The sequence below is a fragment of the Eptesicus fuscus genome, chromosome 11 (genome assembly GCF_027574615.1).
Source record: "Eptesicus fuscus isolate TK198812 chromosome 11, DD_ASM_mEF_20220401, whole genome shotgun sequence".
Classification (NCBI taxonomy): Eukaryota; Metazoa; Chordata; class Mammalia; order Chiroptera; family Vespertilionidae; genus Eptesicus; species Eptesicus fuscus.
Window position 1 is genome coordinate 11,958,562 of NC_072483.1, and position 72,089 is coordinate 12,030,650.

At 40.0% G+C, this 72,089-nt stretch overlaps 2 pseudogenes; one reads left to right on the forward strand and one right to left on the reverse strand.

Annotated features, from left to right (window-relative positions):
- Positions 1-1,367: 1,367 nt before the first annotated feature.
- LOC103287797 (pumilio homolog 3-like) lies at positions 1,368-44,562 on the forward strand (annotated as a pseudogene).
- A 3,765-nt stretch (positions 44,563-48,327) lies between these two features.
- LOC114232181 (60S ribosomal protein L18-like) lies at positions 48,328-48,882 on the reverse strand (annotated as a pseudogene).
- Between the last annotated feature and the right edge of the window lie 23,207 nt (positions 48,883-72,089).

Consider the following 72,089-nt stretch of genomic DNA (forward strand, 5'->3'; position numbering starts at 1 on the left):
TATTGGTAAAGATGTGGGAAAAAGAGAACCCTTGTGTGCTGTGGTGTGGGAATTTAAATTTGTGCAACCACTATGGAAAATAGTATGTCATTTTCTCAAAAATTAAAAATAAAACTGCCATATGACCCAACAATCCCATTTATAAGTAAAAGCAATAAATAAATGAAACATGGTATTAGAGATATATGCACTCCCATGTTTATTGCAGTTTTATTTACAATAGCCAAGGTAGGGAAACAACTTTAGTGTATATCTTTGGATATATTAACAAAGAATTTGATACATACACATACACACAAATACACACACACAATGGAACCTTATTCAGCCACAAGAAAATCTTCCCATTTGCTACAACTTGCATGAAAGTTAAAGGCATTATGCTTGGTGAAATATGTCAGAGAAAGACAGATACTGTATGATATCAATTATATGTGGAATTTAAACAAGTCAAATTCATAGAAACAAATCATAGACTACTGGTTATCAAGACTAGGGTTTGTGTGGAATAGTGGTCAAAGTGTGCAACCTTTTTTATAAGTTGGGTATGTTCTGGGTATCTAATGCACACCATGACGACTATAGCTAATACCATATTACGCAGTTGCAAGTTACTACGAGAATCTTACCTTAGACAAATATGCAAATTGACTGCACCTTCGCTACGCCCAAGCCACGCCCACCAACCACGCCCATCAGGAAACCATTGCAGGGACGTTGGGGTGTGCCGGAGCCCAAGGCCGGGAAAGCCTCCGCCCGAGGCAGCCGGGAGCCTGCACGGATTGCAGGAAACCACTGGGGGTCGGCTCCTGCGATCCTTAGCAAGGGTGTTGGGTGCGGCCAAGCCCAAGGCCACCTCCCAGGGCCAAGCCCCGACCTTGAAAGAAGGCAGAAGGCGGTGGCCACAGCCAAGGCCTGGGTCCCCGGTGCCGGCAGAAAACTGGTGCAGGCAGCCAGGTGAATGAAGGTCTATTGCACGAATCTTCGTGCAAACGGGCTATTAGTAGATTGATAAATGTCTTACCATAAAAAAAAAAGATAATTATGTAATGTATTGGAGATGTTAGCTAACACTAGGTGGTAATCATTTTGCAATATATAAGTGTATCAAATAAACACATTGTATACCTTTACACTTAAAAAATGCTGTATGTCAATTATACCTCAATAAAGCTGCAAACATAAATTTTAAAGTTAGAAATTGAAAAAGGAATTGTTGAACCTGAGAAAAAGAATGTCACCCAGGGAAATATGCTGACTCCTTAGGTCTCAACAAGAAAACTATTAGTTTAGCGAATTATATATCAGAGTTCTAAGTCTTTTCGTTCTGGGCCTTTCTAATAATTATATCAGAATCAGACTTAGGGATGGATGCTAAGCTAACTAGAGACCTGTGCAAAACGTATTTGCTGGAGGGAGTCTTTAACAGTATGAATTATGTGATGGTAAGTTTCTTGTATATCTGTTATATTTCCCTACTCCTATTTCTTCCAGCCTGCCATTAAAGGCAGAATAAAGCCATCAGTGTGCACCCATCGAGGATTGGATGATCTCCAAGAGAAGCTCTGTTCTAAGGCCAATGAACAGGAAGGTTAGTCCCTTTGGGGCAGTCCTGCTCCTAGCGCTGCAATTCTGTGGTCGCAGTAACCATGCAGGCACAGGAAACACTGACGCACAGAAGTCCTTCTTTCCAACCAGAGAAACTGTGGCCCAGAAAATTCTGCGGGGGATCACTGTTTTTACTTCTCTGTATCCTCCTGCCACTTGGACACAGCCCAGTCTAGTCTGAGGAACTGCACAGCAAAATGGTTATTTCATAGCCTTGGCTTACTAGCCAGAGAACTAGGAAAGGGAGTCTTCGGAATCCGGAGAATGTTGGGCCTATCAAAGAAAGGAGTTCAAGAATAGAATCCAGAACAGAAATCAGATCCATCAAAGCAGCAAAGAAAACTTGTCATATAATTCATCAAAGAACCAGAATAATTGGCTAAAAGTGCTTTTTTTTTAAGTTTTAGGCTGAAAGATGGCTCTTAAAATAGAAATACTCTGAAGAAGAAACTAGGTTAATTTTTCTACCATTTTCCAGTAGATATAAAAATCCATCCTTTTATACAAGAAGACAGTGTGGTGTAGGGAAATGGAATAAAATTGTGAAGTAGAATCTGAATTATAATCTGATTATTATTGCTGACTAATTATATCGCTTAAACAAGTCAGCTGTCCCTGCTGTTCTTTTATTTTTTAATAATTTTTTTAATTTTTCAATTACAGTTGATGTGCAATATTATATTAGTTTCAGGTGTACATCCTAGTGATTAAATATAACTTACTAAGTAATGGTACCAATAAATCTTGTACCTATCTAACCCATTCATAGTTGTTAGAATACTATTGACTATATCCGCTATGCTATACTTTACAACCCCATGACTATTTTTTCACAACCAATTTGTACTTCTTAATCCCTTCACCTTTTTTAAAAAATTAATATTAGGGAGAGGGAGAAAAATATGCCCCCACACTGGAGCTCAGAGGGAATGAGTCCCAGTAAGTCTGTGTGCTGGGCCTTTAAGAGAAACTTCCTGGGACTCCAGCATCCTTCTGTCTTAGCCACAATTCCCACAATTCCCAGTGGTTTTTACATCCAAAAGTTGTGGAAACTTCTCTTTCTGGCACTTGGACTCTGAGTTGGGATGTCTAGTGTAGGGATGAGACCCCCTCACTCTTCACGGGGGACTTCCACAATTGATATACCCATCCCAATGGTCATCCACCACACGTGGGTGTCAGACCAACCCTTTCGGCATCTCTGTCCCTTCTGCCAGTCTTGATGAGGATTCTTTTTTTATTTTTAAAAATATACATATTTATTGATTTCAGAGAGAAAGGAAAAGGGAGAAAGAGATAGAAGCATCAATGATGAGAAAGAATCATTGATTGGTTGCCTCCTGCTCACCTCCTACTGGGGATTGAGCCTGCAACCTGGGCATGTGCCCTTGGCCAGAATCAAACCTGGGACCATTTAGTCTGCAGGCCCACACTCTATCCACTGAGCCAAACCAGTTAGGGGTGGCTTCTTTTTTTATCCCTAGTTATAGCACTTTCATTTGGCTAGATTTCAAGCAATTCTGAATGATGGCTTTTCTGCAGTGTAGTTGTAATTTTGATATGGTTGTGGGAGGATTTGAGTACCACCTTTTCCTATGCCACCATCTTGAGTGAAAGTCTCCCATTGTTTTCTTTATGTTAAAAATATAGAATTCATGATAAATATAATTGTTTTAAAAATCATTTGATCATATAACAGTAAGAACATAAAGCACACCAATTACCTTTCCATATAAATATTCGTACATCTATATACGTTACAGGAATGGTTACACTTATCCTTAATGATTCTTGATTTTTCATTAGAATTGGATAGCATTTTCATATGTATTAACCTATTTTATTCAAATGTAACTCCAGGGAGATAGGCAAAAATAATGTCACATTTGCATATTATCTTTGAATTTATGTAGTTCCTATTCATGATTTCATTACAGTGGAAGATATGGGAAATATTATTCTCATATTTTACAACTGAGGATACTAAGGGTCAAATAGTTTAATTGAATGATATGTCCAAGGCTGCATTTTATAACATGAAGCAAAACTAGAGACAAAGAATAGTTTGTCAGTGTCAAGTGCTCTTTCTTCCCGTCATGCTGCTATATATTGAAAAATAAAATGGTCTACTGAAGGCTTTACTAATTCTCAGTTATGAATAGAATTCAGTTGCCCTGCCTCTTGGCCAAGCCTCTTTAATTTCTAATATATGTGATTTTTCTGCCATTATTTAATCACAGGACCTTGGGCAAATTATAGTATCTTTTAGGACCTTAAATTTTAGTTCTATAAAATAGGAATACCAACATCAGCCTTGCAGGGTTATTATAAAAATTAGAGTTACTATGAGGAAGGCATTTTTACAGTGTCTAAAATAGAAGCACAATGCTATAATAAATATGATTACTTCATTATTGTTACAGTGCCTATCTATTTTATATTGCTTTCATGGATGTTGAGACAGTCTGAGGGTCACTGGCGCTCTGCTTCTTGGGTGTATTCTGTCAACACCAGTCTTTGATTTCTCTACCCGGATGTCCATGGTCACTTGTACAAACACTTATGAACTGAGACCCTGACATTCATTTCTTACCCTGGTGGGAAGTCCCCAAGGATTTCCTGTGGAAATAATTTTTACTGAAGAATCACAGATATATCAGTGTTCTCAAATGCAGTCTGGTCACTGCCATGAGCCTATATGCATATGTATTACCTAGAGCTTCCTAATCTGAGCATGCCTGATATTTAATATTGGCTTGTGTGAATAATAAAAAAAAAAGACTGTAAGTCAGACAGACACAGGATCAAATGCTAACTCTGCACCACAATAGCCATGTAATCTTGGGTATGTTGTTTAATTTCTTTGTTTCTCAGATTCTTTTTTGTTAAAATAAGTTACATACAATTTTTTTTCTTTAAAAGGTTTGTTAGAATTCAATTTAATGAGACAACGTGTGTTACATTTTCTCCTCCCTTTGGTAATTGGGTGGCTTCCTTTCTTTGTTTTATTTTTCTGGGTTTCTGCTCACTCCCTGTGTGTTCCCAAATCTGATAAATTTGATATCCTCAGGTCACAGGCCCTGCCAAGATACTTCTAATCTTGACTGTGGTAAACAACAATTTACATGTATTGAGATATTGCTAAATATCAGACATGGTAAACATTTCATTACTTGCATTGTCTTTTAAAATACTCATTACAACCACTTAACCCTTTGCACTCGCTTGCTTTTTTCTCGATTCCTTTATTCTAATGCTAACCGTGTGAGTCACACTCGACATCTGAGTGCAAAAGGTTAAGGTATGGTCCAAGATTATCCTATATAATAAAAAGGTAATATGCAAATTGACCAAACAGTGGAACGACCAATTGCAATGACGCGCACTGACCACCAGGGGGCAGACACTCAATGCAGAAGCTGCCCCCTGGTGGTCAGTGCATTCCCACAAGGGGAGCACTGCTCAGCCAGAAGCCGGGCTCACGGCTGGTGTGTGCAACAGTGGTGGCAGGACCCTCTCCTGCCACTGCGACAGCGCTAAGGATGTCTGGCGTCTCCATGGGGTTCCCAGAGACATCCCCGAGGGTTCCCGGACTGTGAGAGGGCACAGGCTGGACCGAGGGAACCCCCCCCCCGTCCCGAGTGCATGAATTCCATGCACCAGGCCTCTAGTTTCATTATATAATTTAAAAAACTAAAGCTTATGAAGTCAAATAAATAAAGGCAAAGCCAGGACACAACCTATTAGTGTCTGAATAAAATTGTGTGTTTAAACTACCTAGCTAAATGACTTCCTCTAGCAAAAATGAGCAGCCTTTCCCACTCCTCAGTTTCCAGAACCTGCTGAGGGACCCCTGGGGTCCTTAAGGCCACATCCTTAGCACAGCACTTTAAGATAACAGGTAGACAATACAATGCTAAATATGCAGCACAAGGAGCTCCCTAATTTTGAAAAGGGAAACACAGGGTGAGCTTGGCGTCTCCAATTACCATATGAAAATGATCAATGAAGAAAGATGCCAAATAGTTCTTACCTGGCGCTCATCACACCACGTATTTTGAGAAGTCATTTCTTAGCCATTTAGAAACATCAATAGAACAGCAGAGACAATTTCACAACAAATGTGTCATGATGGATTTGCTAGTTGAGACTCCTAAATGGTTTGATTTCCTGCATTTATTATAGGAATTGGAGACATTTCCTCTTCTGAAGTGCAAGCATCAATTGTTCTCTAACATCCAAAACAATGATAATTTGTTGTCTTTCTGTCATTGTGCAGTTTAATTCCAGAATAAGCAAAACAATGAAGCATCATCATCCCAATTCATATAATTTGAGAAAGCAAAACAGTTGCATAATAAGGAAAAGCAAGATCAGAAAGGAACATTGTGTACTTTGTATTAACTTTGAAAGTTAATACAGAGAAAAAAGTATGTCGGCAGGACTGAAGGTGGAGATTGTTAAAAATTATATACAGTAGTCCCCCTTATCCTCAGGGCTATGTTCTAAGACCCCTACTGGATGTCTGAAACTACAGATGGTACTGAATCCTATATATACTATGTTGTCTTCCTACACATGCATACAGTAAAGTTTGATTTATAAATTAGGAAGAGTAAAAAATTAACAGCAATAACTAATAATAAAATAGAACAATTATAAAATACAATGTACTAAAAGCAATGTGAATGTGGTCTTTCTTTCTCTCCAAATACCTTGTGGTGTAGCTACAGCATGGATACTCTGGAAAAAGGGAAGATTCGCGTCCTGGCAGGACAGAGAGAGATGAAGCAAGATTTCATTATGTTACTCATTACATAAATCGTGAGTAATTTATGAGTTGTTTATTTCTAGAATATTCTATCTAATAGCTTTGGATCACAGTTGACTACAATAGTGGAAACTGTGGAAAGAGAAGTTGCAGATAAAGGAGGCTGCTATACCTGATTCTCCTTTGCAAATTGGATCACATTTGATCTGCTCAGTATATTATATATTAATATTATTTTGAAACTCTGGAGTTAAATATTAGGACTAAACTATATATCAGGCAATGATGTATTAATTAAGATATTTGAATAAACCTACATAATGTGTATATTGCTTTAAATTTTACAAACTACTACCTTATCTGTATATCCTCAGTAAACTGGCACATAACATAGTATCAGTAAATGCTTCTTGAATAAATATAAGAACATTTTCGCATTATTCTACTCATTTTTATTATAACCCCGTGAAGTATGTATTATTGCCATTTCCTAGTTTGGGGGAGGAGCAGGAGTTGCTTAGGTCACCCAGTGGCAGGTGAGAACTTGAGCACAGTAAGTTCTCTAACTTCAAAACAAAAACCAGGTTCTGAGAAAGACAAGTACCACATGATTTCAGTCATATGTGGAATCTAATGAACAAAATAAACTAATTAACGTAATAGAAACAGCCTCATGGATGGAGAACAGACTGACAGCTTTCAGGGGGCAGGTTGCAGGGCTGGGTGAAATAGGTGAAAGGATTAAGCAAAATAAACAAATAAAAAAATTCATAGACAGAGAACAGTATGGTGATTACCAGAGGGAAAAGGAGGTGGGGGAGGGAGGGTGAAGGGTAGATAAATGGTGATGGGAGGAGACTTGACTTTGGACGGTAACACACAATACAATGTATAGATGATGTATTATAGAATTGTACACCTGAAGCCTCTATAATTTTATTTACTAGTGTCACCCCAATAAAATAAAACAAAGAAACAAAAAACAGGTAATTTCCATCACACTTTGCAGCTTAGCTCTGGAGAGAATATCACCTAATCTGCAAAACACTAGACAGCATAACCAACATTTATATAAACATAGCCTTACGTTTTCATCCCAGAATTCCAATGTAAAATATAATTTCCAGATGCCTTTTGTTATCTTGTTTCAAAGCTTTAGATATATCCTAGGGATCAGGTATGCTAAAAACAGGATGAAAAATCCTATTAATTATAACTTGAATAAAAAAGACTTTCCTTTGGAAACTCACTTAAGAAGAAAGGATTAAGTGTTTACATATATTGATTTTTTGTAAAGTTTGACCCAAAAAAATGTAAAAATTGGTATATATATATATATATATATATATATATATATATATATTAATGTATGCTAAAATCCTTGAAATAATACTCAATTGACTGCTTATTAAATTCAGGTGCAGCAAATTCACTCTATTTTATTAAATCGTATTTTCTGACCCAAGAAATTACTGCAAGGTCCAAACACTATATAGTAAGTTTTTAAAAAATAAATACAAGATATTTGCTGAAGGGTACAAATACCATGAAATAATCAAATTATGAAGTTTGGAAAATCACCATCATAGAATACCAAGGTCTCTAGTCGCACTAATGAAAGATGTTTGAGGAAATTGAGTGGAAAAATAATTTCTGTGAATATATTTGTAATTGGAATGATGGAATTTTGGTCACAGAAAAGAGTAGTTGATAAAAGTAACCATTGTTCTTCATAATAATCTGAATTTCTACTTATTCAAGATTTCTCCCATTAAGGTTTTCTGTACCATGTTTTCTTACCTAATAAGGAAGAATCAAATGCCCAATCATATCTCCTTTCTGGTTTAGATTTATCTTGCCCAGGTGTCTTGCCATAAGACAAGAAATTTTACAAATAACACAGCACAGATATCACTCTTTAAATTCCCAACATGTGCTGGGAGTCCCTCCACAGCACCCTGGAGAGCAGTGGCACATCTTTGCTTGGATGTATCCTGGTGGGAAGTATCATTAGGATAAGAAGTGGCTTATACTGAGTTTTGCTTTCACTGAACATACTGCCTCTCTGAAATCTCTGCCCATTTGTCCTGGAACAGGTCAGGACATGCTACTCCTAAATATGCCACTTTGGCATATTGATTATTTTGCATGGAGGGAATTTGAAGAAAGCACACACACACTCACACACACACACACACACACACACACACACACACACACACACACACACACAAAGTAATGCAGGTAGAGGCTTTCTCTGAGAGCTTCTTATCTCCCTAAAGTCAGAACCTCCAAAAAAACAAACAACAAAGGAAACTCAATTGTCATCAAGCCCCTTCTCAGGAATTTCATCCATCGGGGAAGATTGGCTCTGATCACAGGAGAGGAAACTGGAAGCTGACATGGCACCCAGACAAACTTTGTCACAAACTATCACACCCCCCATCTCTTCTCCTAAGGCCCCGTTCATCTTTCCTAAAAGTATTTATTTTCCCTTAAGTTGCCTCTTTACCCCTCCCCTTCCCCTATTAAGATGATTAATAAGTTCCCAAATCTCACTGCTGTTCTGGGTATTATGCCTTTTTCTTCCTGTGATGCCCTTGTGTACATAACATTTAAAAATAATAAATGTATGTACCTTTTCTTCTGTTAATCTGCCTGCTGTCAGTAATTTCACAGACTCAGCTATCAATCCTAGGAAGATAGAGGAAAAGGTTTTCATTCTCTACAGTCCTAATTCCATTCTTTTAAGAGCACAGAAGCTGTTTTTTTTTTTTTCCCCCTTCATGGGATGATGAGGGGGGAAACACACACACATACACACACACACACACACACACACACACACACACACAAATAAATAAATAAATAAACAAACAAACAAATAAATAAATAAATAAATAAACAAAATGACTTGATACTTGTAAAAGACTTGGAATACTACCTGGCATCTAGTAAGCTTCTGATAAAAGGTAACTATTATTATTACTAGTTGCCTAATTTGAGGGAAGGTACAAAGTGTTCCTAAGCACCAGGTTCTTCTATTGTAGAATGAAGATTCATTCATCAGTCATCCTAAAAATATTTAGGAGTCTAATAAGGATCAATCCTTATGTGGGACAGTGGTGCTAGTAGCTACTTCACATTGATTTTAGAAAGACTAAGTGAGGTAATAAATATTAGGTCATCAACACCATGCTTGCTGGTGGGTAAGAATTCGGTACGTATTAGCTGGTGATAGGGAATGGTGGTGGCTGTCATGGAAAAATTATGTATTGCTGTTATACAAATTCAAGAAAATTACAAAACAACAACAACAAAACAAACAAACAAAACAAAACAAAAAACAAAGTCAAGCAGAGATCCAGGAAATAAATCAAGGAAGGGTAAAGGACAACAGAAGGGCATGCAGGAAATGACTTGTCCCTGGTGCAGGACCAAATATCAACCCAACTTCCCAAATGGTAACAATATGGAGAAGAAATCCAGAATACAATGAAGAGGGTGATGGAGGTGACAGAAACTAGATGATACTAAGGATCAGAGCAAAATTGGAGATAGAATGTAGTTGACCACATCAAAGTACAGAAGAAAAAAAAAAAAGAAGAAGAAGAAAACAAAAACCCACCAATGACATAAAAATGTTTGATTAAAATAATATAGTGCCCTGGCTGGTGTGGCTAAGTTGGTTGGAGCATCATCCCACACACCAAAAGGTTGTGAGTTTGATTCTTGGTCAGGGCACATACCTAGGTTGCAGGTTAAGCCTCTGGTTGTGGTTCATACAGGAGGCAACCAATTGATGTTTCTCTCTCACATCGATGTTTCTCTTTCTTTCTCTCTTCCTTCATCTCTATCTAAAAATCAATAAACAAACAAATAAATATAGTGGGTGTTGGTGGGCACTGAGATCCCTGCATTCAAATGAGGCAGGAGACAGGAAATGCTAATTCAGCATCACTGGTGAGATACCCAGACTTTAGCGGCCTTATCCTGGTGTCTGCTCTTGATATGGTCACTGCATGCGTGAATCCTGGAACTCTGTTAAGGCTTCTATCTCCTCCACTGTGCTTAAGCAAAAGCACATTTGGACAACAGAGCAAGGGTGTGTGAGCTTGACATGAGATGAGAGGGTTTGGAGAGATACAGCTTTCTGTTAAGTGAGTGAATTTGTTGAATGAATGAATGAACCAAGTAGAAAAAGTGGGAAAGTACTAGTAGACACCCTTGTCTAATGGCAAGAGCCCAGGATTAGGAAACAATAACCATGGTGGAAGTAGTTATTAAACTTTTTTTTCCTCATTAGAGGGTTATATTGAATTAGATGTTAATTACCAAATAAACATGATGCCATATATATGTGGTCTTAAAATCTCTCATCTATAAAAAGAGTCTCGTAATAGGTAATACCTCAGATGATTTCAATTAGTAAATTAAAAAAAGAATAACCAGTGACTTTCTGATCACAGGAGAACCACTCTAATCTCTATAATGCTACCATCGAGGGATAGAGGAAACATCTGTGATATAGATTCATTGTGCAATGTTTTTTAGCTTCCAAAAGGTGGTGATATTCATAGACACACTTAGAAAATGGCAAATCCTGTCTACCTCATAAATATTTTAGAAAAGTGTCTATTATTACATCTAAATATTAACCATTCAACAAATCCATCAAAAGAAAGTTTCTCTCTCTCTGTCTCTCCATCATTTTCTGGATTTTTGTCAGTCTCAACCCTACCAACGCGCCGTGGTGCCTGAGGCTTTCCCCATCACTGCCTCTCAGATGCCAGCAATGCATGTGTGCAGCCTTGTGGAACCATTAAGTGGTATGGCTAGCAGAAACCTGGGCCACAGTGTTAGGGATTTCCCTTTTGAGAGAAAGAAATATAAGTGGGTTGGAATTATTGGCAAACACTGCTGTGCTCCTTGATCATTTCATTTCTGTTCTCCCTCTCTTTTAAGCATGTTGAGGCCCTGTGAGTCATGATCAAGGCAGAAGAGAATGCTTTGGCCTAAGTGTTCTCAACCTGGCATCAGAATTGTTGAGCTTATACAATTAGATAGCATGTATTTCCCCAGCTAAATGGGTTCATTCAGGAACAATGTGGAGTCTCATGATGAACCACACGCATGTCTAAAGAAACAAAAGAGAGGAAGGCTCTTGTATGGATGTGCCAGGGGCTTTTGTAAACGAAGAGTCCTTAGGAGGAAACTAAAATTTTAAAGTGCAATGACTTACTGGCTGAGTTATGGCCAGCTGCCATTGGCTGAGCTGTTACTGGACAAAGCGGAACCTTTATTTCTTCCTGCTGAGACAGTACCCTAGTGCCACTTCCTATCAGACATGCAAGGTACATCTCTGGCTGTAGGGGTCAGGAGTGTGCTGACATGTGCATGAGCGTTCTCTCTTCTAGGCTCCCTACTCCATTTTAAATTAGGTTTCTGTTTATTAATTTTTTCAAATAGTAAAGTTTTAGGTGTTCAGGGTCAAACATCAGGTAAACTATTAGAAATATGTACATCTCTGAAACCTATGGCAGAGAGCTTGGGGATTCAGAATTATCTGTCAATTATTTTGTACTCTTTTTTTTTTTAGATTCAACATGAAAATGCTTCCTAGCTTACCTTGACTCTGTAATCATTGCTTGGGACCACTCTTTACAAAGGGCAACTGTCACGACATTACTCTGTCTACAAGTTTTAGCTTACAAAGTGACAGCCCAGAGGTCGAGATAAAATCAAACAAACAGAGAAATTCCTTTTAAAATATAATTTTAACTTAATTTGACCATAAGAGGGAACATTGTTGCCATTGGAGTAAGAAATAAAGCAAAGTTATGCCCTAGCTGGTTTAGCTCAGTGGATAGAGTGTCCGCCTGTGGACCAAAGAGTCCTGGGTTCGATTCCAGTCAAGGGCACGTATCTTGGTTTCAGGCTCCTCCCTGGCCTGGGCCCTGGTTGGGGCTCCTGCAGGAGGCAACCAATCAATGTGTGGCTCTCACATCGATGTTTCTCTCAGTCTTTCCCTCTCTCTTCTACTCTCCCTAAAAATCAATGGAAAAATATTCTCAGGTAAGGATTAATAAAAAATAATAGTAAAAATAAAGCAAAGTTATGGAAACTTTTATATTTGTTCATTTTCAAGTAAGAGAAGAAGGGCAGGAGAGTTCTCTGACAGTGGCATTGTGATTGGCTTCATACAGACTCATCTCATGCTGGGTTTCTGACAGTTTGCCAGCTTCTGTGTCTTGCTTGAAAATCTGAGCCTGCGGAGAACCTTTTGATGGCATGGTTATATTCTCCTCTGGGAACACCATTCCTTTCAAGGCAGTTCCTGCGGGTGACCCAACACAGGTATTTGTGTAGTAGAGGTGTTTTTGCACGTGACCTAGCTAAACTAGAGGCACACGGATGAATTCCAGAGAGGGCGCCAGAGGGCAGCAGGGCACCCTGCATTCCGGAACCATGCGCTGAGCCGGTGACATGCAAAAGCAAGAGGACGAAATCGCCACGAAGGCAGATCACAGTGGAGGGCACACCCTTGTAATTTAACCAGTAACATCACACAAACCAGGCACAGTGTGCCCTGCCGCCTCGTGCACTGATACATACACATTTTCTAAAATAATACAGATGATGAAGTATGTGAAAGATTGCTTTCACATGTAACCCCATGTATAAGGTGACCAGATTTTAACATTGGTAAAGCGGGACACCATTGACGGGAGGGGGGAGGAGGTTCTTTTTTTTTTTTAATATATTTTATTGATTTTTTACAGAGAGGACCAGAGAAGGATAGAGAATTAGAAACATCGATGAGAGAGAAACATCGATCAGCTGCCTCTTGCACACCCCCTACTGGGGATGTGCCCACAACCAAGGTACATGCCCTTGACCGGAATCGAACCTGGGACCCTGGGTCCGCAGGCTGATGCTCTATCCACTGAGCCAAACCGGTTTTGGCCCGGGGGTTGGGGGTTCTTGATTAAAAATTTGGTCTATATTGTAATCGCTTTTGGCTTTTTTAATAAAAGGAAATTCACTTCTTAGATCATCATTGAATTTGCATCCTCTTTTCTTACTCATTATGTTAAAAATCTAAAAAAAAATAATTTAAAATTATATTACAAAATTATTATATACATATTGCTTAAAAACATAGTAAGTAGGTACATAATTACATGAACCTATTTTATTGTTAGTTTATAAATTAAATTAATTTGATTGTTATAAAGTAACTATATTTTAAAAATTATTTTAATCCTATATTTCTTTCTAAATAATAACAATACTAACTTGTATTATTTTTCCTCTGAATTTGCCATAACGTAAGTCTTAAGTGTCACTTTCAAGGCTGGCGCTAGACTTTTTGCCGCCACTATAAAATATAAATAATACGAGTACTGTCTGCTAAATTCAAGAAAATGTATGTATTTATGAAATAAATAAATAAATTACTTACCTAAATTATCTGAATAGCTGATTTGTAATGACATCACTTGTTTAACTAGCTTACTAGCACGCAGTAGGATGTGTATCGTTGAGAGACAGTTACAGAATGTTTTCGTCGTTGCCAATCCCAAAAAATGCCATTGTTCATTAAGTCCAAACAATGGTGGTCGAATTCTAACAACTGATCAACAATGCGAACTTTGATAAGCAGTTCTCGATAATCAGTTCTCAACAATTATTTGTTATTATTAAAGTTTAACATTATAAAATTAACAAAAATAATATAAAACTCATATCCTGGCTAAATAGCCACATGGCCGCCGAAAACCGTATATTCCCTTCTTGTTCTCTCGCCGTCCCCTAGCTTGCCGTGCATTCTTTCCAAAAATCGGGACTTTTTTAAAACGCCGCGGGACGCGGGACAAATTGTTAAAAATCGGGACTGTCCCACCAAAAGCGGGACGTCTGGTCACCTTACCTATGTAGGATAGAAAGGGAAAAAGACAGAGTACCCATAGAGGATTCCTTTTCCAGTCCTGATCACATCTTACTGAAATGAACTTTTTGCCTATTTCCAAAATAAACAACTCATCCCTTTTTGGTAGGATGTTTGTTTCATTATTCTATTTGTAGCAATTCTGGTACATAATAGACATCTACAATATTGTGATTTTACTGATCAAGAAACACAAAATAACACGTAGAATGATATAGAATAAATGGGAAAATAAGTTATTTGATAGAAAAAATATTGAGTTGGGTATGTTCCTTATGTGAAATGGATTTGAGCTAAATTACAGACTTAGGGAAATACTGTGGCATTAATACACAACCAGAGAGAAATGTCAGCATTTGACTTGGGGACAGAAACATTTCAAGGATGTTTTATGCATTAACGCACCAACAGGAATCACAACAAACAGAAAGAAATAAATTTGCACAAAAATAAAATTGCAAAGTAAAAATTGCAATAATCAGTAAGTAATAAATGATGAAATAGAAAATACAGCACACATGGAAGATCACAAGTTGATACTCTCAATTTACAAAAAAAACCACACCTTTATAAATTTAGTAAAGCAAACATCCCAGTAGAAACGTAGGCAAAGGAGACATACAAATGGTCAATGATCATGTTTTAAAAATGAAATCTCTGCTTCTCCCAGCTGCCGGAAGGTGCTCGGCCCGGAGAAGCTAAGGCCACATTGCGGTGAGGCCCTCACCTGACCCTGCGACTAGCACCTTGCTGGGCAGCACTCAGCCACTACATGGCCTCTGGCTGGGAGCTCGCCTGCATCTGCTGGGCCCTTGTCCTGCATGACGGTGACAGAGGACAAGATTTATGCCCTGGGAGGCTCATCTGCAAGGAGGGGCAGGTGGACCTGCCCCAGCAGCTGGTGCGGCACCAGCAGGAGGTCCTGCCCCCACCACTGCTGCCCCAGCTGAGGAGAAGGAAGTGGAGGCAAAGAAAGAAGAATCTGAGGAGGCTGCTGATGACATGGGCTTTGGGCTTTTTGACTGAAACCTCTTTTGTAACACATTCAATAAAAAGCTGAACTCTGGAATAAAAATTAATCTCTGTAGTAATCAAAGAAATACAATTTTAACTAAAAATGTATTGTTCCATATGAAATTAGAAATAAAAGTTTGCAACATAAGACATCCAGGGGCGGTAAGAGCACAGTGAACTGGGCTGTTTAATATGCAGCTGTGGGATGTGCTTCTCGTGAAGGCGGTTGCCCGTTATATAAATTAGGAATTAAATTGTCCATAGCAAAGCCAAAGTGGTAGTGACTTAAACGATTTAGGTGTTTGATTGTCTCACATAATGAGAAACCTGGAGATGGAGAATCTGGGGATGGAATGGCAGCTCCTTATCAATACATCCTCATTCCCCGTTCTGTCTCTCTCCCTCCCGCGTTGCAGTTCCTCTGTGTGCAGGCTCTCCAAGCCGTTCCCAGGTTGCTGTTTATTTTCCTTGTGCAGCTGCTGAAACTCCAAGCCCGTGACAACATTTCGTCACATTCCAGTGCAGAAGGCCAAAGGGAACAGTGGCAAGAGGGTCAGTCTTCTCTGAACAGAACCTTCCAGGGGTCCATCTTCAGTTAGGTTTTACTGCCAGAGCTGCGCCGCATGACAGTCTGCAGGCATGGAGAGAGTGGAAGTGGATAGACAATTAGCAGTCCCTATCATAGCCTCAAAAGTTCATGCATATCCAACCCATCAGTATCTCAATACCACTTATCAGTTATATAATCCAATATATAATTTTTAGAAAGGTTTTTAATAATATGTTATTCAAAATAATAGTTACAACAGTAAAACTAGAAACAATGTGATTGTTCAATAACAGTGGAATGGTTAATTTAATCGAAGTATGTTCACATGATTTATATACTAATATATGGCTTACAAATATTGCAGCAAATAAAGCTAACAACTTATTATGGGGGGGAAAAACCTTAAATCTCTACCTATATATATTTACACACATACACAAAATGACTCATAAAATATAAACAGTGCTTTTGATTGATTTGCGAGGTTGTATCAATGTTTATTTACTTACCTTCACTTATTTATGTTTTCCCAAATATTATACAACTAGAGTCCCGGTGCATGAAAATTCATGCACTGGAGCGAGGGTCCCTCAGCTCAGCCAGCCCCCTCTCACAGTCCGGGAGCCCTCAGGGGCGGGAGGGGACCTGGCAATCAGGGGACGGCAATGCCCCATCACACCTCTGCTGCTGCCACTGGCGACAGCACAAGCCTCAGCCGGCCCTGGTTACCTGAGTCTTGGGCCGGCCCTGGGCGGCTGGGCAGCCGCATCCAAGGCTTGCCTGTGCCTCAGGCTGGCCCTGGGCAGCTGGCAGGGCTGAGGGGACTGGGTGTTGCTATCTTGTGGCTGTGGGTGCCGCCATCTTTGAGGGCGTGACAGTCAATTAGCATATTCCCTCCTTATTGGCTGTGGGTGTCGCCATCTTTGAGGGTGGGGCAATCAATTAGCATATTCCCTCCTTATTGTCTGTGGGTGCCACCATCTTTGAGGGTGGGACAGTCAATTAGCATATTCCTCTTTATTAGATAGGAGGATTGTATTACAGGGTGAGACAAAAGTAGAGTTATCATTTTTGTATGTAAAATAATATAATAATTGATAAAAAATAATACAAGAATCAACTTTGTTTCATATACTCACAACTGTGTACCTACTTTTGCTCTACCCTGTATTTTGGTGTTAAACATGATAAATATATTTCTAATGAAAAATAGTCAACGTTTATAATAGGTTCACTTCAATGAAATTCTCAGACGTGTGAGAATGCATATTGGCCATTTTTTGTGGAGGCATAGTTGAGAAGATTTATCTTTATCTTTTAAATGTCACGCCTCTCACCTTCTTGGACAAACTGTTCATTGTTCCCTAGTTACACAGCGCCCTCTAGTGACAGGACCAGTTCTGCCCTCTCGCAAACAGCCCTGGGTTTAGCTTTGTGATTCCATATCTTAAATATCTTAGATGTGATTTGCTTTTCAATTGTAAAATAATTTTACTTAGCATGAAATGCCTGTATTTTAATTATTTGTAATAGAAAAAATATAATTTGTTGAAAAATCCATGAATAAAAAATACATACTTTAAAGTAAAATTTCACTTTATCAATTACAAAATTTAAATATGTTTGAAAATGGTAAAAAATATATTGCAAACTCATTAGGTGGGAAGATGTACTCAAATACATTAGTCAATTATGATAAGGAAGTGATAATTAAAAAAAACAGGTGAACTTTAAATTTTATTTAAATAATGGAAAAATAATCAAATTAAAACATCCTATGTAATAAAACCCTAATATGTAAATTGACCAAACAGCAGAACAACCATTCACTATGACATGCACTGACCACCAGGGGGCAGACGCTCAACACAGGAGCTGTCTCCTGGTGGTCAGTGTGCTCCCACAGCGGGAGCACCACTCAGTCAGAAGCCAGGCTCACAGCTGGCGAGTGCAGCAGCCTCTCCCGCCTCCACTGCAGGTGGGCAGTAAGGAGTGAGGGGTCCCAGAGTGTGAGAACCCCGGACTGTAAGAGGGATGTCTGCCTGCTGGCTTAGGCCTGATCCTGAGGTTATTGGGCCTAAACCAGCAAGCAGACATCCCCCAAGGGGTCCCGGACTGTGAGGGGGCACAGGCCAGGCTGAGGGACAGCCCCTCCCAGTGCACAAATGTTGTGTACCAGACCTCTAGTTTGTATAGCTTATGAGAGCTTTTCAAATTACATTTAGAAATATTTTATATATATTTTTTGAAAAACATAAATATAAAAACATTATAATTGAAAGAGAATGTCTTATTCACCAAGAAAAATATATCATTGCAGGATAATATGAGATTCGATTCAGTAAAGATACTAACAGAGATGGCACATGTTTTAACATTCCTGGGATGCTTTTGAAAAGAAAATGTTCAAAGGACAATTATTGAGATTTTATACCCCCAAAAAATGTGATGAGGATAAAATAAAATGAGTAAAGTCTATTTGCTTAAGAGTCATGGGTATAATGCCTGCCTATCTTTGCTCTCACTGGAAGACTTAACCAGAGTACTTGAACCAAATGTTTAATACAAATTGCCTCCTATGTCTTGCCTCTTACCATCTTTAATTTTTAAAAAATAGGGTTCAAGAGTTAATACCTCATAAATGTACTGAGATGTATTAATTATTCAGCAAAGAAATGATGTATCATAGACTTCTGGAAACTTAGACTGCTCTTATTAACTCCCAGGGAACAGTATAACACACATTTACAAACCAAACCTAAGCTAGTTTCTCCTTCCTTTACATACTCAGCTAGAGGCCCGGTGCACAAAATTTGTGTTTGGGGGTGGGGAGGGAAATCCCTCAGCCCGGCCTGCACCCTTTCCAATCTGGGACCCTTCCGGGGATGTCCGACTGCCGATTTAGGCCTGATCCCACAGGGCAGTCAGACATCCCTCTCACAATCCGGGACTGCTGGCTCCTAACTACTCATCTGCCTGCCTGCCTGATTGACACCTAACTGCTCCCCTACCAGCCTGATTGACACCTAACTGCTCCCCTGATGGCCCGATTGCCCCAAACTGCCCTTCCCTGCAGGCCTGGTCCCCCACAACTGCCCTTCCCTGCCAGTCTGATGGCCCCCAACTGCCCTCCCCTGCCAGGCCAATCACCCCCAACTGCCCTCCCCTGCAGGCCTGGTCCCCCACAACTGCCCTCCCCTGCTGGCCATTTTATGGCAGCCATCTTGTGATGATGTGAAGGAGTCGCGTGAGGGCGCGAGGACCACTTAGGCTTTTACTAGTACAGGTGTAATAACTTTATAATCCAAAAAAAATTGTAACCCTACAAATGAATTTAGGTTCAGTTGATAATAACAAAGTCAATCTAAAGGTTGTGAGTTATAGTAGTAATTTGGCATAAGTCCAAGCACAAATCTCTTTATTTCTCTTTCTAAATCCTTGAAATAACCAGAGGAATAAATGAGGCCCCCACAATTTACACATTCACAGATACTGGGTGGGTATACAGACAGTCCTCACGTTGCATCGGACTTGATGTACATCATTTCGTGGTTATGTCGCCATCTCCCATTTATTTATTAAAAAAAAAAAAAAGTTCCATCATTTCGATGTATGTACACATGTGCTTTATGTTTTTTATTATTTATTTACCACAAGAAAAGGTCAGGAATTGTTATCTTTCTTTAAAAAAATTTTTACTGTTTCACTTCATTACTGCTGTATATGTGTTCCATGTGAGTGATGTAGGTGCTTATGTAGGTGGGTTCCGACTTATGGCAAAAATCACGTTACGTAGTGCCCTAGGAATGAATCTCCAATGTAACCCAAGGACCTACTGTAAATTGCAAAACTCACAGAAACCAAAAATTGTATGAATTGTGGGAAATGTTCCCAAAACCAATAAAATAAGAGTAGGAAACTACAATACAGTGGGCTAGTGGTGGAGTGATAAATATTGCACATTGGGGACAGTCCAGAAGCGCTAAGGGAACCTGGAGAGTGGACTTAGAACACAAAGCAAATACACACCTTTGCCAGAAGAAGCTGCCCTGTTCTGGGTGGGCAATACTGTGGGCATGTCTAAGTAGAAAAAGGCAAGATAGTGCATGGGTGCTGGAAGTGATGGAGAGGAAAGAGGATAAACATTTAAGAAAAACAATATTAATAGTTGCCATCGCTCAAAGAACTGTCCATTCCACTGTAGAAATAGCAGAGGCAGCCCTTTAAGAGAGAAGCCGGGAAGCTCTCCTAAGCTGTTCTCTAGCTGTCCTCTCTCTCCATGGCCTTCTACTAAGAGCTATTTTCAAATATAATTATGCAATAGAAGTATTGTTCTCAATGACTTTATAACATGAAAGTTTGATTCTACCGCCTTAGTGGAAAATGGTATAAATACAAAAGGAAATATGCTATTTCAAAATTTCCTTCCAAGTTTTACTTCTTATAATATAGATATGTTATTTTTAAACCATTTTCTTTATATTGTCTGATATGCCAAAGAAGTAATTATTTTGAATGACATTAAAACTCAAGATTTTCCAATATAGGGTTAGGGTTAGTGTTAGGGACCAAGGCTGCCACCTTCCTGAGAGCCTGACCAGCACCTCCCCCACCCCCAAAGGGAAACCTATTGCCCCTCCCTCCTAACTCATGGTGGCCCCTCCTTGCTGAATTTGGGCTCTATAGGAGTTCTGAGCACAATCAGAAAGTGACAAGGTTGTGTGACTCTAAGACTGGGGCCATTTCTCTCACGTGCCTGACTGGTGCAGAGCCCTCCCTTTACATGGCCAAATCTTGGTCTGTTTGAACCTGATAAACTCTGCTGAGACTGCATAGTTACAAAGGTTTGCAAACACTTGGCAGATGGCAGGTAAACTTAGCATATCCTGGGACTTTTGTTAAGTGGCCACAGACCCAACACTGGCACTTAGTTTAAATATGTTTAAATGTGGTGAACACCACTCGTTCCTATCTGGAGACTCACTGATAACCTACCTTATGCAACTCCAGTACCAGCAAAGGCTCTTCCAGTGACTGAGCCTAACAGGCAGACAACAGGCAAAGGCAGGCAGAAGCTAATCTCAGGGTTTCTTCCACCTTTTGCTGACCTGCCTCTGAGTTCAGTGCTGGTGGAAGGTGGGGTTGGTGTGCATCTTGGTCCTTTCTGTGCACACCCAGGCCCAGCTGCAAACTGTGGACTGCTTTGTAACTCTAAATAGGTTGCCCAGACCTAGTCTCAGGCAGTGTCTGTCATTTACCTACACCAGAGTCCCTCCCAAGAGTGTCCAGAACCAACATACCCAGTTTTCAGATTTAGACAACATCAGAGCAGGATCCAGTTAATCTTCTCCAAGTAAAAGGAGATCTCAGCAGGCACCAGATCCTGCTGAGGCAAATTTTGCTTCCTCTGGACAGAACCTGAGCAGCAGCTTGTACACTATGGTGGGGGTCTAGCGATCAAGACTCAATTATAACAGGAGGGCTTGCATAACGTACAAAAGGGATATTCTTGCAGCCCCCAGCTCAGGTGATCAAGGAAATTGCACGATTAGGTCCCATAGAACACCTACTACTTAAGGCCACCCTACCAAGACAAGGAGACACAACAGTTCTAGCTAATACTTAGAAACAAACACCAGGAGGCAGCCAAGGCAAGAAGGAAAATAAAAAGCCACTAATAGAAGAACAGAAGAAATCTCCAGAAAATGAGCTAAATGAAATGGAGGTGAGAAATTTTCCTGATATGGAGTTCAAAAAAGTGGTTATAAGTGGTCTGCTAAGGGAACTTGGTGAGAAATTCAACAGCATGAAAAAGCCATACATGAAAAACAGTCTACATCATACTAAAAGGGCAAAAACTGAAAGCATTTCTCTTAATATCAGGAAAAAGACAGGAATGTCTGCTTTCACCACTCTTATTCAGCCCAGTACTTAAAGTCTTAGCCATACCAATCAGACAAGAAGACATAAAAGGAATCCAAACTGGAAAGAAAGGAGTAAAACTGACATTTACAGATGGCAAGACACTGTATACAGAAAACTGAAGATTCTACAGAAAGAAAAAGAAAACTACAAGGACTGATGAGTCAATTCAGTAAAGTAACGGGACACAAAATAAATATCCAGAAATCAGTTGCATTTTAATAAATCAATAATGAACTATTTGAAAGAGAATCTAAGAAAACAATTTCATTTATAATTGCATTAAAAATAAAATAACTAAAAACAATTTAGAGAAGGATATAAAAGACCTGTACTCAGAAAATTATAAGATACTGAAGAAAGAAACTGAGGAAGATACAAATGAATGAGAGTACAAATATATACCATGTTCTAAAATAGTAAGAATTAGCATAATTATAATGTCTATACTGCCCAAACAAATCTATAGATTCAGCTGAATTCTCATCAAGCTACCAATGATGTATTTCAAAGAATTACAGCAAATATTCCAAAATGTATATGGAACCACAATGACTGTGAATAGCCACAGCAATCTTGAGAAAGAAGAACAAAGTTGGAGGTATAGCAATACCTGATATAAAACTATACTACAGGGCCATAGTAACCAAAATATCATGGTACTGGCATAAAAACAGACATAGATCAATGGAGCAGAACAGAGAACCCACAAATAAACCCACACTTTATAGTCAATTAATATTTGACAAAGGAGACAAGAACATACAATGGTGTAAAGACAGTCTATCAATAAATGATGTTGGGGGAGAAACCAAGATGGCGGCATAGGTAAACGTCTGAACTGCTGCCTCGCACAACAATTTCAAAACTACAACTAAAAGGCAGAACGGACATCATCCAGAATCGCGCGTGCGGAGAGGGCTGGCAACTGAGTACTCAGCTGGCTTTCTCAATCTGGAGGGAAACAAAAGCTCCCAACTGCTCTGAACTCCAGTTCCAGGCGAGACTCTGGGGACCCAGACTCATACGGGGAGAAACTGGACTGTCTTGCAGTGGGCGAAACTCGAGGGCAGCTTTCTCTCAGAGGTGTTTGCAGTGATTACCATGGGACACTGAGACCCAGGGGCCTCTTACAGCAGGGCTGACAGAAAGTCATTGCTGTTTGCTCCACCCTGAGACTCCACCCCATCCAAGCTGAGCACAGAGTCTTTTGCATATGAATGGCCTGGTTCTTTGTATCCTAAACTTACCTAACAAACTGCAGTTGAGTCAGTGAGACCCAGAACATCCAAAAGAAGACCCAAGGCCCCACAGCAGCTTGCATTGCTTCACAGCTGGGCCTCATCTGGGCACCTCCAAAACCCAAACAAAGAAGAGGAATCTGCAGATCTCTCCATAGCTCCTGCTGAGTGGCCTCAGGCAGAGGCTAAATTAGCACCTCCTTGGAGATCCAAGAGCCAGTGTACCAAGGGATCAGAGTAGGACCATCTAGATTACAACTCATCAGATCCATAAGGGACACACTCAGGGGGCAGACTCAGTGAGCACCAAAGCTCCACTGAAGCAAGTCTTGTCTCATAAGGGTGTCTCTAGCACAGAAGTTCTCCCATTGTAGACACAGCTGGAGGTCAATTCATCCCAGTGATACCAACAACAATCAAGACTTAACTACAACAAGACTGTGCACATAGCCCACAAAGGGGTTCACCAAGAGTGTGCACCTCAGGTAACTCGGGAGGCTGAGCCACTGGGCCCTATACAACACCTAGCACACAAAGCCACTCTATCAATTCAGGGAAGCAGCCAAAATGCCAAGACAAAGAAACATGTCACAAATGAAATAAATGGAGGAGGACTCAGAGAAAATGGCGACCGGCAGGTAGGTAGGGAGGGTGAGCGTGTGATCGAGTGAAGGAGTGACTGAGGTGTGTGTGGACGTGTGTGGCTGTGTGTGTGAATGAAATAGGGACAGTTGGACCCTGCAGTTCTTCCAGGGGGCATCCAATCCAGGCAGTCCTGGTTGGCAAGACCCCGTGGCTGCTGCAAACACTCCAGGGAGGACACCAGTGGCACAGAGACCCCGCCATTTTAAGAACGGAACTGCTAGAGACTAGAATCCTAACCTTACCACCACCTAGTCTGGTCTCGGAAGCAAACCTGGTCACTACAGCCACTCTGGTAGAAGACCTGCCATCCCAGCAGCAGAAGCGCGAACCCTGAGACCTCCATCTGCAAAAGTGCGCCGCTGAGGGCGGTAAGTGCAACCTCCCCCTCCCCAGTGCCGGAGCTCAGGACTCGCCGCGTCCCCAGCCCATAGGCACCCGGGCACTCCACTGCCCAGGCAGTGCTGGGGAACCACTGAGAGCCCCTGAGGGGGTGATTCTGCACAGTCAAGGGTGCGCGGCCCTACAGTGGAATCTCTGAACTGCCTCTTCCTAAATAACTGCCCAGGGACACCCCTGCGGTGCAACTTCAGTGCCAGGGGGCTTCAGAGCTTTGCGCCCGCGGGCGCGCCACCAGTTCGCGCACACTCCAGGGCTGGCAAACTCAGGCCCACAGCAGGGGAAGGCACCCTGAGCCCATATATCCACAGGGTCCTCTGGAAAGCTGCTTGGGGCCCCTGCTGGGTGTGATTCTGTACAGGCAAGGGTGCGCTGCCCCACAGCAAAAACTCTGAACTCCTTTCTCCTGAATAACTTCCCACATACACCCTACCTGTGCAACTTCAGTGCCAGAGTCTCTCAAATTGCTTCAGAGGTGTGCGCCAGCGGGCGCGCCACCAGTTCGCGCACACTCCAGGGCTGGCAAACTCAGGCCCACAGCAGGGGTAGGCACCCTGAGCCCACATATCCACAGGGTCCTCTGGAAAGCTGCTTGGGGCCCCTGCTGGGTGTGATCTGTACAGGCAAGGGCGCGCTGCCCCACAACAAAAACTCTGAACTCCTTTCTCCTAAATAACTTCCCACATACACCCTAGCTGTCTAACTTCAGTGCCAGAGTTCCTCAAAGGGCGTCAGGGCAGTGCGCCTGCAAACACACCTCCACAGAAGGGAATATACAACAGGCAGGCACCCTGAGCCCATCTACACACAGGGTGCTAGTGGGAGCCACTGGGAGATCTCCCAACAGACGGTTCCTGGGTGCCACTGTGAGTTCCCACTGGACACGCGCGATTTCAACTAAGGGTGCAAGACAGCAAAAACTGGGACACTCCACTCCAAAGCTGCTGACTTTTAGACACCACAGTTGTGCCTCTCAAGCTTCCAGGCCTACATCAAGAGAACCCAAGTAGCTCAAGTAGGGAGCTACACTAGATTACCAAGCCCAGGAGAACTGAGAGATTATACCAGTAGCACCATCACCAAAAGATCCTGGGTAGCAAAGCAATTGGAACTACAATTAAAACATTACAGGAAAACATGGGGAGACAGAAAGGAAATTCTCAAAGGAAGGAACAGGAAGAATCACCAGAAAGGGAGTTAAATGAACTTGAGGCTAGCAGCTTAACAGAGAAAGAATTCAGAGTATTCGTTATAAGGATGTTTAAACGAATGGATGACAAATACACACAACTCAATGAGAGCTATAAGGAGCTGAATGAAAATGTCACCAACATGAAAAGAAACCAAGAGGAGATGAAGAACGACATAGCTGCAATAAAGAACACAATGGAAGGCTTAAAGAGTAGAGTAGAAGAGGCTGAGGACCGCATCAGCGAATTAGAAGACAAGGTAGGAAAATACACACAAACACAGCAGCAATTGGAAAGAAGACTTAAAAAGCAAGAGGAGAGCCTAAGGGAGCTTTGGGACAACACAAAACGAAACAACCTTCGAATAATAGGGATAAAAGAAGGAGAGGAAGAGAAGCAAGGAATAGAAAACCTATTAGAAGAAATAATGACAGAAAACTTCCCTGATATTGGCAAGAAAAAAACTATCCAAGTCCAAGAAGTACACAGAGTCCCAAACAAGTTGAACCCCAAAAGACCGACACCAAGACACATCATAATTAAACTGACGAACACCAACTACAAAACAAGAATCTTAAAGGCTGCCAGAGAGAAACAGAAAGTTACCTACAAGGGATCTCCTATCAGAATATCAACTGATTTCTCAACAGAAACACACCAGGCCAGAAGGGAATGGAATGAAATATACAAAGTGATGGAAAACAAGGGACTGAATCCAAGAATACTATACCCAGCAAGGCTATCATTCAAAATTGAAGGTGGGGGCCACTCCCGAAAAAAAATGGCAACGGAATAGAGTTGGGTTTGGAGTCTGTTCCTGGGGCGGAGTGTAGGAGCAGCAGAGGCTCGCAGAGGGAGTGTATCTGGGCAAGCCAAGGGACAGCTAAACTCCAGGAGAAGGCGGGGGAGTGCTGGGCAGTGTTCCCCTGACCGCGCAGCACCCACAGGGGCTGGGTCCCCTCCCGGAGCTGCGGGCTCACCGGGCGCCTCGCCATCTTGCAAGGAAAGGAGGATTTTATTGGAAACCTGACTTTCCGCGACAACTGCAAACACTGAACTGCTGCGATCACCAGACCACCGGTCCCCTATCAGCGCAAACATTCGGATTCAAAGGAACTCTTCACTGCACCACGGAAAGGTCAGATTTCGCCTGAAATAAGGTGCGGTTTCTAATCCCCGCGGTGGGTGAGGGAAGCGCTGGGTGAGGGAAGCGCGGCAGCCGCAGGACCTGCAGGAGCCGGGAGGTCTGTGCCTAGAAAAATGTGCGGCAGTTGGAACTGCCGTGATCCGTGAATGAGGAGGGGGGTCTTCTGAGCTGCTAACAGAAGTGACCTCTTGAAAGCAACTCATTTTAATCTGACGAGGAGGGTCAGACTAAGAATTTTCAAAGGAGTGCAGGATCCTTAGTCTTGTGCACAGACCCACGGTCCGCACACTTGGGCTCTTTCCGACTCTGATTGTTAAGCCCAATACATAGAAAAACCCAGGTGGAAACCCTGAAAGACTGCAGGGGGAAGTTGTTTTTTCAGAACCTGGGGAGCAGAGCTGGGTGTGACCATCAGAGAGGCAGCTCTGAGGCGCACACCTCCACAAACCTGTAGTGAGTGCCATAGAGGGGAAAAAAAAAAAAAAAAAGCTAGAGAGGCCCGGAAGTCAATTCAGAAACACTGCCACCCAGGGGCTGAAACGCTAATTGTCTCTGGTGTAATCAAAAATAAATACGAGAAATTAAGACACGGCCGGCTTAAAAAGCAGGACTGGCTTCCAACACTGAGGAGCCCTGGAATGAAGCTGAACTGAAATATCGCCCAGACTGGGAAAAAGGCGTACCAAACAGAATAATAGAGGAAGTGAATGACAGCCGCCACTGCACATTTTAGTCTTCCTATTTTTTAATTTTCAATTCTTTTTTCAATTTTTTAAATTTTTTATTCTCATATTTTTTATTTTCATTTTTTGCATCTTTTACTTAAGAAACTAAATTTTTCTTCTTTTTCCTCACTCGATTTTCACCTTTTCAATTATTACATTTTTATTTTCAATCAGCACTATTATTACTATTATTTTACTTTTTTTTTTTTAATGTCATTTGATTTTCTCTTTCTTTTATTTTTGGATTAGTGTCCTACATTCGATTTGCATCTTTCCCTTACAATCGTTTTACCCTATCTCAAAGCTAACATTATGCCATCACTCTCCTCCTAACCTTTCCCCTTTTGGTCCCCAGTTTATTTTAACCCTTTCTGGCTTTAGATTTTCCCTACTTTTTCAGTTTACTCTCTGCTAAAACTTCACCCTACTTATATATCTAATTCCCAACCCCCAGCTCCAAATCCATACAAACCTCTCTCTACGCTACCTTAAAAAAATTATTTTTCTCTCTGGCCTTTTGTTGTTGTTTGCTTGAATGTTGATTATATTGAATTTTTATGCTTTTTTATGAGATTGTTTTGATTATTCTTTTTGTTGGTTTGGTTGGTTCTTTTGTTTACTTTGTTTTTGTTTGTTTTTTACTTTTGTTTTCCCTTGCCTCACTTGATATTAGCTGGTGTTGCAGTTTGTATTAATCTCCAGGCTCGTGTTGCTGGAATTTGCTGGGAATAGTGGTTGTTCTAGTGGAGTTTACTCCCTATATATATAGTTTGTTCCCCTTTTCTCTCTTAGTATCGTTCTTGTCTCTCTTACTTTTTTTTTTCTTTTCTTTTTTTTCTTTTTCTTTTCTTTCTTTCTGCTCTTTTCCCAAGTTCAGATTCACACTCTTTTTTTTTTTGTTGTTGTTGTTCTTTCTTTTTACTCTCCCTCTTCCACTCCTATTCCCTAATTTGTCTTTCTCTGGTGGTTACCTTTATTGGAGATTATTAATATCGTGAATACAATTCTGTTCAGTGCCTTGTCTGTTGTGCCTGGTTGTGTTGTATTTTATACCTTTAAATCAACGCCAGAGAGAGAAATCTATATAACCAGACATCCGGAGAAGAGAGACCATGAGGAGACAAAGAAATAGCCCCCGGAAAGAGAAGCAGGCATCACCAGAAAAGGAAGTAAACGATTTAGAGGCAAACAACCTATCAGAGAAAGAATTCAGAGAAATGGTCATAAAGTGGCTGAAAAGGATGGAAGACAAATTCGACAATATGAGTAAGAACCAAGAAGAAATGAAGAAGAACCAAGAAGAAATGAAAAATGACATCGCTGCTGTAAAGAACTCAATAGAAAGCATCTAGACGAAGCAGAGGACCGCATCAGTGAGCTAGAAGACAAGATGGAAAAAAATACCCAATTTCAACAGCTTCTAGAAACAAAAATTAGAAAGATGGAGGAGAGCCTAAGGGAACTTCGGGACAACACAAAACAAAACAACATCAGGATAATAGGGGTGCCAGAAGGAAAGGAAACTGAGCAAGGAATAGAAAACCTGTTTGAAGAAATAATAACAGAAAACTTCCCTGATATAGGGAAGAAAAAACCCACACAAATCCAAGAAGCTCACAGAGTTCCAAGCAAAATGAACCCCAAAAGACCGACGCCAAGGCACAATATAATTAAGTTGGCAAACACCAACGACAAAGTAAGAATCTTAAAAGCGGCCAGAGAGAGACAGACAGTTACATACAAAGGAACCCCCATCAGACTAGCAACTGATTTCTCAACAGAAACTCATCAGGCCAGAAGGGAATGGAATGAAATATACCAAGTCATGCAAAGGAAGGGTCTAAATCCAAGAATACTGTACCCAGCAAGGCTATCAATCAAAATTGAAGGTGAAATCAGGAGCTTCACAGACAAAAAAGGACTAAGGGAGTTTATCACCACCAAACCAGCAATGAAAGAAATGCTAAAGGGTCTGCTGTAAAAAAAAAAAGAGAAAGAAATAGGAAGCAAAGAAGGAACACAGGGATATAGAATAAAAATGGCGTCAAATAAGTACCTATCAATAATAACTTTAAATGTAAATGGATTGAATGCCCCAATCAAAAGACACAGGGTAACAGACTGGATAAGAAAACAAAACCCAGATATCTGCTGTCTACAGGAAACCCACCTCAAAAAAAAGGATGCACACAGACTGAGAGTAAAGGGATGGAAAAAGGTTTTCCAGGCGAATGGAAATGAAAAAAAAGCTGGGGTAGCAATACTTATATCTGACAAATTAGATCTCAAAGTGAAGGACATAACTAGAGATAATGAAGGCCACTTCATAATACTAAAGGGAGAAATCCAACAAGAAGAAATAACTCTGGTAAACATATATGCACCCAATACAGGAGCAGCAAGATACATTAAAAAACTCCTGGAAGATATCAAAGGAGAGATTGACAGCAATACAATCATAGTAGGAGACTTCAATACCCCACTATCACCATTGGACAAATCCTCTAAACAAAAAATCAGCAAAGAAACATCAATCCTAAATGACTCACTAGAACAGATAGAATTCATCGACATCTTCAGAACATTTCACCCCAAAGCCACAGAATATACATTCTTCTCAAGTGCACATGGGTCATTTTCAAAGATAGACCATATGTTAGGACATAGGCAGAGTCTCTCCAAATTCAAGAAGATATAAATCATATCAAGTATCTTCTCAGATCACAGTGGCATAAAACTGGAAATCAACTACAATAAAAACAACCCAAAGAAATCAAACACTTGGAGACTAAACAGCATGCTATTAAACCATGACTGGGTTACCAAAGACATCAAGGAAGAAATAAAAAACATCATGGCAACAAATGACAATGAAAACACAACAATCCAAAATCTATGGGACACAGTGAAAGCAGTCCTGAGAGGGAAGTTCATAGCTCTACAAGCCTACTGCAAAAAACAAGAAACAATGGTAATAAATTACCTAACCCAACAACTCAAAGAGTTAGAGAGAGAGCAACAAGATAATCCCAGTGTAAGCAGAAGGAAAGAAATAATAAAGATCAGAGCGGAGATAAACGACATAGAGACCAAAGAAACAATACAAAAGATCAACAAAACCAAGAGCTGGTTCTTTGAAAGGATAAACAAGATTGATGAACCTCTAGCCAGGCTCACCAAGAAGCAAAGAGAGAGGACTCAAATAAACAAAATCAGAAATGAAAGAGGTGAAATAACAACAGACCCCGACGAAATACAAAGGATTGTTACAAAATACTACGAACAACTCTATTCCAACAAACTGGACAACCTAGAGGAAATCGACATATTCCTAGAAAAATACAACCTTCCAAAACTCAATCAGGAAGAATCTAAGCAGCTCAACATGCCAGTAACTATGGAAGAAATTGAAGCAGTCATCAAAAAGCTTCCGGCAAACAAAAGCCCGGGGCCAGATGGCTTCACAGGAGAGTTTTACCAAACTTTCAAGGAAGAACTAAAACCTATCCTCCTCAGACTATTCCAAAAAATTCAAGAGGAAGGAACACTCCCAGGCTCCTTCTATGAAGCCAGCATCACCCTAATACCAAAACCAGATAAAGACAACTCAATGAAAGAGAATTACAGGCCAATATCCCTCATGAACATAGATGCCAAAATCCTCAACAAAATTCTAGCAAATCGGCTCCAGCAGTACATCAGAAAGATCATACACCATGACCAAGTAGGATTTATCTCAGGAATGCAAGGATGGTACAATATCTGCAAATCAATAAACGTGATATATCACATAAACAAACTGAGAGATAAAAATCACATAGTCATATCAATAGATGCAGAAAAAGCATTTGACAAAATCCAACACCCTTTCTTGATAAAAACTCTCAACAAGGTGGGAATAGAAGGATCATACCTCAACATAATAAAAGCTATATATGATAAACTCACAGCAAACATCATACTCAATGGGCAAAAACTAAAACCATTTCCCCTAAGAACAGGAACAAGACAGGGATGCCCACTCTCACCACTCCTGTTTGACATAGTACTGGAAGTATTAGCTATCGCAATTAGGCAAGAAGAAGAAATAAGAGGCATCCAAATTGGAAAAGAAGAAGTGAAGCTGTCCTTATTTGCAGATGACATGATATTGTACATAAAAAACCCAAAAGATTCCATCAAAAAACTAATAGACCTAATAAATGAATTCGGCAATGTAGCGGGATACAAAATTAACACCAAGAAATCTATGGCTTTTCTATACACCAATAATGAACTTACAGAAAGAGAGACTAAAAAAGCAATCCCATTTACCATCGCACCAAAAAAATTAAGATACCTAGGAATAAACTTAACAAAGGAGGTAAAAGACCTATACGCAGAAAACTACAGGACACTGAAAAAAGAGATAGAGGAAGACGTAAACAGATGGAAGAACATACCATGTTCATGGATTGGTAGAATCAACATCATTAAAATGTCCATACTACCCAAAGCAATCTACAGATTCAATGCACTTCCCATCAAAATACCAACAGCATATTTCACAGACCTAGAAAGAACTCTCCAAAAATTCATCTGGAATAAAAAAAGACCCCGAATAGCCACAGCAATCCTGAGAAAGAAGAATAAAGTAGGTGGGATCTCAATACCAGATTTCAAGCTGTATTACAAAGCCACTGTTCTCAAAACAGCCTGGTACTGGCACAAGAACAGACATATTGATCAATGGAACAGAATAGAGACTCCAGATATCGACCCAAACCACTATGCTCAATTAATATTTGACAAAGGAGGCATGAACATACAATGGAGTCAAGACAGTCTCTTCAATAAATGGTGTTGGGAAAACTGGACAGATACATGCAAAAAAATGAAACTAGATCACCAACTTACACCATACACAAAAATAAACTCAAAATGGATACAGGACTTAAACATAAGACGGGAAACCATAAAAATACTAGAGGAATCTACAGGCAGAAAAATCTCTGACATATGCCAAAAGAACTTCTTCACTGATACTGCTCCTAGGGCAATGGAAGCTAAAGAGAAAATAAACAAATGGGATTACATCAAAATAAAAAGCTTTTTTACAGCAAAAAGAAACTATCAACAAAACAACAAGAAAGCCCACTGCATGGGAAAACATATTTGCAAATGCTATCACTGATAAAGGTTTAATCTCCAACATCTACAGGCAGCTTATGCAACTTAATAAGAGGAAGATAAATGATCCAATAAAAAAATGGGCAACAGACCTAAACCGAATATTTTCAAAAGAAGACAGAAGGAAGGCCAAGAGACACATGAAAACATGTTCAAAGTCACTTATTATCCGAGAGATGCAAATCAAAACAACAATGCGGTACCATCTCACACCTGTCAGAATGGCTATCATCAACAAATCAACAAACGACAAGTGTTGGCGAGGATGCGGAGAAAAAGGAACCCTCGTGCACTGCTGGTGGGAATGCAGACTGGTGCAGCCACTGTGGAGAACAGTATGGAGTTTCCTCAAAAAACTGAAAATGGAACTCCCATTTGACCCAGTAATCCCACTCCTGGGAATATATCCGAAGAAACTAGAAACACCAATCAGATAGGATATATGCACCACTATGTTCATAGCAGCACAATTTACAATAGCTAAGATTTGGAAACAGCCTAGGTGCCCATCAGCAGATGACTGGATCGAAAAACTGTGGTACATCTACACAATGGAATACTATGCTGCCATAAAAAAGAAGGAATTCTCATCATTTGCAGCAACCTGGATGGAATTGGAGAACATTATGCTAAGTGAAATAAGCCAGTCAATGAAAGAAAAATACCACATGATCTCACTCATTTAGGGATAGTAAAGATCATTATAAAGTGATGAACAAAAAGATAGATACAGAGACAGTAAAGCATCAAACAGACTTTCAAATTACAGGGGGAAAGTTAGGGAGAGGTGGGGGAGTTATGAAATCAAACGAAGGACTTGTATGCATGCATATAAGCATAAACAATGGACGCAAAACTCTGGGGGGGGAGGGCATGTGTGGGTGTGGGGTGGGGGGGTAATGGTAAGATATGTACACATATAATACCTCAATAAAAAAATATTAAAAAAAAATTGAAGGTGGAATCAGAAGCTTCACAGACAAAAAAGGGCTAAGAGAGTTCATCACTACCAAACCAGCAATGCAAGAAATGCTAAAGGGGCTGCTGTAAAAAGAAGAAAGAGAAAGGCAAGAAGAAACACAAACACTAAGGAAAAATATGTCAACAAACAGGTACCTATCAATAATAACAGTAAACGTAAATGGATTAAATGCACCAATCAAAAGACATAGGGTAGCTGAATGGATAAGAAAACATGACCCATATATTTGCTGTCTACCCACCTTAGAGCAAAAGACTCACACAGACTGAGAGTGAAGGGATGGAAAAACATTTTTCAGGCAAATGGAAAGGAGAAAAAAGCTGGGGTTGCGATACTTATATCAGATAAAATAGACCTCAAAGTAAAGGCTTTAATAAGAGATAGGGAAGGCCACTACATAATACTAAAGGGAGCAATCCAGCAAGAAGATATAACTCTGGTAAACGTATATGCACCCAATGCAGGAGCGCCCAAATACATAAAAAATCTGCTGGAAGACATCAAGGGAGAGATCAACATCAATACAATCATAGTAGGGGACTTTAATACACCACTGACATCAATGGATAAATCCTCTGGACAAAAAATCAGCAAAGAAACAGCAATTCTAAATGACACACTAGATCAGATGGACCTAATTGACATCTTCAGAGTATTTCACCCCAAAACCAGGGAATATACGTTCTTCTCAAGTGCACATGGGACATTCTCAAAAATAGACCACATATTGGGTAACAAGCAAAGTCTCCCCAAATTCAAAAAGATTGAAATCATATCAAGCATTTTCTCAGACCACAATGGCATAATATTAGAAATAAACTACAATAAAAACATTCCAAAAAATTCAAACACTTGGAAACTGAATAGTATGCTACTAAACAATGATTGGGTTATCAATGAGATCAAAGAAGAAATTAAAAACATCCTGGAAACTAATGACAATAAAAATACAACATTGCAAAACCTATGGGACACAATGAAAGCAGTCCTGAGAGGCAAATGTATAGCTCTACAGGCCTACCTCAAAAAACAAGAAAAAATGTTAATAGATCATCTATCTCAACAACTCAAAGAATTAGAAAGGGAGCAACAAGAAAAGCCCACAGTGAGCAGAAGAAAGGAAATAATAAAGATCAGAGCAGAAATGAATGACATAGAGACCAAAAAAACAATACACAAGATCAATAAAACCAAGAGCTGGTTCTTTGAAAGGATAAACAAGATTGATGAACCTCTAGCCAGGCTCACCAAGAAACAAATAGAGAGGACCCAAATAAACAAAATCAGAAATGAAAGAGGTGAAATAACAACAGACCCCACAGAAATACAAAGGATTGTCAAAAAATACTATGAACCACTCTATTCCAACAAACTAGACAACCTGGAGGAAATGGACACATTCCTAGAAAAACACAACCTTCCAAAACTTACTCAGGAAGAGACTAAAAATCTCAATAGGCTGATAACTATGGAAGAAATTGAAGAAGTTATCAAAAAGCTTCCAGCAAACAAAAGCCCGGGGCCAGACAGCTTCACAGGGGAGTTTTATAAAACATTTAAGGAAGAGCTAAAACCTATCCTCCTCAGACTATTCCAGAAAATTCAAGAAGAAGGAACACTTCCAAGCTCCTTCTATGAAGCCAGCATCACCCTAATACCAAAACCAGGTAAAGATAACACAATGAAGGAGAATTACAGGCCAATATCCCTCATGAACATAGATGCCAAAATCCTCAACAAAATTCTAGCAAATAGAATCCAGCAATACATCAGAAAGATCATACACCACGACCAAGTAGGATTTATCCCTGGGATGCAAGGATGGTACAATATTCGCAAATCAATAAACGTGATACATCACATAAACAAATTGAGAGATAAAAACCATATAGTCATATCAATTGATGCAGAAAAAGCATTTGACAAAATCCAACACCCTTTCTTGATAAAAACTCTCAGCAAGGTGGGAATAGAAGGATCATACCTCAACATAATAAAAGCCATATATGACAAACCCACAGCCAACATCATACTCAATGGGCAAAAACTAAAACCATTTCCCCTAAGAACAGGAACAAGACAGGGATGCCCACTCTCACCACTTCTGTTCAACATAGTGTTGGAAATACTAGCCATTGCAATCAGACAAGAAGAAGAAATAAAAGGCATCCAAATTGGAAAAGAAGAAGTAAAACTCTCCTTATTTGCAGATGACATGATACTGTACATAGAAAACCCTAAAGACTCCATCAAAAAATTACTAGACTTAATAAATGAATTCGGCAGAGTAGCAGGATACAAAATAAATGCTAAGAAATCTATGGCATTTCTATACACCAATAATGAACTTACAGAAAGAGAGACTAAAAAAGCAATCCCATTTACCATCACACCAAAAAAATTAAGATACCTAGGAATAAACTTAACTAAGGAGGTAAAAGACCTATACGCAGAAAACTACACAACACTGAAAAAAGAGATAGAAGAAGACATAAACAGATGGAAGAACATACCATGTTCATGGATTGGTAGAATCAACATCATCAAAATGTCCATACTACCCAAAGCAATCTATAATTTCAATGCACTTCCCATGAAAATACCAACGGCGTACTTCACAGACCTAGAACGAACTTTCCAAAAATTCATCTGGAATAAAAAAAGACCCCGAATAGCCACAGCAATCCTGAGAAAGAAGAACAAAGTAGGTGGGATCTCCATACCAGATTTCAAGCTATATTACAAAGCCACAGATCTCAAAACTGCCTGGTATTGGCACAAGAACAGACATATAGATCAATGGAATAGAATAGAGAACCCAGAAATAGATCCAAATCACTATTCTCAATTAATATTTGACAAAGGAGGCATGAACATACAATGGAGTCAAGACAGTCTCTTCAACAAATGGTGTTGGGAAAATTGGACAGATACATGCAAAAAACTGAAACTAGACCACCAACTTACACCATACACAAAAATAAACTCAAAATGGATCAAGGACTTAAACATAAGACAGGAAACCATAAAAATACTAGAGGAATCTACAGGCAGAAAAATCTCTGACATATGCCAAAAGAACTTCTTCGCTGATACTGCTCCTAGGGCAATGGAAGCTAAAGAGAAAATAAACAAATGGGACTACATCAAAATAAAAAGCTTTTTCACAGCAAAGGAAACCATCAATAAAACAACAAGAAAGCCCACTACATGGGAGAACATATTTGCCAATGATATCAATGATAAGGGTTTAATCTCCAACATTTACAGGGAACTCATGCAGCTTAACAAAAAGAAGATAAACAACCCAATCAAAAAATGGGCAACTGATCTAAATAGACACTTTTCGAAAGAAGACAGAAGGAAGGCCAAGAGACATATGAAAACCTGCTCTAAATCACTAATCATTAGAGAGATGCAAATTAAAACAACAATGCGGTACCACCTCACACCTGTCAGAATGGCCATTATCAACAAGTCAACAAATGACAAGTGCTGGAGAGGATGTGGAGAAAAAGGAACCCTTGTGCACTGTTGGTGGGAATGCAGACTGGTGCAGCCACTGTGGAGAACAGTTTGGAGTTTCCTTAAAAAACTAAAAATAGAACTCCCATTTGACCCAGTGATCCCACTTCTAGGAATATATCCCAAGAAACTGGAAACACCAATCAGAAAGGATATATGCACCCCTATGTTCATAGCAGCACAATTCACCATAGCTAAGATTTGGAAACAGCCTAAGTGCCCATCAGCAGATGAATGGATTAAAAAACTGTGGTACATCTACACAATGGAATACTACGCTGTGGTAAAAAAGAAGGAGTTCTTACCATTTACAACAATATGGATGGAGATGGAGAACATTATGCTTAGTGAAATAAGCCAGGCAGAGAAAGATAAATATCACATGATCTCACTCATTTGTGGAATATAATGAACAACATAAATTGATGGGGAGAAAATAGATCCAGAAACAGAGAAACATCAATCAGAACGTCAAACCTCAGGGAAGAAATTGTGAGATAACCAGAAACCAAGAATGCCTGAGAACGCCTTTCTAGCCACGCTAGCAATCATCAGATGTACGGTAATTTTACCTGGGACAAGAGGGTAAGTATTTTGATCTTATGTTTCTGACCCTTCATGAGTAAGACCCCTTACGTGGGCTGATCCCCTGACTAATGTAGTTACCAATAATACCAAACACCCTGGACATATAGGAGGTCCATGGGTGGGGCAAGAAAGTATAAATACACAGGGGTCTCCACCCAGCTTCCCTTTTGTAGGACACAAAATCAAAACAATGCCCCTTTGTGTATACAATTAAAGAGAGGTTTCTGGCTTGTGTGGATACCAAAGAAAGGGTGTCACTACTATCACTACGTGCCCCCGGTAGAGGTCCAAAAAATGTAACTAAGACCTTGTCTACATAAAAAGAAATGGACAGCCAGTTTGAAAGGGAATTCCCATGGATGAGAACAAAGAATATCCTTGCATGATATTATTCTACACTATCATTAAAATTTATCCCCAGATTTGGATCACCCCCAATACTTATAATAGTTCCTCGCACCCTTGGGAATAATAAAAAAAAAAAGTCATCTGTTTGGTGCTTGGAGACAAACTTAACACATCTCTTGATACTTTAGAATTACTACAGCATAATATATAATTATCCCAAGCAAACGTACAAACTAATTCTTGGAATGTCTGGCAGCAATTTAAAAAGGACATGTAAGGATTTAACCCTTTTCGTTGTGTGGAGGGCCTCCTGGGAGGGCACCTGAGCACCTATACCACATTTTAGCTTCTAGTTGCAAGGGTGGGAATGTTTGGGGACAATTGAGGGCTCCGTCTGTTATCATTCTGACCAAGCAGTATCATTGGTATAAATGGTGGTACAAACCAGGTAATACATGTTTCTTGATGAGATGCGATATAAAGTAAACAACATCACTTAGAATGTATTTTAGAAAACTTACTTAAATTCTCTAGCCTTTAGATCTAGCTTTCAGATTTCAGGATCCATAAAAGCTGTTTAACTTACATGATACCATGAGGAAGCAGCACACAAATGCAGAAGGATTGACCTTCAGTAGGACATCAGACCAGGTCTTGTAAAAAAATGAGTGTCATTCACTGGGAGGGCGGGAGGGCATGTACCAGGAGGTAGGGGAAGCTGGGGTAAGGTCAATTGGAAAAAAAAAAAAAAAAAAGAGGAGACATATATACTACTATTTGTAATACTTTAAACAATAAAAATTTTTTTTTTAAAATGAGTGTCATTAAAAGTGACCTGATAGGGAAAAAGGAGTTGAGAGAACACAAATACTAATGGAATATGTGTTTCTGGAATAGATTCTCTTTAGAAGAAACCAGCTGTAAAGGATATTTTAGGGAGTTTGAGGAAATTTGATTGCAGAACTGAGTGTAATATAAGAAAAAATATATTGCCATGGAATAATGGAGATCATTAACTGAAGAAAGCACGTTATAAATCAGCACATAGAGTATAATCTCATTTTGCAAAAAAAAAAACAAAACAAAACATAGTCATATATAAACATAAAAAAATTCTGGGAGGATATACCAAGAAGAAAAATTATAGTTTCTTAGGGATGAAAATATGTTTTGTTTTGTGGGTTTGGTTTGTTTGTTTGTATTTTCATGATCTATGTCCTCAAAGATTATACAAAGAATAATTTATTTTTGTAATAAAAGCATTTGATTAAAGAAAAAAATATTATCACTCCTGTATGAGACATTGGACTATTAAGAGACTTTTTCACTTATGCAAGGTGGTAACTAACTATGGGCTAAGTCAATGATATGCAGAGCTACATGAAGATAATTTTGAGAAGATTGAAAGGAGACATTTGGACATGTGTGAAATCACAGTTCACAAACAGAAAAAATTGGAAAAACAAATAAACATACATATACAGCTGGCTCCAACTACAGTTTTCCTTATGGACCTTTAAAACATTAAGGGTCCCTGGGACATTGTGGCTGACAATTATTCCATCAAGTGCCAGAGGTTTGTTTGTATGCTTTTATCATGTCTTTGAAGACTGAACTATATGGAGGGTAAATCCTGACACCCTCTGAATGGTGACAGGTCATAAAATATTCAGGAGCTAGACATCTTACCAGTACCTCTCAATCTCATTAACATGTTGTGTTGGTTTTTGTGGCTCTGTGCATCTGGACAGCTTTATTCTAACAGGAAGGAAATATCTGTACTTCCTGATTGCCAAAGCAATAGAGAAGAAATGCTTCCATTGGTATTTCCTCTCTGGGCCCTTTCTGAATTATTATATTCCTTTATTTATATTAATTAGGTTGTTTTTTTTAAGTTTCTTTTTTTTTTTATTGTATAAAGTTTTACATATGTCTCCTTTTTCCCCAATCAACCCCTCCCCACAGGCCATTCCCACCCTGGGCAAGCCCCCATTGCCCCAGTGTCTGTGTCCATTGGTAATACTAATATGCATGCTTACAAGTCCTTTGGTTGCTCTCTAACCCCCTCCCCTCTCCTGCCATTTGTCTCTGGATCTATTCTTGTTCATCAAATTATGTTGATCATTATATCCCACATATGAGTGAGATCATGTGATATTTCTCTTTCTCCGACTGGCTTATTTCACTTAGCATAATTAATGCTCTCCGGTCCCATCCATGCTGTTGCAAATGGTAAAAATTCATTCTTTTTTATAGCAGCACTAGAGGCCCGATGAATGAAATTCATGCACGGGGTGGTGTGTCCCTCAGCCCAGCCTACACCCTCTCCAATCTGGGACCCCTCAAGGGATGTCCGACTGCCCATTTAGGCTCAATCCCGGTAGGCTATCCATTTCACAATTCAGGACTGCTGGCTCCCAAACGTGCCCCTGCCAGCCTTCTTAATTGCCCCTAACTGTTTCTGCCTGCCAGCCTGATCACCCCCTAACCACTCCCTTAGCAGTCTGATTGATGCCTAACTGCTCCCCTGCCAGCCTGTTTGCCCCTAACTGCCCTCCCCTGCAGGCCTGGGTCCCCCCCCCACAACTGCCCTTCCCTGCAGGCCCGGTCGCCTCCAGCTTCCCTCCTCTGCCAGCCTGGTCACCCCCAACTGCCCTCCCTTGCAGGCCTGGTCCCTCCCAACAGCCCTCCCTTGCTGATCTGATCACCCACAACTGCCCTCCCTTGCAGGCCTGGTCTCTCCCAACTGCCCTCCCCTGCTGACCATCTTGTGGTGTCCATCTTGTGTCCACATGGGGGCAGCCATCTTTGACCACATGGAGGAAGCCATCTTGTGTGTTAGTGATGGTCAATTTGCATATTACTCTTTTATTAGATAGGATAGAGGCCTGGTGCACGGGTGGGGGCTGGATGGTTTGCCCTGAAGGGTGTCCCAGATCAGGGTAGGGGTTCCCTGGGGGTGTGGGGTGGCCTGGGCCAGGCCAGCCACACCCCCCGACAACCCAAGCAGAGGCCCTGGTATCTGGGATTTATTTATCTTCTATAATTGAAACTTTGTAGCCTTGAGTGGATGCCTGGGCCTGCCAGGGTTTGCGGAAAGCTTGGCTTCCTCCATTAACAGGGAAACCAAAGCCTCCTTCTCGCTCTGTGGCCTCAGCCATCTTGGTTGGGTTAATTTGCATACTTGCTCCTGATTGGCTGGTGGACGTGGCTTGTGGGTGTAGCGGAGTGATGGTTAATTTGCTTATCACTCTTTTATTAGATAAGATAGTATCCCATTGTGTAGATGTACCATAATTTTTTAATCCACTCATCTGCTGATGGGCACTTAGCCTGTTTCCAAATCTTAGCTATTGTAAATTGTGCTTCTATGAACATAGGGGTGCATATATCCTTTCTGATTGGTGTTTCTGGTTTCTTGGCATATATTTCTAGCAGTGGGATTACTGGGTCAAATGTGAGTTCCATTTTTAACTTTTTGAGGAAACTCCATACTGTCTTCCACAGTGGCAGCACCAGTCTGCATTCCCACCAGCAGTGCATGAGGGTCCCTTTTTCTCCACATCCTCACCAGCACTTGTCATTTGTTGACTTGTTGATGATAGCCATTCTGACAGGTGTGAGATGATATCTTATTGTTGTTTTGATTTGCATCTCTCAGGTGATTAGTGACTTTGAGCATGTTTTCATATGTCTCTGGGCCTTCTGTATGTCCTCTTTGTCTATTTAGATCCTTTGCCCATTTTTTTATTGGATTGTTTATCATCCTTTTATTAAGTTGTATAAGTTCTCTGTAAATTTTTGAGATTAAACCCTTATCTGAAATATCATTGGCAAATATGTTCTCCCATGCAGTGGGCTTTCTTGTTGTTTTGTTGATGGTTTCTTTTGCTGTGCAGAAGCTTTTTATTTTGATGTAGTCCCATTTCTTTATTTTCTCCTTAGTCTCCATTGCCCTAGGAGCTATGTTTGTAAAGATATTGCTACGACATATGTCTGCTATTTTGCTGCCTATGGAGTCTTGTAGGATTTTTATGGTTTTCCATCTTACATTTAAGTCCTTGAGCCATTTTGAGTTTGTTTTTGTGTATGGTGTAAATTGGTGGTCTAGTTTCATTTTTTTGTAGGTATCTGAACAATTTTCCCAGCACCATTTATTGAAGAGAGACTGTCTTGACTCCATTGTATGCTCTTGTCTCCTTTGTCAAATAATAATTGAGCATAATGGCTTGTGTCGATTTCTGGGCTCTCTGTTCTGTTCCATTGGTCTATATGTCTGTTCTTATGTCAGTACCAGGCAGTTTTGAGAACCGTGGCTTGGTAATATAGCTTGATATCTGGTATTGTGATCCCTCCAACTTTGTTCTTCTTTCTCAGGATTGCTATGGCTATTCAGGGTCTTTTTTTATGACAGATGAATTTTTGGAGAGTTGTTCTAGATCTTTCAAATATGCTGTTGGTATTTTAATGGGGATTGCATTGAATCTGTAGATTGCTTTAGGTAGTATGGACATTTTAATGATATTGATTCTACCAATTCATGAACATGGTATGTTCTTCCATTTGTTTATGTCTTCCTCTATCTCTTTTTTCAATGCCCTGTAGTTTTCTGAGTACAGGTCTTTTACCTCCTTAGTTAAGTTTATTCTAAAGTATCTTAAATTTTTTGGTGCAGTGGTAAATGAAATTGTTTATTTCATTTATCTTTCTGTGAGTTCATTATTGGTGTATAAAATGGCCATAGACTTCTGGGTGTTAATTTTGTATTCTGCTACATTGCCAAATTCATTTATTAGGTCTAGTAGTTTTTTGATGGAGTCTTTGGGGTTTTCTATGTACAATATCATGTCATCTGAGAATAATGACAGTTTTACTTCTTCTTTTCCAATTTGGATGCCTTTTATTTCTTCTTCTGTGCATCTGGAATAAGCAAGCTGATAAGTGCTATGGTTAGCACTTCCAGTACTATATTGAACAGGAGTAGTGAGAGTGGGCATCCCTGTCTTGTTGCTGTTCTTAGCGGAAATGAGTTTAGTTTTTGCCCATTGAGTATGATGTTGGCTGTAGGTTTGTAATATAAGGCTTTTATTATGTTGAATTATGAACCCTCTATTCCCACTTTGCTGAGAGTTTTTATCAAGAAAGGGTGTTGGGTTTTGTCGAATGCTTTTTCTGCATCAATTGATATGATTATGTGATTTTTGTCTCTCAATTTGTTTATGTGATGTATCACGATTATTGATTTGTGTATATTGTACCATCCTTGCATCCCCAGAATAGATCCCACTTAGTCGTGGTGTATGATCTTTCTAATGTAATGCTGAATCCGATTTGCTAGAATTTTGTTGAGGGTTTAGCATCTATGTTTATCAAGGATATTGGCCTGAAGTTCTCTTTTTTTGTGGTGTCTTTATCTGGTTTTGGGATTAGGGTAATGCTGGATTCAAAAAGAGCTTGGAAATGTGCCTTCCTCTTGAATCTTTTGGAATAGTCTGAGGAGGATAGGTTTTATTTTAAAATTTTCTTAACTGTGCATCTGTAATAAGCAAGCTGATAGTAACACATAGTTCATCAGCTCCTATAAATAAAACACCTCAAAAATTTAACTTAAAGAGGAAGTGGCAACAGGAGCTGCATCTATCTGGGCCACAAGTGTGCTGAGTTGCTCTGATGGAACTCAGGGAAGAAGAAAAAAATCACAGGAAAAGGTATAAAGACATCACAAGAAAAGAACAGATTTCACAAACAATGATTCAAAGACGTTCCCGAGAAATGTTGTTAAAGGGGGGTGGACCTAAAAATCACATCTACGATTTTGGAGAAAAGTGCCATACAACCAGGCAAAACAGGTGTGACACAGTTCAGGAATACGCAACAAGGGGATAAAATATCAAAGAACAAATCCCAGCAGGCAAATAAAGTCAACAGGAAGAGAACATTTCAGACAGACTGTAAAAGTGATGGATTAGCACCCAAGAAACAGAAATGGGATGATTTCAAAAAGAACTGAAGCAAAGCAGACAACTCAGTGATAAAACCACCTATGACACTGTTGCTCAGGCAAAGCAGATTTGGGGGATCTTAAGAAAAGACTGTGACAAAGAAAAAGAGTGAAGTTGATGAGCGATTTGCAGCAGTTGATTCGAGGAAAAATGAGACATTGCATTTGCTCATGTGATCCAGTGTCATATTAATTATGGCAATGAAGAACAGAGAAAATAGGCTTTTGAAGAACTGTGAGATGGAAGCACACACATTAAGAAAGATACAGAGGTCCATCACAGAGAGCTCATAGAACCCACCTCTCCAGCTTTGTTACGTTACCTGCAAGGGCATGTCCAGAAGTGGTGCTGGGTAAGTCTGCATGTGTGTTGGTATCTGACTTTCTGGGAACTGCCATTGGAGAAGGTCAACCTGCCCTGAATGTTATAACCAGCTTGGCAGCAGGAGAATTGCATCCGGGTAGCAAGGAGGGAGAGCTTCACCTTGCAGAACATCCTACAGGACATCTTCTCCTGCAGTGGTTAATAGAGCAAAATAAAAGGTGAAAGAACACAGAAGATAAGATTGTTTTGGGAAAACATAGAGCATTTGGGTATGAAGGGCCTGAAGTCTGGGGCTAGTATAATTTGAGATGCTTTTATTTTTTCTAGCCTTCTCCAGAGTCTTATCAGGAAGTTGCAAACAAAGTCAAAGCTGGATTGAACTAATCCACATTGGAAAAAACACACACAAAAATACCAGCAAAGGAATAGTAATGCTACTTGAAAAACAGTCTGCATGGAAATAATTAACAAGATGGAATAACTTTTTATCTTCTTATCTGTTTTCCCAGAATGAAAAAGAGGGGGTGGAGTCCCCTTACTGGTAATTTGTGTACTCTGTGTATGTGTTTCTTCTTCGTATAGAAATTTATGCACAAAATGCTTTCTACATAAAAAGTTTACTTTTATAAAGTTAGTCTGCACATCTATTTGCCTATAAGAAGAAAGTAAGTCATTTCTGAAGCCTGAGTTTCCAAACTAATACATGAACCTCCCATAAATAATAAATATATCTTAATGGCCCCATAGAACCTTTTTCTTTGAAGATGGAGCCATTTGTCAGTTTTCTACTGTTTCAGAAACTTACAGTCTAAACTTATCTTTTTGGAGAAAAATGCTCTCAAGAGGATTTTTATGGTTTAGTTATGATGCCTGAAAATCAGCAGACAGCATCTTCCCCAGTAAAGTTCTTGCTCCCAAGTTTGAGACCTTGGCAATAATGGCAAGGGGTTTTATTTTTATTTAGATAAGTTTTTAGTATAAAAAATCCTAGTGATTTTAGGGATACTGAAATTTTATATATATATAAATATATATATATAAATATATATATATATATATGAATATATCATGTATATATGAATATACACATATATATACACATTTAAAAATAACTATAACTTTATAATTTAAATGTCCTATTTATGTATGCCCTATTGCCTTATTCCAGGATATTATATGAGACACAGCTAAATATTTGTGTACAATAATATTTATCACAGCATTCTGATTATAAATTTTAAACCAAAATATTCATTTAGCATTTTAAAATGTTAAAAATAAGAAAGAAATCAAATATTCAATGATCAAGGAATAGTTAAATACATCTTGGTACCTCTGTGGAAAGACAGTACAGCCATTGGGAAAAATTAGTAGATATTTATCAGTGTATCTCAACAAGCAGCAATTTTTGCCTCCTCCTTCCCAGCCCAGAGGACCTTGGTAATGTCTTGGAGACATTATTGGTTGTTGAAGTTGGGGAATGAAGGCCCTGCTGCTGGTATCCAGTGGGTGAAGCCCAGGATGTGTGGAGATATCTGGCAATGCCCTGGACAGTCCCTAATAACAAAGAATTATCATACCCAAAATACCAATAGTGAAGATTGGAAAAACTTGATCAATAGCTATACTGACAGAGAAAATGTGCATCTTATATATTTAAATAAAAGCAAAGAGTAAGTCAGTATCCTATATGATAAAAGCCTAATATGCAAATTGACCAAACAGCAGAATGACTGGTCAGTGGGGGACAGGGCCAGCAAGCGGGAGGCACCAGGCCAGCCAAGGTGGGTGCCAGCGGGCAGAGGGAGGGGATGGCGATTAGGGGTGGCGGTGACTGGTGGTGGTGGAAGGGCAATCGGGGAACAGGGCTGGCTGCCCACTGGCTGGTGCTGTCCCCCAGTCAGCCGTGGGTTGCCTCCCGCAGAGGGAGGCCAGACTGTGGCTTAGGCCCACCACAGGGAGTCAGACATCCCCCCAAGAGCTCCTAGTCTACAAGAGGGCACAGGCTGGGCTGAGGGAACCCCCCTCCCCAAGTGCACGAATTTTCATGCACCAGACCTCTAGTATTGTAGAAGTTTTATGATCACAATAAACCTAACATCTTTGTGAAGACAGAATTAATGGAGGCATTCTAGGCACTCCACCCTATGTCTTATATGTATTATTTTATTAGACCCTTATAACAAAGTTGTGAAGTTTGTGATGCTTCAAATACTGGACCCTGTGCACCAAGGGCAAGGAGAAATGAATGAAGGAGGCAGAGCACACAGAGTGCTAGGTGGCAGGTTTCATAAGCAAGGGAACTTACATATAAGGCTTGTCTTGGTGGACCTTAAAATGAAATCTCCACACCCACTTGCCAGAGTCTTAAGAGTTTATATAGAGGCCTTAACGGGGCTCAGTCCCTTACACCACCCAGATGGTTTCATTAACACATTGCACTCTCAGAGCTGCGTCCTTGAAACGGCTGCTGGTGTGGGAATAGTAGGCAGCAGGTGCACTCCAAGGACCCGGGAGGGGTGAGGAGCCTCTGATTCCGGTTGCCCGAGTCCAGCTGGTGGGTCCACCAGAGGTCACACCTTCCCAATTACCTTCTCCAACAGTGTGTTTACTAATTAACTTCACAGAAGGAAACTGTTTCAAAACTGGTGAAGGAACAGCAACTGACAAACTGCACTGAGATGTAGGCACAGAATTTATGCAAATGGTAAAACAGTGTGATCTCTGAAGGAAGAATTAGAGGAAATATTCATTTTTTAGGTTTATTAATTTTTATTAGTTTAGCAAGTGAATATATTTTTTCACACTATGTGGTATCTAACCTAAAAAGGTAATCCTTTTCTCACTCTGCACTCCTCCCATCTCCATGCCCCCTCTTAGAAACAACCATTTTTAACTTATTTAGCTATTTCTGTTGTATTTACTTCTATATTCCTTAACAATGTCATAGCTTTATTTATGGTCTTTCTGCTATAGAATATGAGGATTAAATTCCATTTCCCTCTCCACAAATATTAAATACCCATCTCTTGGCCTTCCACTATAGCTATATTACAGTTTTAATTAAGTCAATATTATTGTCTTCTCATACAACTAAATTAATATTGCAGATGAAATTTACTTTTTATTAACTTTGTGTTTTGTCTCAAGTTAATAATTAATTAATTACATTGTTGGCTTTTCTTTTTTATTATCACTAATTTATCTCCAGTCGCTCAACTAAAACGTTTATTCTAATATCACTAAGTATAGCAGGTAAATTATCTGCACCTTTTTTCCCCTCCAAAATCCAAAATCTATCTATATAAAACCCTAATATGCAAATCGACTGAATGGTGGACCGACCAGCAGAATGACTGGTCACTATGATGTGCATTGATCACCAGGGGGCAGACGCTCAATGGAGGAGCAGCCCCCAGCCCACAGGCCCTGACCAGCAGTGGTGGAGGGGGGCGGGTCTGGCGAGCGGGCAGTGCCAGGCCAAGGTGGATGCAAGCAGGAGCCCCAATCACCCAGCTGGTCACCTCACAGATCAGCCCTGATCGCTGAACAGGCCTAGGGACCCTACCCATGCACGAATTTCATGCACTGGGGTTCTAGTCCTATCTAATAAAAGAGTAATATGCAAATTGACTGTCACTCCAACACACAAGATGGCTGCCCCCATGTGGACATAAGATGGCAGCCACAGATGGCCAGCAGGGAAGGGAAGTTGGGAGGGACCAGGCCTCCAAGAGAGGGCAGTTGTGGGTGATCAGGCCAGCAAGGGAGGGCAGTTGGGAGGGACCAGGCCTGCAAGGGAGGGCAGTTGGGGGTGATCAAGCCTGCAGGGAAGGGTAGTTGGGGGATACCAGGCCTGTAGTACAGGGCAGTTAGGGGTGACCAGGCCTGCAGGGGAGGGAAGTTTGGGGGAACCAGGCCTGCAGGGGAGGGCAGTTGCGGGGGGCCACCAGACCAGCAGGAGAGAGCAGTTAGGGGCAATGAGGCTGGCAGGGGAGGGCAGTTAGGGGTGACCAGGCCAGCAGGGGAGGGCAGTTAGGGGCAATAGGGCTGGCAGGGGAGCAGTTAGGGGGTGATCAGCCTGGCAGGCAGAAGCAGTTAGGTGCAATCAGGAAGGCAGGCAGGCGAGCAGTCGGAAGCCAGCAGTCCTGGATTGTGAGAGGGTGCAGGCTGGGCTTAGGGACACACACCCCCTGTGCACAAATTTCGTGCACTGGGCCTATAGTCTTTTAAATAAGAAGATAGGAGCTGGGGTTAGTTTTGTAGCCACAGCTGGCCAGTTTGCCAATTTTGCACTTGAACTTCCAGCCCTTAGAAGGTAGGCAGGGTTTGGTGTGGCTGTGAGGGCATCCTGGGGCCTTGCTGAAATGCCTTTATACCTCTTGGCCCTTGCGAGGACCAGAAAGCAGGAGAATGGGTGCCACAGCCACTGGTTGAAGGTGAGGATCTTGCCCCCGGTCTTGAGGATGAGGCTCACACGAAGTTCACATACTGTACCTTCAGGTTGGGCACCTCCTGGACATGCACCTCATGGGTTATAGTACCACAGCCATAGCGGTTTTTCCCTCCCAGCCAGGAAGCTTCCTCTTCCAGATCATCCAGGAAAAGGACAGAGGTGACTGGTTGGTGCCACTTATGAGCAGCCTCTCAGCACCAGTTGGTGGAGTTGGTTTGTCTGACTGGAAACCTGTACAGCTTGACCAAGGGCCTTGGGTAGATGTCTTGGCTCTTGGGCTCCTTGGCAGACACTTTCAGTCATCGTGGTGCCAGATCTCAGCTCCCATCATGGCACCTCCTGCTCCACCAGGTCGGGAAAGAGAGGCTTTTTTGTTTTCCTTGAAATCTTTTCTCCTTAGTTTCTTTCTTCTCTTCTCCTCCTCCAATGGGTACCGATTGTTCCCTAGGCCAGATGCAGAGCATTCAGCTCAGCATATGGAACCATGGAAATTAAACCGGAACCTGTGGTTTTACCTCTGGGCAGGATGCAAAGGTGATTTCCTGGGTTCTTGTCCAGATGGATTCGAAGAATGAAGTCACGAACGAAAGGTGGTACAGGAAATGGTGGAAGTTTATTGAGAAACAATCCCACGTGGGGAGGGGGAGAGAGACCCACCAAGTCCCTCTTTCTTAAGGTTTATAAAGGCTGCAGTTCTTTGTGTCCTGATATCCCCTCTGATTGGTCACTATAGCAGCTTCAGAGCTCAAACTCCACGTGGGGTCCCCTCTTTTTCTCCCTTTTGTTTTTCTATTCCCTGTGGCCTTCCTCCTCATTCTGTAAATTTATACCTTTGGCAGCTCCCAGCTTTGCAACCCTGTGGTTCTCTCCCAGGGACCCCCCCTAATTCCTAAAACTCCCTAAACCTGCTTTTTTTTTTTTTTTTTAATCCCTAAAAACTCCTTTCAATATCCCTCCCCATCAACCTGAAGATTTCCTTCTTCTCTCTCCTTTGTTAGGTCCTACCCCTGTTTCCTTGACATCTGACTAACTTTACGGGGTCTAAAGTGAGTTTCTAGAAACTCTGTATGCATGGGCGGGTCATGCAGAGTGAGATGATCTCATGAGATGTGTTAGTTTTGTTGGGGGAAAGTCCACATATCATTAAATGTAAGTGCTTATCTATCGTCCAATCTCGTGTAATCTTGAAACCTACATTTCGGGAAGTAAGAAGAAAAATTAGAATACAGTATTAAGCGTAGGTTTCTACACAAACTCTTTGTTTTCACTGTGGTGCTTCATTCTTCCCTCCATTTTCCTAGTGACCTAGCCTGCAAGGCCTCTTCAACTTCTCTGTCTCAGTTTTCTTTCTGGATTTCTGGGGAGAGACATTGTTTTTATATAAACAAAGTGCATTGTTTCCAGAAAATAAACCTGTAGGCCTTCTTTAGGGCATAAAGTGGTACAGTCTTTAAGTATGGGGATACATGGATTCCATAAATGTTTTTCAGACAAACCTCCCTTTTTATTACACCTAAAGGCAGTGTTTCTGATTTTTTGTACTTTCTGGTGGTCTGTGACACAAATTAACCTCTCTGCTTCCCCTTCCTTCTTTCAGCCTTTAACATAAAATTTGCTTGTTAAATCTCAATGGTTTTAGGTTGGGATTACCAATAAAATTCAGAAGACACAATGAAGTCTATCTAGTATTTACTGAGTTTAAAAAAGAGTATAGGACAGGGAGGAGAGGGTGCACAGCAAGAGCTAGCAGATGTCTTATGATTCTCAGGGGCAGATTCCAAATGTCCTAGTCTTTCCCTGTTGGATGCAAATCAGTCATGTGAGATGAGGTTCAGGAAAGCTATACTCGAGGTGTATTTATACCTCATTAGTCATGTATCACTCTCAGGGGTACTTGACTAGCTCTCATTCCCTGGTGAAACTACATCTCATCAGTTGCACATTACTTCTCAATTACAGCTTATTTATCAATTTCAGGTTACTCATCAATAACAGGGTATTTAACAAATAATCTTAATGACCAGGTTCAGAATCTTAGTCTGCTACAAAGCAAACTCAACAACATCTTCCTTTATCTTGGAGACAGAATGCCCCTATACTTTCCTTGCTTGGTCTTTCCAGGAGGGTTTATCTAAGGGTCAAATCCTTAGGCATCCCTAAGGCTAGAGGAAAGACTACAGGTTAGGTATTAATCCTGCCCCAAGCACTTAATTGATTGCAAAGGCTAACGCATTAATTTGCAGCTCCTTATCCACCAATTTTTATCTTCTAAACCTTTTTTGACATTTTTCATCTGCCTCCCATCCCTTCCTCCTCCATTCTCATGTCCTTGCTGACTTAATTTCTCTGCTGTCCTTTTGTTGGGAATTCATGGAGGGAGCAGAGAAACATGTGCATGTTTAATCTGTCACATTTAAGTATAATGACTGTACCAACGCTTTGGCTACGCACACTTTAAATGTGGAGAAAATGGACTAAAAGAAAAATGCCTCGCAGGCTATAAGTGAAGTTTATATGAAAAATTTTAAAACATTCATATTCTTTCACCGGTCACCCAATAGTGATTTTTAAAGTAGTTTTAGAAGTAAGACATTGGTTGATGTAAAAATATTTATCTAAATTAGAATAACATAGCATATATATTCTGCATATCTACTGATTCCTTAATAAATTGTGCAATCATAAAATGAAAAAAAATATTAACTGTAGTTAATGTTGAAACATTTCTAAGTAATTATATATAATGATCCAAGTTGTACTCTACTTGTAAACATCACTAGAGGCATATCACTTAGATTATTTGTGTTAAGTTTGCCTATGGAATAGCTTCTGGTTCTTAATATCTGAACTTTATAGAACTTAATAAGGGAAAAAAGCATATTTACACCCCATATTCTCTATATAATGTTTTAATAAAATAAAGAAGTTGGAAAAATGTTTTTAGTAATATTCTAAATAAAATGAAAATAGATACTTTTCCCAAGAAGACATACAAATGGCCAACAGATATGTGAAAAGATGCTTAATTTCACTAGCTGTAAAATAATTGCAAATCAAAATCACAATAATATACCACCTCACACCTGTTAGAATGTCTGTTATCAATAAAACAGGAAATAACAAGGGTTGGAATGGATGTGGAGAAAAGAAAACACTCATCCAATGCTGATGGGAATGTAGCAGCCAATATGGAAAACAGTGTGGAGACTCCTTAAAACACTAATAAAAAAAACAAAAAACAAACAAACAAAAAAACCAACAACGTTAATTAAGCTACTATATAAACCAGCAATCACTCTTTGGGTATCAATTGAATTAGAAAGTATTTATTAATCAAGATATATATGCCACTACATTCATTGCAACATTATTCATTGTCATGAATACGACATTGGTAAAGACGCGTAGTCCCATACACAGGGTGCCCCCCCAAAAATGCATACACACTTAACAGCTGATAGCTCAATTTTGAAAATAAAATGTATTTTAATAAATACTGCTTTTATAATTATTCAAAGTGTGTGTGTACATTTTTGGGGGACAAGTTTTATATGATGGAATACTAACTGAGCCATAAGAAAGGGTGAAATTCTGACATTTGTGACAACTTGGATGGATCTTGAGAACATCACATTAAGCCAAATAAGACAAATGGAAAAGGATGAACCATATAATTTTCTCATATGTAAGATATAAAACAGAAGGCAACAAATAAGCCAACAAAACAAACAAACTCAGAAAGACAGACAAAATGAGGTTACCACAGGGCAAAGGGAGTGTAGGGAGAATTAAGAGGGTGTAGACACTGTAAACAGTCAAATATATGGTGATGAAGGAAGGTTAGGCTACAGTTGGTGAGCACACAATGCAATATATAATTGATGAATTTTAGAATTGCACACTTGAAACTTATATAATATTATTAACTAATGTCATCCCAATAAATTTAATTTAAAAAATTAGAAAAAAGGACATCTGAACCACCTATAAAAATCTTGGATTGAATATCAGAAAAGGGAGACTGTGCTTGAGTGTTAATGGTATTGTTGCCCTAGACCAGTGGTTGGCAGACTCATTAGTGAACAGAGCCAAATATCAACAGTACAATGATTGAAATTTCTTTTGAGAGCCGAAAACCGACTTCTGCGCATGGGCCATGAAGTTTCAATCGCACTGTACGTGCGCACCCGCACGTGGTATTTTGTGGAAGAGCCACACTCAAGGGGCCAAAGAGCCGCATATGGCTCGCGAGCTGCAGTTTGGTGACCACTGCGGGCCTAGACAGTTAGTCAGAGCATCCAGGAATCTTCCCCACTTGGAGAGTTTCTTATACTGAGCTCACTAAAAGCTAGAAACTTGAGTGGACAGGGACTGAGCAGGAAAAAGTTAGTAAGGTGAATGGATATAAACCCTAATGCACCAAAAACTATCAAGATAACCCTATCCATATAAGCACCACAAGAGTCCACCATTCTCCCAGGTCCTGTGACTCCTGAATGAAACCTCTTTCCTTTTGCATCAGCACCTGCCTCCGAGTTTAGCTTTCTATGGGGCAGGGAGCCAAACCCCGTTTTTGTTGTTGTTGTTCAGTTATTCTAAGAGGTATCATCACATCAGTTTTTGTGAGAGGCACTCTGTCATGCTATTTGTTCTGATCTCTTTTCTATTGGTGCTTTTAAAAATTTGGCCTTTGCTAAATTCTGTTTTAAAATGAATCATCAAAACATGTTAGAGAAAATTATACAGAGATAACGTTTTTTTAAAAATGCGGTTATATACACATATTGACACACACACGTTTTCTGTGTTTTAGTGCTATTTTAGAAATTGGAAGTTTGGTATTTGAGAGTTTGGAGGGTTAACTGCTAATTCATTATAAATTTCTTCAAATGATGGCAAACAGGTTTTTGGTTAGTACTTGTATCTAGAACAGATTGCTCATGTTAAGTGGGAAATGCTTTTGTTGTATTTCAGTACATACTAGTATCTAAAAGATAAAACAAACTGTAAAATTTGAATTAATTCCCAAAGAGTACATGTATTTAAAACAAATAAAGACAAAAATAGCACAAAACAAGATATTTCCATTACATTTGATGGAATTGCAAATACTTATTTTAGTAAAATCTTGTATAAAATATTATTTTTTATTTAAATTCTTTATTGTTTAAAGTATTACATATGTGTCCTTTTTCCCCCATTGACCTCTTCCCAACTGTTCCCACCCTCCCCCCTCCCCCACATGCCCTTACCCCCTAGTGTCTGTGTCCATGGGTTATGCTTATATGCATGCATATAAGTCCTTTGGTTGATCTCTTGCCCCCTCTCCTCCCCACCCCCGCCCCTTGCCTTCCCTCTGAGGTTGGATGGTCTGTTTGATGCTTCTATATCTCTGGATCTATTTTTCTTCATCAGTTTATGTTGTTCATTATACTCCACAAATGAGAGAGATCATGTGCTATTTATCTTTCTCCGACTGGCTTATTTCACTTAGCATCATGCTCTCCAGGTCCATCCATGCTGCTGAGATTGGTAAGAGTTCCTTCTTTCTTTTGTACAGTAGCATAGCATTCCATTGTGTAGATGTACCACTATTTTTAATCCACTTATCTGCTGATGGGCACTTAGGCTGTTTCCAAATCTTAGCTATTGTAAATTGTGCTGCTATAAACATAGGGGTGCATACATCCTTTCTGATTGGTGTTTCTGATTCCTTAGGATATATTCCTAGAAGTGGGGTTACTGGGTCAAATGGGAGTTCCATTTTTAGTTTTTTGAGGAAACTCCATACTGTCTTCCACAGTGGCTGCACCAGTCTGCATTCCCACCAGCATGCAAGAGGGTTCCTTTTTCTCCACATCCTCACCAGCACTTGTCATTTGTTGATTTGTTGATGATAGCCATTCTGACAGGTGTGAGATGGTAGTCACTGTCATTTTGATTTGCATCTCTCAGATGATTAATGACTTAGAGCATATTTTCATATGTCTCTTGGCCTTCTGTATGTCCTCTTTTGAAAAGTGTCTATTTAGGGCCTTTGCCCATTTTTTGATTTGGATTGTTTATCTTCCTTTTGTTAAGTTGTATGAGTTCCCTATAAATTTTGGAAATTAAACCCTTATCGGAGATAACATTGGCAAATATGTTCTCCCATGTAGTTGTCTTTCTTGTTGTTTTGTGCATGGTTTCTTTTGCTGTTTAGAAGCTTTTTATTTTGATGTAGTCCCATTTGTTTATTTTCTCCTTAGCTTTCATTGCCCTAAGAGCTGTATCAGTAAAGATATTGCTACAACATATGTCTGATATTTTGCTGCCTATGAATTCTTCTAAGATTTTTATGGTTTTCAATCTTATGTTTAAGTCCTTTATCCATTTTGAGTTTATAAAATAATATATTCTTTATAGCTTACAAAATTTCATCTTTTAGATCATGCTAATTCACTGTAATTCAACACTTTTTATCTTAACTTTTATTGCTCGATCTGCATATATGCTTTTACACATATATTTAAAATATTTTACTATAATTATGGAATTTTAAAATTTTTTTTGAAATACTATTATTGTATATAGTTCAGACTATGTATATCATATCATATGAAATTTTCATGTTATGTTGATAAATTGTTTATAGGAATTATCTTAATGTTTTTTGCTTTTTGTGCTTAATTCTTTTTGCTTAATTCTTTGTGCTTTTTGCTTTAATATACATTCTTTCTGATATTAATTTTGGTATTTCAAATTTTTATTTGTAATTGGTATTTAGCTAATATATATTTTTCCTATCATCTTATTTATATATATTTTATGTGGTTTTCCTTTGGATGGGTATATGATAAGCAACATAAAGTTGTCAGTTTTCATTATGTTATTGTTATCCAACTTGATAATCCATGTACATTTAATGTGTTTCCTGATATAGAAATAAATTCTCTGCTCATTTTGTGTTGTCTGTTTACCATCTGTTTTGTTTACTTTTTAATGTTTTCTCTGCCTTATGTTTTATTAAGACATTTTTCTCTATTCCCTTTCTTTCCTTTTCCTGATTTCTAGGCTATTGGTTGCTTTTCTTTGGTTTCTGTGATTACACTTATTTTTAAGATGCACCCATAATAAGTTTGTTCAAATAAGGCCAATGTCCTGTCTATTCTTCTGATAAGAAATGGAGATCTTGGCAGTTGATTCATAGAAAGGCTCACTCTCTGCCCTAAATTGTATTACTGTTATGTAAAATTTTTGTTCTATGCCTTTCAAAAAAATACAAAATTATTGTGTTTTGCCAGTTTCTTTGCTCATGTTTCTAGTATCCCATCTTTTTTGATCTGAAATCACTTTCTTCTTGTTGGAGTGCAAAAACTCATGATATTTTAAAATCAAATCTGTGATAAAGGATGACTTTTGCCCGTGAAAATGACTATATGTTGTATTTCTTGCATACTAATTGTGTTTGAGTATGTGGTTCTAATTTAGGAGAGGGGCATGAGAACTACGTATATGACCTAAAGTCAAACAAAGTTAAGTCAGAGGCCTGCCACATGCTGCCTCACAGGGAACTCGGCTGACCAGTGGTGCAAGCAGACACGAAGAGCCTCAGGACAAAGAGAATTCCCCCAAACACTGATTCCTAGCGACTCACCTGCACCTGATCCTTTACCCATACCATCAAGAGAAAACAAAAAATGCAGCTTGTATAGGTAAAAAGTTAATCCCGGCATTGTCCACTTTCTATTTCCCCATACCCGCAACTTCCCATAGAAATTACAGATAAAAGCTCAACATCTACCGATGGCTGGGGTCTCCCTTCCTTCTCTTGTGAGGAGAGGCCGCTCTTCTGTCTGGAGTGGCTTTTCTTGCTGTCCTCTCAGCCCGAAAGTCTGCTGTTCCATTTTTACCGCTTATCTGGCTCATGTCTTGAATTCTTTCCTGCGGGAAGCCAAGGACCCTCTTGGCTTGGGGCTCAAGTCTCCACTAGGGACTCGCACTCCTCTGGCATCAGTCATCTAATATCTTCAGGCTTTTATTGTTGCTGATGAAAATGTGTCATAGGCCCTACTGTTACTGCTTGAAAAATAATCTTGTTTCATTCTCTGGGAGAATTAATGCTCTCTTTAATCATAATGTTATGAGCTATCTAACCCCAACTGTGATTGGAGTTTCCTGGCCCACATGAGATTATCTGAGCATCCCAAAATGTATCGAGTCAGAATGGGGAAAGAGTTTGGTTTGTCGTCCACACCTGTAGCTAGACTCACTTTTGCTGTTCCTGCAGCTGTTATCACACACTTCCTAATTTTCATACCCTGCAGGGCTCCCAGCACACCAATGCAGAGAAATCTCTAGAGGCCCAGTTCATTTATAGTGTTGACTATGAGGAATATCCTTGGCTGCTGCTCTAGCACTCTCATTGAGAGCCCATGTATGGATAGAATTTGAATGGGAACCACAAGCATTCCCCACAATTTATCACCTCTTTGTATTCCCAGGCTTAGGGAATCCTTCTCTCTCAGGGTCAACCAGAGTTTATTTCCTTGATGGGCTAACCCAGCAGTTTTCCCATCTACCCTTTAAAGTCAGTTTTAAAATATATTGATGCCCAGGCTGCACTACAGACCAATTAAGGGTTAGTGGTAATTTTTTCTTTAAGTGAGCTCAGTAAGCTCCCACAGCCAGGCATGAGAACCAAATGCTGCAAATGAAAGCCTCCTTCCAAGGTTCTCAAATATTAGCAGATATCAGAGTGACCTGTAGGGCTGGCTAATGACGTGGAACCAAACTGAAACACGTGGTTTCTTCTGAGCAGGATGCAAAGGTGATTTCTTTCCCGGGTTCTTGTCCAGGGGGATTCGAGGAATGAAGCCACAGACAAAAAGTGGTGTATGAAAAGGTGGAAATTTATTGGAAACAGGTACAGACTCCCACAGAGGGGGTCTCAATGGAGGTAGCTCACTAAGCTCCTTTTTCCTAAGGTTTATAAAGGCTGCAGTGCTTTGTCTCTTCATGCTCCCTTCTTATTTGTCACTATAGCAGCTTAAAGCTCAAAGCCCACGTGGGGCACCCTTCTGTTTCTCCCCCTTCAGTGGTAGAATCCTGTCTCCTGTGAAAATCTGTTTTCCTCTTTCTCACTTTTGTCAGCATTTCTCTACTCCCTCTGGCTTTCCCAGTATCTTCTGTGAATGTGTGTCTTCCTCTCCCTTATCCTCTGGCGCCTTTTGTTCTTTGTGAATGTATGCCTTTTTTTTTTTAAATTTCTTTATTGATTAAGGTATCACATATTTGTCCTCATCCACCCATTCCCAACCCACACCCCTCCCCACGCATGCCCCCACCCCCCTGTTGTCTTTCACCGCTGGTTAGGCTCATATGCTTGCACACAAGTCCTTTGGTTGATCTCTCCCCTTTACCCCCACCCTCCCCTACCCTCCCTCTGAGGCCCGACAGTCCGATTGATGCCTCCTTGTTTCTGGGTCTGTTCTTGTTCATCAGTCTATGTTGTTCATTATTTCCCCTAGATGAGTGAGATCATGTGCTATTAGAAATACACTTATAAGAACCGAAAATGAGACAAGCAATAATGGTTATGCTGACAGGCAAATGAATCAGTCTGTAGTGAGTTTCTTTCTAGGCCAACAGTTCTTTTGAGACCCAATTTCAATGTCACACAGTTCCTTATGTGTACATGTCAGCCATGACATTTCAGTTCTGGATAGTGGATAAATGATGGTAATGCAGGTCTGACCCTCTCTGGTTTGGTCCTGGGCAACCTGTAGTGACTCACAGCTGTTAACTGCTAGTATGGCAAGGCCACATCAGCGTCTTCCATCTCTGGACTGCTTCTCTTCTGTCTTCATGGCTGGAGTAGTCCTGTCGATTCCTCTCTGTTGCTGGAATCCACATGGTCTCGGAGTTGTTTTTGCTTTCAGCAGCGCACTTTTGGAGGTGGAGGTCTCAGGGTTCGCGCATCTGCAGCTGGGGTGGCAGGTCTTCTACCAGAGTGGCTGTAGTGTCCAGGTTTGCTTCCGAGACCAGACTGGGTGGTGGCGAGGCTAGGATTCTAGTCTCTAGCAGTTCTGTTCTTAAAGATGGCAGGGTCTCTGTCGAATGTATGCCTTTTGGCAGCTCCAAGTCCCCAGGCAACTATGCCTTCCTTCCCCCATGGGCCACCGAATTCCTAAACCTCTCTAAACCTGCCTATTTTACCCCTAAAAACTCCCTTCACTAATTTACAAATAATTGAGCCCCATTCCCAGAATGCAAGCTAAATAAAACAAACAACAAAACATTAAAATGTTCTGCAACAATAGTGATCTTTTGAATATGTAAATATAATCTTGTTTCCCAAACCTACCAGAGTAATTCAATAAATTTTTCTTGTTCTAAAGACTGATATCATTATCACCCAATCCCATTCAAAAAATTCAGTGGATTCCTGTTGTTCTATATACCAGTGTCTGTATTAACGATGTTTATAAGACCCCTGGGTTTCCACCCTGTCTGCATCACTCTGCCTTCACCTCTCACTTTCAAACACTGTGAACTGACTGTTCCTTATGCAAGATCCACCTCCCCTTTAGGGTCCACACTCTGCAGATTGGTCACGGCACCATGCTATTTGCTCCCCAGAACTTTCAGAACTCCTTTGTATTTCTTAAATGTCTCCACAAAAGCTTACATATTCATCCACACAATTGTATTTATCATTCTCTATCTCTATATTAGATTCTCCATGGCGATTCCCATCACTGCCACAGTGCCTGGAAAATAACACATGCTCTTCATATGACCAGGATAGAAGAAGCAAAGAGAAAGCAAAGCAGTTTAAATGTATTAACTTTTGCGCCACAGAATGCATTCAGATAACAATTCTAATAGTGTTAGGCCCCAGGGTCTACATGACAATGCCTACATGTATGGACTTCCACACATTCTTAAAGTTTTATAAGGTTTAGTGTACTTAAATATGAAGTAAGAATAATGCTCATCTTGGAAGATTGATTTGTCAATTTTATTTGGGAGCAATTACACAGAAGAGTCATTATCTTTGCATTTTGTGATTCAAAAAAATAAAGATCAAAATTTTAAATATTATGGGATAAAAAAATGTTATAAATTTCAAAGAACAATGATTGTAATTAGATCTGGCCAAAAAGAGAATGCAGTGTCTCAATACATAATGTGACCTCATAGGTGGATCCCTTATAGAAGAGCTCTATGACTATCAGCTAAGAGTTAGGTTACTGCTTGGGAATGCTTCAAAGAGTCAACATTTTCGTAACCCTGTGAATTTAATTCATTAAACAAAAATAACCCTTAATGTTTGTTTATAGTCATAACACCCAGCGCATTGGCTGTCTTTTGTTATTGTACCTGAAGATTTTATGACCTTTCAAACTCTGCAGCTTTGCTTCAATATGCTAACACCTGCAGGCTCACTCTTATTGAAAAGAATGAAGACAAAGAGGTCTGACAATTTACATTCTACATTTAAATATTGGTGTCAGGGAATTATTGGCTTTAACCCTTAACTCCATTGTGTTAGGATCAAACAATATCCTTCAAATGTTGTTACTTAGCTTCCAGAGGGAGATTCTTTTTTTTCCCCCAAAGAAAAGACTCTTACAGTCAAGCTGTTATTACATGAAACAAAGAAACTGACTAAAATGATAAAATGATTGAGCCCTTCCTTGTAATTTGAAGGGATACTGAGAATTATGGAGCCCAAGGAAGAATGTTTCAAATTAAGAATCATGATCTTAAGTGCCATTTCTCCATTACTTATTTTGGAGTTTAATTTATCTGTGTAACCATCTTTGAGGCCATGCATATTCCAGGCAGAAAGAAGAAAAAGAAAGCGAGCTTTCTTGTGATTCTCATAAGGGCCCCGACCCCATTCATGAAGAATCCATCTTAATTTCCTCTCAAAGGTTTCACCTCCTAATACCATCACCAGGGGATGATAAAAATATTGAACATAAAAATATTGAGGGGACACACATATTCAGCCCATAATGGTCGATGGGAGCTAAATGTCTGAGAGCATCATGGATACGGAACTAAATCCACTGCCCCGGTTCTTGGTATTCCATAGCTATCAAACTCAAACTGGGGGAGAGAAGTATTCCAGTAAGGATGGTTATCCACTTACAAGACAGGTACAATATACAGCAATGGTCAGCTAGGATCAGGGCTGTTACCCCTGTTTCTCAGCCATTGTCTTAGTTTAAAACATCCTCCCCATCTGTTCACACACTAACTGTGAAACCAGATAACTAACGGGTCTGGGCTGCCTGTCACTACTTGAGCCAATTCAGCAAAGACAGGATTGAGTCATATATGAACATTTATTCCAATAATGGCAGCGGTATGGGACAGCAGGTCATTCACAAAAATCTGTTCTCCTCGCCCCCATAAGCCAGTTGCTTCTATTGGGTAGAAGGGCAAAGATTACAGAGAGAAATGGTCAAGAGGAATAAGAATGGGTATGCAAAATGGATATAATGGTTACAGTTTACAGGCAATACAGAATGGGGGTTTGCAAAGGACTGGGGGGTTGCAAAAGGCTCAAAATTTGCAAAGGGCTGGCACCTCTGGTTTCTGCAACAAGGTTGTTCATCTTTCCAGCTCCTGGAAAGGGAGGATGGGCCTCATTTGCAGGTGAGCTCCCAGATCTCACGCGCAACTCCCAGTCAGGTTAGAATGCACTTCATTTTTGTTACATTTGTACTTTTATACGTGGTGTTCCCCTGGGCAGGATGTCCCAGATTCTTTTTCCACCAGAGTCCAAGAATGAATCCACGGACAGAAGGTGGTATAGCAAAGGTGGAGATTCATTAAAGAACAAGCACAGACTCCCACGTGGGGAGGGGGGAAGGGTCCCACTGAGCTCCTTTTCCCTATGGCTTATATAGGCTGCAGATCCTGGTGCCTTGATATCCCCTCTGTTTGGTCACTATTCCCTTAGACTGGTTACTATAGTAACTCCTGGGCTCAAAGGTTGAATCTCACATGGGACATGTGAGGTTCTTTCCCGCTCCTTCCTTTTCTATTCCCTTTGGGCTTTCTTCTTCTCCTTCTGGATGAAGGGCTTCCTTCCCTTTATTTTGTAAATATAGGCCTTTTGCTGTTCCCAGCTCCCTCATTCTATGGAAATGTACCTGTTGCAGCTTTTCAGCTCCCCTATTCTATGGAAATATACCTTCTGCTGCTCTGCAGCCCTGTGCTTCTTCCTTAAATTTCTAAAATTTCCTAAAACCTGTCTTTTTCACCCCTAAAAATTTCTGTTTCACTAACAACAGGAAAGGGTCAGGTTTTCTCCCTATATCCCTTGAAAGAAAATGCCAAGGAACCTGACCAAGGAATATCTGACTTCTCAAGTTATCATTTATATCTTTTAGCAAAAATGTGTAGTTTAATTTGTAGATCTTTAACCATTTTAGCAATGTTTATGGTAATTCATAAATACTTTATAATTTGTCTCTATAAATAATATATGTGTCCTTTAAAAAGTTTTTATAGAAGTACAACACACATAGATAAAAGTGATTTTGTCATCATAGGAATTATAAGAATAAACGAATATTAAGGAAATACGCATACCTATGGGACCAAGTCACCCAGGTAAGGAAATGGAATACTCCCAGGAGGCACAGAAGCACCTCCACCTCGAGAGTCCCTCCAGGGACCATTCTTAAAGCATCGCCACTTACCTGCCTTCCAACCCTATCATTTGCCTGTTTTCAAGATTTATGAAAATGGAAGCAGACAATATGACTGCTCTTGTTTCAGGTTTCTTTTGCTCACCATGTTTTATATTTATCCATCATTATTCCAAGTTTTTGTTTTAATTCTAAGGGAAAATACATTTTAATACAGTCTATTTGATGAGTCAGGTTTTTTTTGTATTTCTTGTATTATGCATTTTAGGCTTTAGCATTCTGAACATTTTTATGTTACGTTTGTACTTTTATTATTGTCTCTCATTTGTACATTGTACATGGATTTTCTCTATAGTGTTTTGGAAAATATACATCCTTTAAAATTCTGCTAGTAGTTATTTATGTTAACGAAAAAAAACATTGAAACCTGTAAAGAATTTTAGTGAGTTTATTTGAGCCAAACTGTCGACATATGCCGGGAAGCAGAACCTCAATGAATTGAGATAATGCTCTGAAGAATGGTGGATTACATCTGTATTTATACATTGCCATCAAAGGTGGGACATAGGTCGGTTACATGAAATTCATTGGTGATGGATTAAGGAGGTGGGATAAAGTAAAACGGTGGGAAAACCCTGGGATTGGATAAAAAGTAAAATGATGGACACATACTTAGGTGGGTACAGGAACAATTAACATGATAATGAAGGAATTGGAGGCATCTGTCCTGGTGCCCACCACATTTGGTTGTGCCTCAGGGGCTCCAGCAAAAGAAGGAAGTTACAAGTTACCCAGACATCTCACAGATATGTTATCTTAGAGGCAAAAAGTCAAATGAGCTCAGGAAAGATCTAAGTTGATCTTTGTCAGGGAAATTATCGGCCTAGGACATGACTGCCCACTATAACCTGTTTGTAGTTAAATATTTAATTTTCAGACCATCTTTTGTGGTTACTTTAGATCTCTGAGTTTTCAAGACTGCCACACAGGCCTCCCCTGAGCTTGTCAGGTTAGCAGGTGGCTTCTTTCGTTCACATTTAAATCTAATTTTTTCTAAGTATCAATGTTGAAAATGAAAAGATTTTAAATTTAAGACCTCTCCTTAAATAATACAAGGGAATTATAATGTACAAATTCTCATCAGTAATATATGCTGGTTCAAACTGCAGTCTTGTACCCAGCTATTGCTTTGAATTATTATTAATTTTTAAAAAATCAATAATTAAAAAGAAAACACAAGGGAACAAAAGCATTAGAAATTAATAAGTACTGATAATATTTATAATCTTTTTTTCCATAACTGTTACAGAAACTGCCTTTCTCCCCCACCAAACCTTTTCTGTTTAGCTGCTGTGAACGGAAGTAGGCTGTATTTCTAAGACAGGTGTAATAATAAGAATTGTGGCTAATAGAAAGCATGTGAATATGATAGTTGATTTCCAGGTTCTGCCAATAAAAACTTCGTGTGATGTGATAATCTTGTTCTTTTCCCACTGTCCATCAGAACACAGAAGGCCCGACAGAAGATTCTGAGATCTTAAGAGATGAAAGAGTCACAGGGCAGAAGGTCACTCACCAATTGCCTGCATTCAAACATTTCGCAGCCAGAAACCAACATATCTTGCTTCTTGCTTCACACCTACCCACTGACTTATTAACTCAGTTAATTAAAATTAAGTATGCCACTCAGAGTTGTCACTGCTAATCAATTATTCTATTAGACTACTAGAGGCCTGATGCACGAAGATTCGTGCAAGAATGGGCCTTCCTTCCCCTGGCTGCCGGCACCGCCTTTGCTCTGACTGGAGCCACCTTTTCACTCTGCCCAGAGCTGCCTTTCTGCCTTCCCACGCTGCCCAGAGGCCTGGAGCTGAGGTGGTGGTGCGGAATGCCTGCGTTGTTGCCATGGCGACAATGCAAGCATCCCGCCCCTGGCCTCTCAGCGCCTGTGCATGCAAATTAACCTGCCATCTTTGTTGGATTAATTTGCATACTCACTCCTGATTGGCTGGTGGGTGTCACGTAGGTACGGTCAATTAGCGTGTTGCCCTTTCATTAGTGTAGATGGTTCCTTTGATTTGGGATTTTTTAAATTGATTTTTAGAGAAAGCATAAGGGAGAGGGAGAGAGAGAGAAACATCAATGAGTGAAACATTAATCAGTTGCCTCCTGCACACCCCCTACTGGGTACTGAGTCCACAACCCGGCATGTGTTCTGGCCAGAAATAGAAGTGGCAACCCCTCCATGGACAGGACGATATCCAACCAACTGAGCCATACCAGCCAGGGCTAATTTGGGATTTTTAATTATGCTTTAACCTGTGTTAATTTGAAACTTTCTTTGAAGAACATTATTCATTATTAATAACTGAGCAATATGCTTTAATTTATATATATATATAATGTAGTTTTTATTTGAGTGAAATTTTAATATATCTATTTGTTGGTTATAATTTTCCCATGTCTAAACCATCAAATTCTCTTCAAGGAATAGGTTCTCTTCAGACAACTGCTTCATCCCCATGTTATTTCACAAGGCTTCTTCTGGCTCTTGTTTTGCTGTAAGTTTATTGAAATATCCTGTGCACTCATGGCCCATCTCCGTTAGATCTGTTCATTAAAGATAATGCATTTCATTATTTAGGGTAATTTTAGTGGAAATTTACCAGCGAAAAAAGATAAATGCTTGTTGTGTCCTGAACTGGAAGCCTCCTTGATATCCTTAAGACTACAGAAGTAGTTCATACCTTTGCCACGCACCCTCTACCATGACAAATATTTACATGTTATTTTTGAACCTAATTTATATTGATCTCTCTCTCTCTCTCTCTCTCTCTCTCTCTCTTTAAAAAATTGTCTTATTGAATAGGCTCTAATAAAGAAATTTAAAAATCTGAACTGATTAAATTTAGAAAACTTAAAAATATTTTTATGTTTCTTTGCTTTTGGGCTGTTTAAATTTTTCTAATTATTTATCATGTTAACTAAATGCTCTTTTGATTGTTATTCTATTTTTATTTTAAATATAATTTTACTTTATTTTATCATATTTTACAAAAAAAGATATTAAGAATTACATTATTTGGTTTGTTGTAGTAAAATATAGAAATGTTTAAAAATGCTTAAAGAATGTCTAAAAACGTTAGGAAGGTTTTGAAATGTTTCCTTGAAACTTAAAGTGTGATATTAAGGACACATTCCCCACTGCCCTGAAGCGTGTGTGCCCCATAGATAAGGATTTGAACTTCAGTTACTGACTCCGAGTGACTTGCTAAGATACCCACTTGTGTGAGTGATGTACTCTCCCTAGATAACCACCTGTAGCCCCTCGCCCTGTTTGAGATTAACATGTGTGCAGTGACGTCATTCATTGACAGCCACCTGAACAGCTGCGGGTACAAAACAGCCTTTAAAAAATAGATGCCGGCTAGCTAACGGTGCTCGTGTGGAGACAGCCACAAAGGCACGTCCATTTGTCAGTCCGGCAAGCGACGCTGCTCCACGCTCCTCTTCCTCCCAGACGACAGAAGAACGGCTAGTACCTCCCGATCTAGACGTGACCAAGCTCTGGGGTGAGGAACGCCGGTCCCCTGCAGCCGGACCAGAACAGCCCAGCTGCGGGGCCCCAGAGGACAGCACCGCCGGGATCCCCATTAAGCCTGTACCCGCAGCATCAGGAACTTGTGTGAGTAATAAAGTGCTGTGTGATTTGCAACTGCATATGTTTCATGTGGTGTAATTCCTCCGGCGGTTAATTGAATTATTTTGCGTATGCTTAAAATTTAAATTAAAGCTTCTGGTCTTTTTCGTCTTAAGCCTGCCCTTGGTCCTGCTTGCGTAGAGTAGTCTTTGTGCTAGCAACTACTTGAATGTCCCAACTCCTGCACAGTTAAAGTTTATCAAAAGGGACGCCTTAGGTAAGCACCCCAGATCCTTTCCTGGGATCTACTTGGGACATTGTTTATTTTAGAGAACTTGTATTTAAGAGTTTATTTTTTTTATCTTTCTGTAAAAACTAGTTTGTTTGAGTCTAGTCTCTTAAACTATGTCACAACTCTTTTCTTCAGATATATGCAGCTAATATTCCTTTGTAATCTACCATGGTTAAGGTTAAGATCAACTTCATTTATCTTCTTCTACAGGCTAGTGAGTCATTACTTATTTATATAAACATACATTTTTACCTTAATATGACTAGATTGCATACTTTTACTAGTTTTTTTTTTTTTTTCCTGAAACTCGGTGAGCACTTATTATTTTGAAACCTCTTTAAAGGAACATTTAGTACCTACTTTTCTGAACTCCAGCATCCAGTCTCTGTATATATTATATGCATTCTTGATAGTTTGAATTGTGTCATTTCATGGGTTGCATAAAAATTCCAGCTTTGTTCTTTATTTAATTATTTGGCTATTTTATAGAACTTAGCTTTTCCAATGCCTCCTTTAAAAATTATTTTTGTGGCTTTTGTGTCTCCGAATTTCTTTCTTTCCTATGATTCTCCCCTTCTCATGTCTTTTCAAACTAATTTCATGGAAGCTATATGCTCTTGATCCTCTTTGAGGGCATATATCAAATACAAGGTGGGTCAAAAGTAGGTTTATAGTTATTTGTATGGAAAATAATACAATCATTATAAATAACTAGCTTTCCCATTGCAGGAAAAATCCTGCAATAGCATTTCCTGCTGCACTCTACCCTGCCTCCGTTCCTCCCTTATCCCCCGCCTCGCCTTCTCCTTCAGCCCGCCCGCTTTTCCCTTCGGCCCCGGCCCCACCTCCGCTCCGCCCTTGCCGCCCGCCCCGCCTTCTCCTCCAGCCCGCCTGCGTTTCCCTTCAGCCCCACCTCCGCCCCGCCCTTGCCGCCCGCCCCACCTTCTCCTCCAGCCCACCCACGTTTCCGTTCGCCCCCGGCCCTGCCTCCGCTCCACCCTTCTCCTCCCCCCCCCCCCCCGGCTTGCTTGCTTCTTCGAAGCTTTACTCCCTTCTGCAGCTCTTGGCTTCTTTGGACGCTGCCTTGATATGCAAATTAGCCGCCATCTTTGTTGGGGTAATTTGCATACTGGTCCTGATTGGTTGGTGGGCGTGGCTTGGCTGGTGGGCGTGGCTTAGGTGTAGCGAAGGTGCGGTCAATTTGCATATTTGTCTATTATTAGATTAGATAATATAAAAATAAATTCTTTGTTTTGCATACTCACAACTATAAACCTACTTTTGCCCTACCCTGTATTTTCTAACATTTTCTTCTAAATCATCATGCAAATACTTTTTTAAGGAGAAAATTACAATAATTAGTTATAGATTTGGTGGTCTTTTTCCCACATTGAGAAATTCTCCATAGGCTATTCATACTCACTGAAGGAAATAATCTGTTTAGAATTGATTTATAATGCTGTAGGAGTGGACTTGGACTTAGTAAAATGTTATTTTACATTTCTTTTCAAAATACTTCACAGTGAGTCACAGATCTAGGTTCAGAATATCTCTGGTTTTGGCTCTGGAGAGGAGTAAGAAAAATTGGAAGATGCCCAAACAGAATTGTATATATATTTTTTATCAACCTGATGCTATTGTAATGGCATATATTAGAAATGTGTGCAGATTTTCTTACTTGGTTGATTTCTCTATGTAGATTTTGATTCCCATTAAAGTTTTAAAATTTGTATATATCTCATACATATATACTAGGGGCCCAGTACACAAATTCGTGCTCCTTGAAAGGAACTGTGGGCCACGAGGGTATGGTGGGCACTGGGGTGGGTTTCGGCCCATCCTCTGTGCCCCCGCCTGGCCCCTCCCGCCGTGGCCCCCGGTCCCCTGTCTGCTGGCAGCCCCGCTCCCACCACCACCACTCCCACACACTGATGGCGCCGGCCCTGCTTGCATTCACTGATGGTGCCAGCAGCTGGTGCAAGTGGGGCCAGTGCTTTCAGCAGGTACAAGTGGTGACTGCTGCCCCGATCACCCCTCAGGAGCAGGGGGAGGTGGAGAAGCCCTCAGGAGTGATCGGGGCCAACAGCCGCCGCTCGCACCCACTGACAGCACTGAGCGATTGGGACTGGCTCCAGGCACCGGCAGTGGGTGCGAGTGCCAGGAGGGACCATGGTGTGCAGGAGCAAAGACTTTTCAGTAACCACCAGATGCTCACCCCAATGACAGGGACTGGCACCTTGGTCTGGCACCCCTACTCACCTGCTCCACCATCCTGCCACAGCTGATACCTGCCATGATCCACGTGTGCCCCCTGTTGGTCAGCACACATCATAGTGACTGGTTGTTCAGTTGTTCCACCATTTGGTCTATTTGCATATTAGGGTTTTATATATAGACTAGCGTTCCCGTTGCAGGAAAAATCCTGCAATAGGGTTTCCTGCTGCACTCTACCCCAGCCCCGCCTCCGCTCCTCCCTTGTCCCCCGGCCCGCCTTCAATGCCAGCCCACCCCGCTCTCCTTCCTTCTCCCCCGGCCCCGCCTCCGCTCCTCTCTTCTCCTCCCCCCGGCTTGCTTGCTTCTCTGCAGCTTTGCTCCCTTCAGCATCTCTTGGCTTCTTTCTAAGCTGTCTTGATATGCAAATTAGCCGCCATCTTTGTTGGGGTAATTTGAATACTCATCCTGATTGGTTGGTGGGCGTGGCTTGGCTGGTGGGCGTGGCTTGGGCATAGCGAAGGTGCGGTCAATTTGCATATTTGTCTTTTATTAGGTAGGATATAGATAATATTATATGTATAGTAAGTGTGCTGGAATAAATGGAAAAACATATCAATGTCTATAAACATATGGTCATTATATGAAAATCAAATTTGACAAAAATTTATTTGAAGGTATATGTTTGTTATAGAGATAACAGAAGTAATTATTAGCACAGCCCTGAGTAAAGTTATGGAACACATATGCTCATAAATAATATACTGGGATAGGAACTTCTATCCCAGAAGTTTGGTTATATTAATATCGAAAAGCCTAAGTGACCAACTGACCGTATGACCAGTAGCTATGGCATGCAATGATCACCAGGGGGCAGACACTCTGACCTGTAGCTCTGATGTGCACTGACCACCAGGGAGCAGACGCTCAACGCAGGAGCTGCCAACTGCGGTGACTTGGCAGCTGCAGTTCTTGGGTGATGCACCTGGAACCAGAGATGAGGGAGCCCGATTCTGGGGTGAGTCACCCAAGAACCACCCTCTTGTAATCCAGGACCCTTCAGGAGATGTCAGAGAGCCGGTTTTGGCCCGATCCCCACAGGCCAGGTCGAGGGACCCCACCCGTGCATGAATCCGTGCACTGGGCCTCAAGTATTAATATAAAAAAGTATATAAATAAATGAGAAACTGTATTCATTTATAAAGTGGGTTTCTGAATATTTTTGATGCTAAAAATGGTATCCAAATTCAAAATGTGTTAGAATGATTGGAACAAAGTTAATTTCTATTGTAGGATAATATATGCATTACTACTTTCAGAATAATAGTAAATAAGGCTATTAATGTTTACAAATTTGAAAATAAACACATTCAAAAATACAGTGAGAATGCTAAAGAGATGAGAAAGGTTTGTTAAGTTCTTGGATGGCAAGATTTTCTTATTTGTCTGTATAATTCAAGGCCCCATTAGAATCCTTAGATGTACATAGTAAGTGTTGAAATATTGTATTTACTGAAAATATACAGCAAAAATAATACCAGAAAAATCATGTGCTTTATTTTCAGGTAGATTTGGGCTAGATTTTGGGTGCCATTACTTCCCAGCTATGTGGCCACGGCCAAGAACACACAGTGCCTGTGAGTACAGGGTCCTCATCTATGACATTGGAATGAGAGCCTACTTCATTAGATTTTCTGAGACTAGAGGAATTTCATGCAAGTATGGTGGAACAGATCTGGAAAATTGACGGAGGTCAATAATGGTTAGCCATTAATGTGATTAATTTGTTTAGCAATCTGTTTCTTTGAAAGCAAAAAAGAAAATATGAGTCATTTTCTTTCTGAAATAATAATGACAAATTGGAGGATAATTTAATTGCACTTTGGGTTTAGAACATGTCAAAACTGTTGAAAGGCATTGCCATGCAAAACACATTGAAAGAAATAATGAGAGAGAGAGAGAGAGAGAGAGAGAGAGAGAGAGAGAGAGAGAGAGAGAAAGCAAATTGGCAGTATCTCCTAGTGATTTGCCCTGACTTTAAAAGTTTCATGTTAGCCTAGGCTGTCATTTAGAAATACAGGACCCATTTTAATATCTGTCACTCTGTCAGGGTTCCAGAATAAATTCACACTCTGAAAATAGGTGTCTCGTTTCTATTCTGTTGAAGTTAGAAATTATATTTTCAAAATCTGTGAACATAAGGTTTCATCCTGGCATACACATTACACAACATCTGACTTGTATGTGATAGATGTTTCAGTGACACATACTGGAAAATATTTGCCAGCAATTATTCTGCAGTGTTTAGAATAATGTAATTTTTAAACGTCAGTTAGTATTATTTGTAGATCACACAGCCCTTTAAAAAAGGTTGGAGGGATGATATCTATGTGGTTAAACTTGAATAGTAAAAATATAAAATGAAATACAAGTTTGATTGCTTGATAGGAGGAATAATTTGTTAATAAGGGCTTTGTTTTCCCCCAGTGTTTTAAAATGGAGGAAAACAAATAAAATGTCAATTCCTCAATGAATAGCACAGTGGTCATATCTACAAGCACATACACAAGCATGCACCATCATTTGTGAAATATAGATAACTAGATTCTGCTAGGCTAACATAAAACATGCTATCAGGTCTCCTCTCTCCTTACTCATGAAGTTAGATTTGATGGAATGAAATTAGAGGGAAAGATGGAAAGGAAGGTCTTGAGAAGAGATGAGCAGATTTAATTTGGAGCATCTTGAGAAACTAAAATAGTCACTAAGGGTCTTATAGAATATGGTCCAGAGTTGCTAATAATAAGGATTCTTCCATGGAATGTGTATTAAGGGATATGGTTTTGGGTCTTTTCTGCCACTGTATTAAACCCAGGGATATTTGGAATAGATTACTTCTACAGTTCCCTCTTTTTCCCAGAACAAGTACCGAGACTCGGTATATGAGCCTCCTAGCACCTCCATATTGTCATTAGGGATTCCTGGAAACCAAAGAGACTTGTTGAATGATAGACAACCCCCTATCCTGCCCCCTTCCCCAACCCCTGGCACATTTGCTGTTGTTTCCAAAACACCTGCATTTAGGCCCTTTGCATTTTGTGAGTTTCACCACTAATCGGGACATAGGAAATAAAGAAAAAGAGGAATTACTGTCCTTTAGAAAGTTCAGATAGTTCTTACCATGATGGTCTCAAGTTTGGAGTTCTTACTTGTTTGTGTATTTCTAATTTTACTCAAAATAAGTAATTAAATTAATTTTTGAGCATTTGATTGTTTTTATGTTAACAATTAGACTTCAAATAGTCACCCATAAGGCAAATAAAAAGGAATGAATAAAATTAGGGCATGGATAACTCAGTTATTTGGATTTCATTTTAGATTTATTTTTTATAGATTTTTAAATTTGTTGATTTGAGAGAGAGAGAGAGAGAATTTGTTGTTCCACTTATTTATACATTCATTGCTTGATTCTTGTATGTGCCCTGACTGGGGATCAAACCCACAATCTTGGCATACTGAGCTACCTAGCCAGGGCTCATTTTAGATTTAAAATGTAATATTTTAATAACAAAACAATGAGATTCATTAAAAAAACTAGAGCCATCCAGAGGTCTTCCTTTCAAAACATGACTTTTTCTTTTTTTCCGGTACCTCTTATTTTTCACATTTCTGTACTCTACCTTTGCTTCCCTTTATAGGCTACAGTATCCTTCCAAAGAAAATGGAAATATTTGCTCCAT